At 39.0% G+C, this 63,496-nt stretch overlaps 2 protein-coding genes across 3 annotated transcripts; both read left to right on the forward strand.

Moving 5' to 3' along the window:
* The first annotated feature begins 17,197 nt into the window (after positions 1-17,197).
* LOC139732727 (tripartite motif-containing protein 2-like) lies at positions 17,198-25,115 on the forward strand. The gene is made up of 4 exons (XM_071643578.1): positions 17,198-18,202; positions 18,811-19,044; positions 23,696-23,797; positions 25,000-25,115. The coding sequence occupies exons 1-4, from the start codon at positions 17,314-17,316 to the stop codon at positions 25,113-25,115; spliced, it is 1,341 nt and encodes a 446-aa protein (XP_071499679.1). The 5' UTR covers positions 17,198-17,313.
* A 1,293-nt stretch (positions 25,116-26,408) lies between these two features.
* On the forward strand, positions 26,409-48,054 carry LOC139732708 (E3 ubiquitin-protein ligase TRIM31-like). 2 transcript variants are annotated; one of them, XM_071643561.1, is made up of 2 exons: positions 26,409-27,422; positions 46,346-48,054. In XM_071643561.1, exons 1-2 carry the CDS (start codon positions 26,558-26,560, stop codon positions 46,798-46,800), a joined length of 1,320 nt encoding a protein of 439 aa, XP_071499662.1. In that variant the 5' UTR covers positions 26,409-26,557; the 3' UTR covers positions 46,801-48,054. The 2 variants fall into 2 exon arrangements, with proteins under 2 accessions (XP_071499662.1, XP_071499663.1); XM_071643562.1 differs by lacking the exon at positions 26,409-27,422 and adding an exon at positions 37,937-39,298.
* The last annotated feature ends 15,442 nt before the right edge of the window (positions 48,055-63,496 follow it).

Below are 63,496 nucleotides of genomic sequence, written 5' to 3' on the forward strand. Positions count from 1 at the left end.
CTCTCTAAGTTTTAGGTGGGGGTATCAATTGCATCCAGTTCGAGTTGAAAATATTGGCCCAAGAAGGCCTTATGTGTGTCATTTGAATATTTAAATGATCCAAATTTCACATGCTTGTATCGACACTTGCAATAGCATTGATCAAAAGAAAGAGTATAATTTTTTATGTTAACATTTTACAACCAGACTGGCTGATCTATGTTGAATATTTGAATTATACAGCGCTATTAAAAGAACATTGTTCGGGGATGGATAACCAGTCACAATAGTTACGGTTTAAGCAAACTTTATTACGCTCACGCAACACAAACTGCCGGCCGAAAGGGGCGAAGGTTATACAACAACAATTTAACATACTTCTCAAACACTGCCCGTAAGAGGGCAGTATAACACACTGGCGCAATCACTTTCTTCTTTCTGTCTTCTTCTACATATCAGAACGGAAAACACTTGGCATTCGAATAATCATGCACATTCAATATGCCAGGAATGTGTGTGGCATTAAGCCAGTCAAATTTCCGACTAACTGCATGGATAGGTAGACCACATTACGAACACTCAATGATTTGATACCATTAACACAAACATTATCCCGATATAGACACAATGTCTTCAAAAGCGTGTATGGACTGACTGGCAACTAACTAATATGAAACATTAACTTTACATTAGCTGTAATCAGCACTGCTATACAGTACATACATGTATACCCACTCATTGGAGCAGCAATCAGCATCCTGTGCATACAAACGTAACAATAATCTATGCTTTACATGTGCCTTCATGTACATTCTACCAATTATAAAAAATGACACCAAATACAACTGCAAAATCAACTACTTGTACATGCCTTACACTGTAAAAACCAGAAAATATTTCACAATATCAACTATCAAATACATACCTAACTCAGTCACATTCTACCCTTTTCTCACAACATGAAACATTACTATTGTACATAAGTACCATGATCTCCACATTCTCATTCACTCTTTTGTTACAACACTATCAAACACTGTACATGAATAACATACAGCTGTAATCACTTTTCTTCTGATGGAATGTGAAACAACAGTACATAAACACCACACCATAGCTGTCTTTCCTTTACTGTCCCCCAAAGAAACACAATGTTGTCAGAACCAAATAGATGACCAACTATAGGCCCCAAAAGGACAGAAACAAAATCCCTAGATAAACCAAATGAAAGCATAAACACATTACAGGTTAAGTAAACAGTATATGGCATGGAAAACAACAATGGTGTGTATTCATTATAATACAATTCAATTCAATTCAATTCAATTCAATTCAATTTATTCATTTCATAAAATCACATATAAAATATTTACATAGATGTGTGAGTCAAAGGAGGAAATCACGCAAAAGCCTAGGGCTTGGAAATGGAGATTTCCTTTACAATATAGTTTAAAATCACAGTTTTGAATGAAACATATATATATCAAAACAGAACTTAAATTAGAGGCCGTTACAAAATCAACAATACATTATGATAGAGACAGGAAACAGGAAACAAAACAACAACTGAACTAATACAATATAATACTATACAATAAAAAACAAACAAACAAACAAACATGCAGGGTAATTGTCAAAGGTTTGTATGGGAATTGCACAATTATTCATCATTCATTCATAAACATTAATCAATACAGATTAAGAAGAAGCTGCTTATATAGAGTCATAAAAAGATTCAATGTGTTAACAGATTTCAGTTTCATGCTTAACAAATTCCACAATTTAGCCCCTTTGTACTTTATAGAGTTGGACTGACTGATTTTCAGACGATAAAATGGTAAAATATAACATTGTTTATTTCTAGTATTGAAAGAATGTTTCTTGGCATGAGAAGAAAAATAATCATTGAATATATCTGGCAAGACGGAGCGAACATATTTATACATAAAAATACCAAGTTTAAATGAAATTCTGTCTCGAAAATTTAACGTTTGCAAGTCCTTAAATAATGGAGGGGTGTGGGCAAGATTGAGGGAATTTGTACAAAGGCGAATAATACATGTCGTACCTGATACATGTATTCAAATCGGTATGAGTAAGACTGTATATGAAAGCCGCTGAGAATAGTCACCCACCTAATGTAACAATATCAAAACCTTAGTGTCATCATCGACTTATCATGTGAATTATTACCATAAAATGTACCACCCTTTGGCACATACCAAACAAAACAACTGAAAACGACACATTCATTAAAAAAAAATGTTACATATGAAAATAAATTATCAGAAATAAGCAGAGATCAAATACACCTGTATTATACTTTTGAAAACTTCCGAACCATATTTTGTCCTTAAAGTGTATCACTATATGAACTGCTTTGTACACATGCATCAAAAACGGAATCCCACATCGACGTCACTCCATACAATATGACCTGACACATGATTCGTACATATCAAAAAAAGGGGAAGAATGAGCTACATGAGGTACATCAAAACTATGTGCTATGTACAATGTGTTACCATACATATCATGTAAGCTTCATATAATTACAAATTATCATCATACATACATTCATCTTTTCTTTATCAAAAAACCTGTTACTGATATTCTACCCTTGCATACTGATGTGCAACAAAAAAAATCAAACAAGCATCATACATACGTATAACAAAAACTCACCTCTCCTAGATGTGTGCAATATGTATTTGACATAAGACACAGGAAATTACTCTAAGAATCATACACATTGGGAAAAATGAATGGCAAAAACACAAACATAAAAATGCTGACTTATACTTACTGAGTTGCCATCAAAACAATCATGTGCAAGCTACATACAAATAAAAAGATAAACATGTAATTCTAATTTGCACAACTTGCTATGTGTAAGTCACCTGGCTGCTTACGTGATGTATACTACAACATGGACTTGAATCCAATAACAATATACATGTACTGTTTCTGTACATTACATTGAATCAGAATCAATGCAAAACACTTAAAACCATAACAGGAATATTATCAAGTTTGTAATATCCTTTTAAAAAAATAATAATACATGCATAGATTCATTCCATGCAATCACAAAAACAAACAAACAAAAAAAGAACACAAGTTCTAAATCCCAGAGTGCCGAAAATATCAAGAGATGCAGAACTACACAATTCACACAAACTTCACTCGTTGTCAGAAAAAAATTCCAATGTAACTAACATAATTGTCAACTAAAATTTACAATATTACCTTGGGCATAAAACATAATGGATCACAAACTTATACATCGCAAGTTTGTTTCTCACTTCGAAGCACTAATTACACGTACCAGGTGTGTTAAGATGAAGACGACGTGCAGGAATCTTCTCGCCCCGTGGAAAGCGAGATGTACCTCCAGGAGTGGAGGCATTGGTGAAGGCACGGGGTCCACTGGAGGCATCTGGGGGGTGCCCAGGAGGGTCGTTGATCTCGATAATGCGAGGATGGTCTGGGGGGCCACTGCGTCGATAAGGAGTGCTGATGCTACTAACACTGATATTGAGAACATCCACAGGAAGCTCATCAGTGGGTGAGGGACACTGGTTGACATCTGAAGATGGCTGGCATGCTGGCAAGCCAGAGCGATGACGAGGTGTGGTTGGGGCACCAGAGGAATCATCATCGGTGACATCAGGGATGGTGCGATTCATCTCAGGGGTGGGAATGACGGCTAGCTCTGACTGAGCTAGACATTGACGTGCAGCCTCAGCATCCTGGGAATGAGGGTGTAGGCCTATGCCTTGGTGGTGACCGTTGCTGGCTGGTGGAGGTGCGGTCACATCATCAGAGATAGATGAAGGCGAGTTGTACCGGGGAAGGCTGAGAGACATCAGAGGCGTGCGGGAAAGACGAATATCTACCTCTGGTGTAGGATCAGGACCATAGGTGTACGAAGGTCCATCACCAATTGTGATACTGCGCTTTGCGGGACGGATGGTAATGTCGTGCAACACTATGAACGGAATGCCTGCCTCAATTATAACATCCGGAGAGTCAACAACTAACCCTTCAAAGAGAAATGCCTTTCCATCTCTGGTAAGTGTGAGGCACGCCCCTCCAACAACTGCATACGGTGAAGAATGATCAACTGGATAAGCCTCAGAAGAGTCCGAAAAAACACCTCCGAGACTCTTGAACACTGAATAGCCAATGAAGTTCTGTGGCAAACCACTGGCAAGAGTAACCCGGATAGTCTGCTGACCATGGTCAAGGTCAATGTAGGGAGACATACAAGCCTTTTCAGGCAACACTGAGGGACTAGCTACTCGAGACTGTGGCAACTGGTCAACCCGGAAGTGGAACTCATCCGACTCCGATGAGCCACTATCATAGCAAAAGGAATTGTCGTTAACCCCTATTGACCAGGCTAAATCTGACATACCCTTTGCATCTCCAAAACTGCTGTCTGGACAGGGGCGTCACCAGCTTTTTTTCAAGGGGGGTGCGTTTTGACCCTAATGTAACGAGAATTTTTTTTTTTTTTTTTTTTTGGACAGACATTTGGAATATAGGAAGCTCTCAATCCCTAGACTTTTACTGTTTTTGACGGAAACCAAGCGGGGAAAGGGCACCGGCGTAGCTAGGATTTCATCTTGGAGGGGGGGGGGGGGGGGTGATGGTGTGTTAGTATGCAAGGGAGCGAGCAAGGGGGGGGGGACTCGTGAAAGTGCCTGTTGTCCCCCCCCCCCTCCCACGGTGAGAACTTTTTGCATTTTGATGTTGTAAATGGTGCAATTTGATGCAGGCTTTTTGGGTGTTTTATCGACTTGAAACATTCCCACTTGTTTAAGGTAGCAGTACATTTTGATGGAATTTGTTGTTGAACAATGTGCCTATAAACTATATCATTTCAATGAACTTCTTGTATTGATTCTTACACCGCTTATGATGTCATGAACGCGACCGAGCCCGAGCAGGCGGAGAGAGCGAGGGGGGATTTGATGCATGTTTTGCTTGTTTTATCGACTTGAAACAGTCCCACTTGTTTAAAACAAAGCAGTATATTTTGATGTAGATTAATATCGAACAATTTGCCTATAAAATAGTATCATCCAAATAAACTTCCTGTTTTGATATTTACACTGAATATCATGAACGCGGCCAAGCAAGAGCGAGAGGAGTGAGCGAGGGGGAGGATGTGGGAGGGAGTGTCCCCCTCCCACGGTGAGCACTTTTTGATGTTGTAAATGGTGCAATTTGATGCAGGTATTTTGCGTGTTTTATCGACTTGAAACAGTCCCACTTTGTTTAAGGCATCAGTACATTTTGAAGTAAATTGTTATTGAACAATTTGCCTATAAATGGTATAATTCAAATAAACTTGTCATGTCATGAACGCGACCGAGCCCGAACAAGCGGAACGAGCAAGGGGGGAGGTTGTGGGAGGGGGTTGTCCCCCTATAAATGGATTATGGAATGACGGTGTGAAACGACAAATTATACTGGCAGCAATATCTGGAGAATGGCTTAACGATTACATGCGAGCGAGCGGAGCGAGCGAGCTTTTAAATTTTGACATTTTACTGTCCCAAAATTGCCGTTTGCAGCCATATTTTTTTGCTTTGGAAATTAAGGGGGGGGGGACGCAACGGGCGCAACTGCTGGCAATTACTGGCAGCAATATCAGGAGAATTTAAAATGCGAGCGAGCGGAGCGAGCGAGCTTGAAAATTTTGACATTTTACAGTCCAAAAACTGCCGTTTGTAGCTATATATACATATTTTTTTTTGCAGTAAGAGGGGGGGGGGGGGGCGCACCGGGTGGAGCTGCTGGCAATTACTGGGAGCAACTTCAGGAGAATGGCATTACGACTAAATGCCAGCGAGCGGAGCCAGCGAGCTTGAAAATTTTGACATTTTACAGTCCAAAAACTGCCGTTTGTAGCTATACTTTTTCGCTTTGGAATTTAAGAGGGGGGGGGGACGCCGGTGCGCCCCTCCCCCTGGATCCGCCACTGGTAGTCAAGGGTGTCGGTTTATGTTCATGACTGAGGGAGGTATCAGACCAGCGAGGTGGCGTCGAAGTGACCAAGCATGGGAAGGATGTCCAAAATCTATCTATGTAAATAGTAAACACTTTGTAGAATACACTGTGAGTCTTGTACTAGTAGATATGTATAAAATCAGTGCTGCCAGAACCAGGGGTGCGAATTGTTTTTGCCTACGATTTTTTTTTTGTCCCCGATGCAAAATTTCAAAAAAATAAATAAATAAATGAATAAAAATAATAATTATTCAGGGTCCGGTGTTGAGGTCGCTCGCAGACTGAAGTTTTTTTTTTTTTTTTTTTTTTTTTTTTTTTAAGGGTCTGAAGGGGGGGGGGTGCGTTCGCACCCAACGCACCCCCCCCCCCCCCTGGTGACGCCCATGACTGTATCAGCAACACATACCCTAGTAGACAAGCAGACAATATCTGTAGCCAAAGCACTGTCATTAAGATCATCACAACATTCACCAACTTTGGAGGAATCACATTCTGACTCTAGCTCATCATAATCATCTAGATGATTGTCATATGGACACAGGGAATCAGAGTAGCCAAGGATGGAAGCCGCTTGGCGAGCACACGTAATGATATCTCTTTCATGCTCTGGCAGGAATGAGCAATCACTGATGTGATGCTGGTTCGGACGATTGGCAACGAGACATATTGGGCAACTGTGAACTTTATGTCTAACGGTAAAACGACTGGACTCACGAACACTAAAACTACTCATACACGTAGGGACAGGATGACCAGTACTGCTACTGGGACTGACTGCATCATACCGAGTAGCATGCAATACTCTATCATGGGGACGAGGTTGGTTTGGGTCCCCGAAGGGCTCATCACAACTGTCATAACTTTCATCACCATAATCGTCACAGAAATCATCATAATCAAGACCGACATAATCATCTTCGGTCATCCATTCATTTCTGCTTTCATTTCTTTTGATTTGAATTGGCTCAGAATCATAAACACGGTAAGGTACCTGGTACATTGTACTTTTGGTTACAATACTGGTAGGGGCGGCCTCTCTCTCGGGCCTGGGTGCGAGGTCGTTGCCTCAAAAGGGGACAGGGAACAGCCATTCAAGGGCTACGTATGGGACTTTCTTCTTCTTCAAGGTAGAGTGCAGCTTCAAGTTTTGAAGATTATCGCACTGTGAAATGCGTATGAGTGTGTGGACCCTCACACACGTCTAAGACAGGATAGCTTTTGTGCAAGTGCGTACATGTATATACAACGTGTAAGTAAAAATTTGTGTCCTCTGGAGACAAAACTATTTCTTCTTCCCACTCAAGACAAGCCGGAAGGCGTCGAGAGAAGAAGAAGAAGAAGCTGGGTCCTCTTGGAGGCTGTTCCAGTCCTTACAGGTCCTTGGGAAGAAGGAAGAAGCATACGCCTGATTGCTACATTGGATCGTCTGCAGTCGAGAGCCGTGTCCTCTAGTGGCTGATGTCCGTTCGCTGAGGTAGGACTGCCAAGCGATGTCAACAAGGTTGAAGCGGATGCGATACAACATAGCCAGGCGGCTGTGAAGGCGTCTGTCCCGTAAGGAATGCCACTGCAGGTTGTTAAGCATGGCTGTCACACTGGATGTTTGGTTGAAGTCACCTGTCACATAGCGGGCACACCTTCGCTGGACCATCTCGATCTTGTTGATGTTCCGCTGAGTGTGTGGGTCCCATGCTGTTGCAGCATATTCCACCACTGGTCGGACATATGTCAAGTAAGTGGCCTGCTTGATGTGACGGCTACAGTGTTTGAAGTTACGACGTAAGAAGCCAGTAACAGAGTTAGCCTTCTTCACTGTGGTATCAACGTGAGAGTTGAAGTTAAGCTTGCAGTCGATGTGGAGGCCGAGGTATTTTGCGGAACTCACCACTTCGAGATCATGCCCATGGATGTTATACTGGCCAGTAACTTGCTTCCTCTTGTTGGTCACGCGAAGGATCTGGCATTTAGAAGGGTGAAATTCCATCTTCCATTTGCTCTCCCATTCCTGTAGCCGGTCTAAGTCTTCCTGAAGATTGGTACAATCTTGGGCTGACCTAATGCGCCTGTAGAGCAGGCAGTCATCAGCGAAAAGGCGTGTTGTCGAGTGCTCAACGCTGTCTGGTAGATCATTGATGTAGATCAAGAAAAGGAGTGGGCCTAGGGCACTGCCCTGCGGTACTCCGGATGTAACCTTGATCTCCTGACTGATCTGGCCCTCAAGTACGACTTGTTGGGTACGGTCGCTCAGGAAGCTTTTGACCCATCTGAGAGTAGTGCCACGTATGCCATAGTAGTCTGCTTTGAGTAGAAGTCGCCGGTGAGAGACTTTGTCGAATGCTTTAGCAAAGTCCAACAGTATGCAATCTATCTGTTCCTTGTCGTTGAGCCCTTTTGCAAGGTCATTGATGGTGAGGATGAGCTGGGTTTCACAGGATCTTCGCTTTCTGAAGCCGTGTTGTGCGTCTGACAAGATGTTGAGTTCGATGAGGTGATGGATGACAGCACAATGCACCACATGCTCGCATAATTTGGACAGAATTGCAGTGAGTGAGATTGGCCGATAGTTTGCCGGGTTGGACTTGCATCCCTTTTTGTGGATTGGTACAACAAAAGCTTTCTTCCAATGAGATGGAATGCTGCCCTGGATGAGGGAGGCCTGGAAAAGCAAGGTGATGACAGGTGAGGTCTGGTAAGTCGTCTCCTTGAGTAGTCGGGCAGAAATGCCGTCTGGTCCGGTGGCTTTGTGTGGCTTAAGTCTTTTCATCAGCTTTTCTACTCCAACTTGGCTAATCGATATGTCAGGCATGGTTGGGTAAGGACTTGGTCCCAGGTCTGGCAGGGTGTTGTCGTTGTCAGATGTGAAGACTGAGGAAAACTGCTCATTCAGGATCTGAGCTTTCTGCTTTGGGTCACAATGCAGTATGTTGCCTTCCTTCAGTGGTGCTACTCCCAAGTGGTCACACCGCATGGTCTTGACAAGCGCTCCCAAGAGCTTGTTGCAGCCTGCGTCATTGCTGACAAGGTCTGCAATGTATTTGTTGTAGGCCTGTCTACAGACTTTCTGGGCTTTCTTCTTCAAGATGTTGTAGCGGTGCCACGAAGATGTCGCCTTAGCCTTCTTGTATGCTCTGGCCTTCCTTCGGCATATGCGCTTGGTAGCGGTGTTGAACCAGCACTGGTTGAGTCTTGTTGACGACATCTTTTTAGGAACGTTGTCTGTGAGGATCTTTTCCAAGCCTTGTTGGATCTCATTTAGGAGCGTTTCCACTGGGGTTGATGTATTATGAGACTCCATGAACTGGTCTGCCCATGCCTCAGCATCACTACGAAGTGCTTCAAGGTTGGCTTTGTTCCACAGAAAAATCTCTCTCCGTGTTGGTTTATTCCTGTGGGCCCTGGTTGTCATGTCCATGAATATCACATCGTGATCACTCAGACCGGGCATGGGTTCACATTGCCTGACTAGTGTTGGACGATTTGTGATGATGACATCCAGTGTATTTTCCCCTCTGGTAGGGAAGTTGACAATCTGCTCAACTCCAACGTCTCCCAAGGTCTGCAGGTATGATTCACTTAGTGAGTGTCGATACTGGTGAGATGTGATCTCTTCTGTCTCCCAGTTGATGTCGGGTAAGTTCATGTCACCTCCAATCCAGACTGCTGCACCGGTGTTGGATGTGCACAAGTCTCGGATGAACTGGTTCATGCTGTCCAAGTACTGTTGGTCAGTGTTCGGAGGACGGTACACAGCTCCAAATACGACGCAGATTCGAGCAAACCATAACTACCTATCACGACACGTTTTTGCCGACCAACTGGCTGCCATATCATGCATAAAATCCATCGGTTATGAGGGAAGAGCAGGGTACTTTATCCCATGTAGCTGCCACCACGCCATTAAAAGAACATTGTTCGGGGATGGATAACCAGTCACAATAGTTACGGTTTAAGCAAACTTTATTATGCTCACGCAACACAAACTGCCGGCCGAAAGGGGCGAAGGTTGTACAACAACAATTTAACATACTTCTCAAACACTGCCCGTAAGAGGGCAGTATAACACACTGGCGCAGCTGAGTAGGCAATTCAATTTGAACATTTGAATGATAGAGCCAAGAAGATATAATACTAGCATCAATTTCATTTGAAAATTCAACTTGATAGTGCCAAGAAGGCCAAAGGTATTCAGAGTGAGTATTTAAATTTAATATTTTAGCCTACAATAGCCATAATGTATCTCATTTGCATAGATAATCAAAGAACCAACTGAAAGGGTAAAAGGTATTCCATTTTGATACTTATATTGTAGAGATGAGGCTTTCATTACATGTAATAGAATTATTGTGTTTTGTTGTGACAGACAGAATTTATTAAATATCTTGATCAACCTAGTAGCACGTGACTGTCTTTCACCTACTTACATTACTGTGTTATTTTGTGCGATTGAATGTGGAGAGTGTGAAATGATGTCGAGATATCGACACTTCAAATTGTTAATAAGTTGGCATCACTTGGGATTTTTTTCTCACTCTGAAGCGTTGAATCAACACTTCTATGGTGTCAAATAAACACCAAATAATGCAAACTTATAACACTTTGAAGTGTTAGAATAACACCATGACAGGTGTTGGGGTATAGATTCTAACAACAAATAGTGTTGAAGTTACACCGTCATTGTTGTTAAAGGGTGTCAAAAGAACACCAAAGTGGTGTCAACTTATCAATAATCTAAGCAACACCAAAGCTGGTGTTGGTATATTTTAACACCACGGGTGTTGAACTTACACCATAACTGGTGTTGGGATGTCAAATTAACACCATTATGGTGTCAACTTCGTAACACTCTCTTAAGTGTTGAAAAAAACACCGAGGCTGGTGTTGGTATATTTTTACACGCTTTAACACCCATGGGTGTTGGATATTTTAACACCAGAGACGGCGTTACTTCAACACCAGATGGTGTGGTCCTTTATTGAAGTTGGGCCGGTGTTAGATTCAACACCCGTGGTGTTAAATCTAACACCACTGTTTTTGCAGTGCTGGTGTTAATACAATAATGACACCGGGTGGTGTTAATTTGATATTGCTGGTGTTAGTGTCAATGGTATAACACCCGTCCAGCTTCAATAGGAGACCACACCAACTGGTGTTACTGTGGTGTAAATATGTTTGCACATTTTTGTAAAAAATCAAGTACTTTATCAGAAAATTCTTGATCGTCTTGTTGAAGTTCAAAATCAACAAGAAGTTCAGTTTATAGTAAAAAAACTCTTCAAAAAACAGTTTTATATTTCGAAATGACACCCGGAGATGTTAATCTAACACCATAAATGAGCACCGAAAATTTAACACCAGCTCGGTGTTTCATATTTAACACTGGACTTTTTGCAGTGTGTCCAAAATAAGATGCAACTTGAACGTCAATTGATAAACTTTGCTTGTAACATCAATACTAAAAAACAGAATTTGAACTATAGCAAGAGTATAATTTGATCAAAATGAATGAACAAACATGTTGCATGTTTTGCAATCTTGAAAAGCACTCAGTTGACCCCTTTATATCGTTAATTCAACGACAATCGGTTTAAAGTAAGAAGAAAGTATATCGTATTTGTCACTGTTGCATGCTTATGGGGAAGGTAAGATTTTCGAGTGTGATAGAGATGTGTGTATGTGTGTGTGTGTGTATGTGTGTATGTATGTGTGTATGTATGTGTGTATGCATGTATGTATACTAAAAAAAGAAACAATTATGGTATCTTGAACCCATTAAATTTCCTGGTGTAAGCTTCGATGATGATTTGAAAATTTTACCGCCATCAACTACCACTTCGTGAACTCAGTACGGCATCGTATCGCCGTCGGATCTCCGCGGTCGATCATTACCATTGCCTGAACATATAGCCCAAAATCTAACGTAAGTTTAAACAGCTCTGTCACGCGATTGATCTGTGATTAATCCGTGGAACTTATTTTCCAGTTTGCCAATGGCCCAAGTCGTCATGGTATTGAAGTATTGGAAGCCTGAAAATAAAACCAGCAATTGAAATGTCACTCTGTTTGTCTTAATGTTAAATTTAACGCGCAAAATGCTAGATTTACCATTTTTTCTTTCTCGGAATACACACTTAAAAAAAGAAGAAGAAAATTAAACAATAAATCCAACATCTGCCCCCCAAAAAGTGTAAGATATCATGTTAATCCTGGCTGAATGACTTCAAAATAATGATCAGCCAGACATAAGAATTGAAACTGCGGCATAATCGCCTTAAAACGAAGAAACTTAAAATTTAAAGGTTTTGTGAACAAACTATATCTGGCAAGTTGTGAGGCGATTGACAACGGCAACTATCCTTTTGCACATTCATATTCACTGTTCAAGAATTGTTTTCGTGAAAACAAGCGAAACTTCCCAATTTCATAACTTTACTAATCTTTATCCGATTTTGGTCACATTTTCGCTGTTGTGTTTGTGACATTTTTATCTCTCTTTCCAGACTAACTTTTGGTTTGTCCGGAGTTAAAGCTACCCTTTCGAAGTTGCTGAGTCTCTCGCTGTTAGGTGGTTTCGGCAAGATACGTCTAAACTATGATACCCTACAAGTTTCCAAGCGGAAAATCTCACTCAATAGATAACTACCTCATTATAGTCTGCTACACTTGCATGCTACCTACGCACGCTTTACGTGCTGTGCATGCTATAACTATACACACAAACCTCTACCTCTAAATCAGTGCGAACAGATTTCACGAAAAAAAAAACATCTATGTGAATGTCCTGTATCGAAATTTGAAAGACATCCTCCCCTACATAAAGAAGAAGAAGAAGAAGAAGAAAAGAAGTAAAAACAATTAATGGATAGTGATTCATTCTATACGCGGAGTCGATTTTCACTAGCGTCCCCCACGAAAGTTCGAAATTGAGTAAGACATGCATGCATGCATGGCAAAATAACGATGAAGTGTCCTCATACTTTGTCGACCTTTTATTTTGATTTTTACACACTTGTCGTTAGAACCATTGCTTTTTTATGTGATTATTCAACCCACACCATAAGAGCATCACGGTCCGGATACACGGAACACTCTTCCTGAGGAGTTGAAACAGTGTGCCTCCTTGTTTTCATTCAAAGCACCACCGTCACACATCAGAGTTTAGTTTCCCCTGCTATCTTCGCAGCAGAATTTATATTGTTACGAATCTAGTACGTCCCTACCTTTTCCTCGGGCCGGCCATCTTTTCAAGCTATGCTTACAATGGCGGCCCTCTGCATAATCGCTTCTTAACCACTTTTTGTTGTTGTAATCCCCGCTGCATAGACATGCATACTGTGTATTATTATCATTAATTTCCTCTTATATGGTTGTTTATGCAAGTCAAACGACTCTGTTTTGAATTTACTTTGTATATTTCCCACATGTTCATGATTATGTAACTTATGTATATTGATTTGCTGATTGATTTGTCGATTTGCAGAAAATAAAGTATCTATTAAACATTAAACAATTACAAACAGTGACAAATCATGCCACCGGCACGTGACGGGTGGTCACCGACAGGTGCAGTTTGCAGAATTATGCTATGATTGGGTTGTTATCCTTTTTGATTTATCATGACAGATAACATTAAAACTCAAACGAGCCCGTGCGAAACATCTTTTAAGCAATTATCACACACACAAAAAAAAATGAACTTAATGTTTTATGGTTTCGTGGAAAATAAATAACACAGACAAGCAAAGATATGAATCTAACTGTAAAGCAAATCTTCCAAGGAACCCGACCAGTACATATTATACTGTATTTCACAATGACACAGGGAATTTGACCAAGATATGGCTGGAAAACTGCTATACTCACAATGTTATACAGGAAACAAAAAAGAGCCGCGTAACTTAAAGTATACAACTTCCACTACACAAGGATAACACATGATCATTTATGTATACACAAGGTGTATACATATATCTAAATCTCATCAAAAATACTGGTTATCCTGTTCTTGGAAATAACTATCAAGTCATAGGATACATTCAAGCAATAACATTATCTAAACGCTATTGGGCCTATAGAATGCATTTCTTTTTATATCAAACTAAAGAAAAGACAAATGCTAGTAATGTAATTGGCTAGGGCCGTCGTCAAATTCCCCGTCCACAGAAATATTATAATCTTGGCAAATCTAAATACGGAAAACGCCCACACCGGCACCTCACAGAATACCCAGCCTGACATAACTTTAAAACGTCATTATCAAAGGGCGAATGAAGAAGAAGAAAAAGATGAAGAAGAAGAAGAAGAAGAAGAAGAAAAGGTCTGTCCCCAACACACGTTATATAAGTCAAATTTTCCAAACCAAGACTGGTTAATCTTGCATATGTACACTGGAAAGTTATAATTTCCTTCGTTTTGGGTCATTTCCGTCGTTTTGGGTCTGCTTACACCTGCTTGCTACTTACTCGTTGATGGTTAAAAAAAAAAATCCCTTTACTCAGTTTTGTGTGTGATGATTTAGAGGTTAGACGGCAAGACTGTTCAAACTTTGGCGTGTCTTGGTCATGCGAATCCACAGCAGCTTCACTCAGAGGGAGGTTTATACAATCAAAATTTAATGTATTGCAGTGCATGTTGTGCGAATTTGGCGAGTGTGTATGTGAAGCGTTGGCGTAGACAAGCAAGAGGTACATTGTAAGAGTATGTTTCGCTTTATTTGTGGGGGTAAAAATGACATTGTGGGAATATTTTGTTTATGGGAGAAAGACGTGGCCTATGTTGTTGGGATGTGTGGTCTATCTGTTTACTGTGTGCGTATTGCTTGAATCTCCTGCTTTGCCGTCAGTTCAAGAAGTTTCCTAAATATGTGGTAAGGTGCACTAATACAGTAATGATAGTAGAACGTGTCGCAGAAGTTTGAAGAAAATCTGACCATCCATTCCAAACTTATTAATTTTCAGATTCTAAAATAAAAGATTAAAAAATCATGTTTTATGAAAAGTATACATTCCTATGTAAGCTTTTTACTGACAGTATATTACGGGATAATATCATTTCCCGTGCTTCCTGAAAGAGGTAAGTCAATTATTGTTCTTGCATTATTCTAGAAAATGAAATTTTGTATATCTTTCTTAACATCCTTCACATCGTTGTTACGGAATGTTGCAGTCTTCTCACCCAGCGATAGCGGCACGGAAAAAAAAATCATAATCATACGACAACGTTTGAACAAACTGATTTTCCTCAATCTTAATTGACTGATGTATTCTTCCAATATTGCTGAACTCGATCAACATTGTTTACTAGAGAGGAATCACTAGGTACAGGTTGAACCCTAAGTGTCCCTAAAAAAAGAGAAGCAACTCTTTGTATCATGACGTGTATAGAGTGTATTACGTGCATTTTTCTCATGCAAAGTTCTGGTAAGGTACGCGATTGAACCACTTACGTTCAAGCGCTCTTAGGCACGGAAATGCACGGTGCGGCATGGTATACAGGAGCGTTCATGGTGCGCTCCTTTGGCGCGGGAACGGTACGCTACGGTACCGGGTACCAGGTACCAGGTAAGGAGAGCGCTCGAGCACATCCCTAGTCACATGTACATTGATGCATTATCCAAGTGGTAGCTTCAGCGGCATATCTATCAAAAAGTCCCCCCCCCCCCCCCTCCGCACATGCATTAATTGACATGGCAATCGGTTCATTACTGAGTGATGGTTAAAATCGCGGTGTGCGTTCACACTCCCGGACAGGAATGTGACTTTGAAGGAAGAAAACCAAACAGCGCATGTAAGTAATATTAATTCTTAAGGAAAACACAGGTGCCTTGGTCTTATACATAACGTCAGAAAAAAAGAAGATATTTTAGCAGCAATGATCAGAGTACAGGACCGTTCATCGTGTAGTTTTTCAAGGCTTATTTGCGAATGATCGCAGAGTATGTCACTTAGGGATTCATTAAGAAACGTTCATTCTATTTGCTGACCTCTCGCTGTATATACACGATCACAAGACAAATTCATTTGCAATGTTGATATAATCCAACACTTTTTACCGCTATCATATTAAAAGAATTTATTTTTTCTACTAATATTCATATCAGTTGGTTAAATGTTAAAAGTACTCCAAAAATGATTAATTACTGATTGATTCGGAAACACATGTAAAATGTTTATTGTATTGTACATTGCAGATTGTGTAAAGGTTGTTAACTTTTTGTGTATTTTCCACAGCTTTGAAGTCTTTTTTTTGGGGGGGGGGGTGGTATTACTGTCGATTAGTCCGTTTGTAAGATTCTGATTAATTTCTATCCATGTTCTGTGAACCCTTTATACATATTCTGTTCAATGAGAAAATACTGGGGTATTTATTATTTTTCCTAAAGGGATGGTATTGTTATGGTTGAGATGGGGATTCCTGTTTTAACATTTTCAGAGATAACTAGAGACTACAATATATGAAATATGAAAGAGCATACAATTCTTAGAGAAATTGAAAGCTCATCTGATGAGAAATTGAAAGTTTATCCGATGAAAATCGGTTACGAAATGGCCGAGATATCCAAAAACAAAGCAAAATAAAGTGGTCTTAATGAAAGGTGGGTCCCACCTTTTATTAGGACCACTTTCTTTTTGGATATCTGCTGCCATTTCAAAATCGATTTTTTTTTTTTGCTTGATAATTAAAAACCACTGTAATATATTAAAGAGCATACCATTCTTAGAAGTGGATGAAGTTTATAAGAAGACACAAACGCACACACACACATATGTGCCTAAACGTCAGGAAAGAAAACGCATTGCGAGAATCATCTTTGCTCTTTCTGCAACCCACACATTTCATTATGCACCGAGTCAATGTGCAAAGATCCTTGCTCTTGGACTATGACCTTCCCCAGATAATTCGTGGGAATTCCCAGCGTTTTTACACATCTCACATTTTTCTCTTTCTTGCGTCGACTGACGCATGTCATATACATTCGGACCAATCAGATTGCAGTATATTTTCTCAGGGTCTACACCCTTTGTATGAGCTAGTGTATACAAAACAAACGAAGAGAGAGAGAAAAAATAACCCTTTATACATATTCTGTTCATTGAGTGGGGACAGTGCAGAACAAATAGAAGCCAAAAATGGTTCGTTGCTGGCCAAGAGTCTGCTTGTGGACACGTTGTTGTTTTGTTTTGTTTTGTTTTTAGTGTTACATGCTTTGTAGTGACAGATGTTAACTCATAGCAGCCATCTGTACGTGTTCTGGTTACAACGATCGATCAGTCTGATCCCAAGTGTGCTATCGTACTGAAAATCGCAAATTGCAAAATGGCGGCTTACGATGTCGCGATAGAAGACGATCTTGAATGTCCCGTATGCATGGAAACTTTCAACGACGCTAAGTACCTGAAATGTCTCCACACCTTCTGCACAAAGTGCGTAGAAAATCTTGCCCGCGGTGGAAGTGAAATTACATGTCCCGTGTGTCGCCAAGTGACGGTTATCAACAGAAAGTCTGGGACATCAACTCTGAAATCAAACATTCTGGTTAACAGGATGGTCGAGGCATTGCAAAATAAGAATGTCACCACTAGTAACGACTTTACAAAAGGGAAAGATCCAGTCTGCAAGAAGCATCGACCAATCCGCAAGAATTATTTCTGCAAAAAATGCCAGGAATTCATCTGCAGCGAGTGTGTTATGGAAGATCATAAAAAGCATCCGAGTAAAGTTAGCAGTGTGAAGAAAATTGTCTCGGCGAACACCCAGACGATGAAACAGATTCTTAGTGACAGTATCACCAAGCAGAGACAACATACAGAAATCATCCGTGATCTGCCAAAGAAATACCCTACGGGACACCCGCATGTGAAAATGTCTCTCAACGAAGGTAAGATCAAATTCGACCAGTTATTCATTTCACTTGAGATCCTGATGCACAAGTTCGACCGTCAAATACAGGATGTGATGGACGTCGAGAAAAACAAGGCGGATGAGTTTTCTAAATCCTGCAAGCGAGGATGGGACTTGTTAGCCCAAGGTAATGAAGAGGAAATCATTACAAACTTCCAGCAGTGGTCAGAAGAGATGAAGGCTAATGACCTACGATTTTCTACGATTTCAAGTATGGACATGATAGAGGGAGAGTCTAGAACTATTGAAGACACAGCTCGCACTTGCCTTATTCATCTTAGAAAACTTGAATCAGTGCTGTCAGGTAAGATTATAAAAACAAGGGCAGCATGCACACAGTATACGCTTTAACTAGGAATGAAACCAAATATTCATGTAGATTGAGTGAATGCAGCATTTAACAGAAAACATTCGTGAAAGTTTAAGAGAAATCGGACAATCCTGTTTCCAGCAGGGTCGAGTATCAAATCATATCATTTTACCGTTTACTTGAATTAGTGCTGTCAGGTAAGATTATAAAAACAAGGTAGCATGCTCACAGTGTTACGCTTTAACCAGGAATGAAAGCAAATACATATGTAGATTGACAAAATGCAGCATTTCATGGAAAACATTAGTGAAAGTTTAAGAGAAATCGGACAATCCTGTTTCCAGCAGGATTGAGTATTGGATCATATTTTAATTAACCTTGACTCGGACTGCTATTGTGTCAAGAACAGAGAAATTAGGATGTAGCATGTTAAGATCTTTATGTTGTTTTCCCGAGTTACTGTAACTATCATCCCATCATTTCCAAGTGCCCCGTGTCAAACGTGAAATCGTATATCTAACTTTTTTGTCATGTCATATGCACAGAAGCCGTAAGAAAGGCATTGGTAACATGCTACTATTTTGTATGTTTCCTCTTTTTAGAACTGCAAGCAAGAGAGGTATTTGCGTCGAGGGCACACGACGATGCCGCTGGAGAATGGTCGCAGGAGACAGGTCTACCGCCCCTCAAGTTACACCGGCTAAATAGTTCACCGTCACGTACGGAATATGTCGATGAATATGAATTTCATGATTTAGCGAGTCCTTCGTCGTCACACGCAAGTTGGAAGCAGACCCACTCTTCTCCCACGGAACAACCGGAAGGGGCATCCGATAGCCCATTATCCATGCAAGCGTCTATGGAAGACAACTTGGATGCTCATGAGCGGATAAAAAATAAGTCACCTGAAATTTTTGAAACTCACCCACTCTCACAATTATTATTATTGTCATTATAATTGTTATCATTATACTTTGGTCTTGTTTATTCAGGGTCTATAGCCACTTTATACGTCATCTGAGCACTACGTCACCGGAAACTTTTGAAACCCACCCACTCTCACAATTATTATCATTGTCATTATCATTGTTATCATTATACTTTGGTCTTATTTATTCAGGGTCTATAGCCACTTTATATATGGTTTGAGCATTGTTCTCCCAGTGGGCCCTATTCACATAAAACAAAGAGATAGAAAATACAGACACTAATAAAAGTACATAAGAATTTATTGAGTGCAAAACTAATGACTCTTGAGAACGTATTTCAGGTACACTCTACAAATACTTATCTGACTGGTTGAATTTCAATGCATGAGTGTGATACTTTCCACAAGACTGAAATTTCCTCTGCTCTTAGTACTGACTTTTGGTAAAAGGAATGTACATCAAATATAATAAAATGAAGTGAATCATAATCATTTCCGACCCCAACCTTCATCAGAGAAGAATTTGCTATAGGCCTATAACTGTATAATTGTACTTTTTTTATTTTGTTTTTCTCTATGTTTCGGTCATTGTTGTACCCGCGCTCCCCATCTCAATCTTAAACTCGATCTTAACTGGGACCTACGCTCAACAATCTCGATTTTAAGTAGGTTCCTTCATATTTCTTTAGCATTCATTCACTGGTTCCAAACTTCATAGATCGACCACTATTATGTTTTACTCATATGTGCAATATTCTGTGTATGTCTCCAGCTATGGATATCATGTATTTCATTTAATTCTGTTATATTTGATGTATTTCTTCATCGAAAATATGAAAATAGATTGAAATTGAAATTGAAGTAATATCTGGCTGGGATTCACAGTAAATTGATGTAAACATATAAAACCTGACGGTAAATCTTTGTAGGTTTGGCTCTATATATAACGCTGAAGAAATATGATGGAACCTACTTAAAAGCGAGCTTGTTGAGCGTAGTTCCCAAATTCTGAACAGAGTGTAAAATACAGATGAGGGGCACAGGTGCAACATAAGACCAAAATGAAGAAAACAAAAATGAAAGGTAAAAATGCCCGGGGCAATAACAGAATCTTCTCAATACAGATAGTGATAAACAGACAACCACATTCTGCAGACGTAAGAACAGTTGATTTGGCAATGTTAATAATATGGTGTAATAATACAATTTGAATAATGGTGAAAAAGTACAACTCGACATGCGAGTTCTTAGAAGAGACATGGAAACCTCAAGACTGAACATACAAGTACTAACATTAAAAAAAGAATTACCAGCCTGGTGAGTACAACAAAACCAGCTGTTCACGCGTTCCGAAGTCTTACGGTAGGAAGAAGAGTACTGATGTGGAGGAATTTAAGAGCGCAAACAGTGAGGCTCATCTGATTTGAATGACGACAACCAACGCAGCAGCAAAAGGCACATAAACAAGATAGAAGGAAATTTCAGTTGACTTTCGCAATGTAATTATTCAAGGAATTCTGTCTTAATTTGTATCAATATGGTCTTGCCAAGATAATTTTTGGTCGAATATCACACCCTTGCAAGTATTTCACTGTCTGAACCTGCTTGATTTGTATATCGTCCACATAATGTTAACTTCGGGTGTGTAAAGGGCAAGCCTTTGGAGAGAGGCAACAAGTAAGAATTACATTTTGTCCATATTTAAAGTACGATAATTATCGATGAGGTTTTTTTTTTTCTGACAAAGTCTTCGCTTTTGAATATAACGAGCTCTCAATTACACTCGGGTCGGAGTCATTAAGGTAATTATTGTGTCATTAACAAACATAACGACGCATCGTGTTAAATCTAAGATTGGCTCAAATTTGCTCTTTGAAATGTATTTCATAACTTAACCTATGACCTTCCTAGGGGGTCTAAGTCACTATAATTATTGTTGTGTCATCAGCAAACATAACAGTGCATCGTGTTTTCTAAGAATGGCTCAATTTTGCTCTTAGAAATGTATATCATGACTTAGCCTATGACCTTCTGAGGGTTCCGCCCGGAGATAATTCTCATCGAAGTGTGTGTGTGTGTGGGGGGGGGGGGGGGGGGAGGGAATTATTGACCCTTTACCACTGCAGCTGCACCCCCCCCCCCCACACACACACATGATAAACAGATACATACAGTTGGAACATTCCGCGGTCACTGCTGTAGAGATGGATTCGCTAGATCAGATACACGCAAGTACCATATAGTGACGTCACGCATGAACAACGACTTGCGAAAATTTAACATATCTATAGATTCCCAGCAAAATGAAACAGCATCTATTACCCATTTCAGGAGGCAAAGGGAATAATATTGCCCTCAACATAACTGTGCCTGTAACAGGTCGAGTAAATGTATCCTTTTCATAAAAGAATGAAGCTTTATTGAATTTTCTCTGCATTTTCTTTATATCGTTCTTCGTACACGACGCCACAAAATGTAATAGTCTTCCCATTCAGCAATGTTCAGTGATGACTGCATTGAAACTTGAGAATTGAATTTTGTCCAATTGCAACAAACACATGCTTGTACCAAGGATAAAATGTACCAGATCACGATCAAGTGGTGACTTTTATTTGAGAAATAAAATAAAAAGAAAGGAATGTTTGTGAGATTTGTCTACGTTTTGTTGTTACCCTTAGAACAAAGTGGTTTTCAACATTTTCCACTTGAAAGGTATACAATGTACAAGCATAGTCACTAATTCTTCTTTTTTTTTATCAACACTCGTCTTGTGACTCTAACTTTATGGCTGTAGGCCTACAATGTTTAGTCTATCGATTGATGTAAGAAAATGTAATCATTGTAGCATCGTTATCAAGTTATTGTTTCATTTAATCAGTTTATTCAGGCATAACCTCAATGGTTCTTCCGCTAGGCGAATTTGTAAAACAAGAAAGAAACAGTTAAAAGAAAACTGTCTGGAATATTCAAAGAAAAGAGGTTACTGCCAAACCTCCATCATTTGTAGGTCGAACCTCTATAGGGACTTGTTACTAAGGTTGGATTTAGATTCAATATCATTTTATTTTATTTTTTTTTTGGAATCCTGAAGACGTAAATAGAAAGTTAGTTCTCTTTTGATATTCTAATATGTTCTCATATTCAAAATTCCTTTGTTTTGCCTGGATACTAATATGTATTGTTGTTTGTCTTTGCTACAGATTGCGATTTCAGTGCTTGAGAATGCCATTGTTCCGGCAATATTCTGAAAAAATCACAACAACAACATGAGTGTGTAGGCCCATTCAGGGGCTTAACTGTTGGAGTGTCTGAGCACCCTCCACGAAGTCTAAAAAAAGAAAATCAGAAAATCAGATACATAAATGTACACAAACGATTTCCTGTTCTTAAAAATAGTATGCTGATAGTTTTTCTTCTCTATGTCTCTCTCTCTTTCTCTCTAAAACGTAACCTTTGATCGGCTAGCTGTGCTTTATTCCAGCCGTCCTTAAAGCACGTCTATAAACTTTTTGAGAAACAAAAAATGCAGGTTCACCCAGAGGCGAACTGGAATTACCAACGACTTGCAAACTGCTGTGCTTAACAACGAGTATCTCCAGTTCCTTCACAATGTGAAGATTTTGGCCAGCAGGTATTGAGTTGTTTTTTGTTTGTTTGTTTTTTCGGTAAGTCCCAATAAGACAGGCCAAACACTATACTATAGCAGTTAGTCCCACGCCTGACAAAGATTTGTAACGGCTGTCTGGTTCTTATTGCCGAAGTTGAGACCGTATTATTACGACTAGTATTTCGCGATATGGCGGCTACAGACGGAACAATGGCGCAGCAGCTCGAGTGCCCTATCTGCATGGACATCTTTGAAGACGCTCGCTGTCTGTTTTGTTCGCACACATTTTGCGCAAGTTGTATCGACAGCTTAGCCGACGGTGGAAGCACGGTAAGGTGCCCCGAATGCCGCCAGGAAACGATAATAGACGTGACCTGCGGAGCGGCGGCTTTGAATCCGAACAGCATAGTTAACAGGATGGCAAAAACACTGAAAAATAAGAATTCCAGAGTAAATGACTCTGTGTGCGACAAGCATCAACCTAACCTGAAAAAGTATTTCTGTCTAAATTGCGAGGAGCTCATCTGCAGCGAATGCACCATGGAAAATCATCAAGCACACTCCAACCAAGTTATTCTCGCAAAAACAGTTGTCTTCCAGATAATCGAAACAATGCGGCAAATGTTCGAAAACTGTGAGACAGCACTTAAAATCAGAGAAAAAATAATGATGACATTAGATAGGGAATGTCAAAAAGGTATCGCTATCTTCGATCTATCAACACAAAACTCTCTTGAAAACATCAACGATCTTTTTGCATCGCTGAAGTTTCGTAAAAGTAACTTAAACGACCAAATGCAGAAAGTAGTCAATGCTCAGAGAGAACAGGTTGCACATTACAAGGACATGACCCAACTTGGAAAGGAGTTGCTTAGCAACGGGACGGATGAGGACATCATCGTTACTTTTGACCAGTGGTTCAACACCATTGCTATGATTGAATCTTCCACAGACTCCCAGATCCCGGTCAGCGATCTTTGCGAGGTCAAAGGAATATCTGACATTGCACAAAAATGTTTGACCCACCTTCAGCAACTTAAATCAATATTGGAAGGTAAGCGCCAGAATTGAATAATGATCCAGTGAACTAATCCTTAGATATCATAAATAAGATATTAGATATTATTAATAACTTTTCAAGACTGTCTTGATAAAGGGCAGGGCCCGAAAGCTCGAAGTAAAATCAAATTTTGAGCCCTTCTTTACTCTCGTTTATATGTATATGTATATATATAATTATATATATTATATATATATATATATATATATATATATATATATATAGGTATATATAATCTTACGCTGTATTTTGAATTCACAACCAGTATTATCCTTTGTTATCACGCCAACATCTGTGAATGTCAGTGAACATGAAAAGGATGACGTTCTTGGATCATTCGGACCTGTCGGCTCCTCTTTCTAATTCTCCTCGACTCTCCTCTCTTCGTCATTCTCATCCTTCCATTCTCTCTGAACTTGCTCTTAATAATATCCCTTGTCGCCCTTCCTCTGTAAATTATAAATTCAATTCAATGCAATTATACTCTCTCTTTTTTTCAAACAAAACTTAACGTACAATAAGTCAGGAATTGCATCACATGCGTACATTCGTCTGTTTGAGAAATAAATGATAGTTAACAAATATCACAATGTATGCATACCAGCAAAGTACAAACTTTTGTTTCGAGGAAAAAAAAAAAGAACTGAGAGGTCCTCTAAAAAGCATGCTTGTATACTTTAAATTACTTTAAAAATCATATGAAAATATTTCATTACAAATACTTAACACAAAAATAACTAAAACAAGACGGAACAAAACAAGGGAAACACAACAACATAACACGCAATAATTTGAAAGGAATGAGGGCAAGACAGAATAAAGGGAAAGAGAGAGAATCTATACCTATCGACATGCTGAACAAAGGAAATGGAAGATGGAATTGAGGAGGTGCTTTGGACAGTTGATGGCTTGACGCAGCTGAACAAGGATTGTGCAGATAAGATTGCGTATTTCATTTCTTTAATGACTAATTAATGATGTATTCTATTAAATGATAATGATGGTGGTGATGAACCTTGAAGTTGTTCTTATTTAGCTACTGAAAATGAATATCCCAGAGGGAATTTAACAGAAAACATTTAAATCTTATTTCAAACATATCCATCCTCAACATCTCGTACTGTCTATTTCTGTCTCCTCCTCCTTTCTCAAGAACTGTTTTCCTCTCATTTCTTCGTCCCTCGTCCCCCCTCTAGTGGTCCTTCCTTGCTACCCCGCACCTTCCTACCCCATCCCCAACAAGAACCGCACGTACCCAGTACTCCTGATTTTCCTACACCATGTACACAGAGAGTGTATTAGGGAGCTTTAGATTTTCGCGACGGGCACGTACAGAGAGAGAGAGAGAGAGAGAGAAAGAAAATGTTCTGAGCATGCGCTAAACGCGTTTTTCACGACGCGTTCTGGGATATTTTTACGTCCGCTCAATTCACGACGGAGAGAGCTACTTGATGCACCGATCCTACGGGGGCGCCATTTTATTTTTTATAAGTTGCGTCCCAGCGTAATCTAAAGCTACTTTTCAACACGACGCAGGGGAGAGGAGAACGTCCAGCTTAAGCGTCGTCTCAAGCGTCCGCATTGCAAATCTAAAGCTCTCTAATAAGAGAAACGAGAAGACGCAACCTTTAATGTCACCCATAATCCTCATTATCATCTCTTTAGAGAGGAACCATTACATAGGGGTTGTCCAGGGGCTATGACACTTTTGTATACGATGATCACTACAAATGTGCGACATTCTATCTTAATTTTTGATAATGTCACTTTACTATAAGTATGTTAACCTAATCTGTGCTGTAACCGAAAAGGGGAAAAGAACTCTGCAAACCATCAAAATGAGAAAAGGACGAAAGAGACGCAATGCCCGTATGTGTTGACTTTCGTTATCACGGGTTTAAATATTGCTCGATATAGGTATCTGCTAACGTATGATTGAATTAAACTTAATTCATACTGGCTTTCATTTTCAAAAAAAAAAAAACTGCTTAAATTAGATGTAATGAAACCATGAAGTTAGAACAGCTACTATATTCTTAGTGTCTATTGTCTGTTGTATCTGAATAATTAATCCTATAAACAGTCCTGTACTCTGGATGGTGTCTTTTACGCAATATAAACATACATAATATGTAACGTCTATATTCCGTTTGAATCAATAATAATTATTAACATTCCTATACTCCGAAGGGTGTGCTCTATTAATGCAAACCATACATAGTTATAACGACTTCCAATCCATCCAATCTAAAATACATGTTCATGTTGCATGTTCACATACTTACGAACATGATTGTACAAACATGAGTGCAAAATTCAAGTATTTATGCGAACTTATTGACATTCAAAGCTCGTTGACATTACGCCCAATAAGCTTTGAGTGTTTTAATAAATGTAAGGAAGTGGAAGGGGGAAAATGTAACGTGGTGGTCCTCGTGGTTCTAGAGAAACGGAACAGTAAGTGCCTACACTCAGATATCTTAAATAGGCAACCTTTGATCGACCATTTGAGCCTTGTGCAATTTGTCCTAACCATAAAGCCATTAATGATATCAGTGAGTATAGGGGAAATCACATCAAAATGTATTCGGCGGTGAGTCGCTGGGAGGAACGCCGTGTTGCATATAGACTGTATAGAAACAGAGTATTTACCTATTCTTCGATCACAAGTACAATATTCTTCAGTATAAGTATAGTTTAGTGAGTTTTCTCATCTATTTTGGAGACCGGACTCCAAAGTTGTATTATCACAATATGGCGACGAAGGACGGCGCAATGGAGCATCATCTCGAGTGTCCCATCTGTATGGATATCTTCGATGACCCTCGATGTCTGTCGTGTTCGCACACATTTTGTGCGAGTTGCATCGACGACTTGGTCGACGGTGGAACCACGGTAAGGTGCCCCGAATGCCGCCAGGAGACGATAATAGATGTGACCCGTGGAGCGGCGGCGTTGAATCCGAACAGCATAGTTAACAGGATGGCAGAAACGCTGAAAAATAAGAATTCTAAAGTAGATGACTCTGTGTGCGACAAGCATCAGCCAAACTTGAAAAAGTACTTCTGTATGAAATGCGAGGAGTTCATTTGCAGCGAATGCACCATGGAAAATCATCAGGAACACTCTTCACAAGTACGTCTAGCAAAGACAGTTGCCCTCGAGATAGCCGAAACAATGCGCCAAATGTTTGAAAAAAGTGAGACGTCACTCGGAATCAAAGAAAGAGTAATGAATGCATGTGATGAGGAATGTAAAAGAGGCATCGCGATCTTCGAACCATCAGCGCTTATTGCTCTTGAAAGATTAAACGATCTGTTTGCTTCGCTAAAGTCTCGCAAAAATACCTTCAATGAGCAACTGCAGGAGATGATAGCCTTTGAGAGGGAACAGGTGGCACAATGTAACGATATGACTCAACTTGGAAAGGAAATACTAGACACCGGCACGGATGAAGACATCATCACAACTTTTGAGCAATGGTCTAACGCGATGTCAAAGATTAACTTTTCCACCAACTTCAAACTCCCGGCCATTGTTCAAGAAGGGGTCAAAGGAATATCGGACACGGCACAAGAATGTCTTGACCACCTTCGACAACTTGAAGTGATCTTGTCGGGTAAGCGCCTGAGAAGCCAACATTGATCCAGTAAAGACCAAACCCCAGACATCATAACTGTAGAGAGCATTATGTTTATGTTATATTGAAAGGCACAGAGCACTACATGCGTAGCCTATAGTAGAACTGAGCATTCCTTATATTTTCACTTCTATTATTTGCTATACGTTTGAATTCGTTGTTATGTATTTCATTTGTTACTGTAACTGGAGGAAAATTATAATGCTTGATACGAACAAAAAAAAAAACCCAAAGTGCCTCATACCCATCAAGATTGGTAAATAGAAGTGAAATGACTGCTTGAAATTATCACACATTATCAGAATCCTTACTTTTTTCATCCATCTCTTGGTTGCTTATTTTTCATTAAGGCATGACTGATGTATCACCCCTAAATGTGATATCAACGCTAAATGTAATATCGACCCTAAATGTAATACACTTTAACGCTAAATGTAATAATCGAGTCAACCCTAAATGTAATACATTTTAACCCTAAATGAAATAACCGGAGACAACACTAAATGTAATACATGTTAACCCTAAATGTAATACCAACGCTAAATGCAATACATGTCAACCCTAAATATAATATCGACCATAAATATAATACGTTTCAACCCTAAATGTAATATCGACCCTAAATGTAATACATCTTAACCCTACACGTAATAACGACCCTAAATGTAGTACAATAGTGTCATGTCAACCCTAGATGTAATAACAACCCTAAATGTAATAACGACGCTAAATGTAATACACCTTTACTCTAACTGTAATAACAACGCTATTACACGCTAATTGTAATAACCTGAAACAATCCTTAATGTAATACATTTTAACCCTAAATGTAATAATCGGAGACAACCCTAAATGTAATACGTGTCAACACTAAGTGTAATTACAACCATAAATGTAATAACTTTTAACCCTAAATGTAATATCGACCTTAAATGTAATACGTCTTAACGCTAAATGTAATAACGACCCTAGATGTAATATACCTAAACCCTAAATGTAATAACAACCCTAAATATAATATCAATGGTTTGTTTGTGTCGATCTCTACGACTCCTGTTAATACTGTCTTCACATTAAGGAATGACAAATCCACATTTGTGAAAAGATGTTATTTCCCTCCAAAATATTTGTGACACCTTATAGTCGCACATTATGTGCTCAACCGTTACATTCTAAGAGCATCCAAATGAACATAAAGGAGAGTATACTAACTTCAGTTTCTTTTGTATTGATATAGTTTAGTGGTAGCATGTTATTTAGTGTCTTGTTCTAAAATTCTCTGCTTCTTGCATCTATTGACACTTGTAATATATCAAGGGGGGCTCTACATCCTGCTGTGTAGTATCGAAATTAGACTATATTCTTTAAGTACTATAATAACCGTTTCATATTAGATTCGACTAATATGTCACAAAACTGTGTGCTCTTTAATCGGGCTCTCAGACGTAAGTGTTCCGGAAGGACGACAATGTCTTTTCCGACTTGCTGGAATTCTGCACTATCTGATAAAACCTGAATTGCTGTATTCTTTTTAATACCCGACCGAATACCTTTTCACCTCAAATGATTATTGTTATCAATACCAAACTCTTCTTGTAAAACTCGAAAATCTTTAAGATAACCTTCAGAGTTAATCAATTGGTGTAACAGACATAACTATATCCTTGTACAACATTTTCTGTAAAAAAAAAGAAATCATCTTTTTATCAGTCTTTAAAACGGCATTTTTCCAAATTATATGTAATCTGAAAGCTTACATCGAGGTGTTGTATACCAGAGAGGTGGTAGCGAGAGTGGAAAGATGATGAGGGCAACGAATGTCCGGAATGTGGAGTAACAAAAAAGAAAAAGAAAAGAACAAGAAAAAGACAAGTATACTAGAAGTGCCAGTCGATGGTTGGAAAGGAAACACAATAATCAAGATTGACATGAGTTATAGAAAGTCAGCTCATGCAGATGGTTCAAAATGAACATAAGAAAATGGTTTACATGGAGAGAGCATTATAAATTTGCAGAGTATATTCCTCCACTGGTTTAAAGACAATGCAAACCGGACATAAGATGAATTGTCACTAAAAATATGAGCTCAAAATCGTTGCAGTTTAATGGATTGTTGTCATGAATTATATGGGGAGAACTCTCTTTTGCATGTTGTCACAGGGCGCTGCCGCCGCACCGCCCCGTAACTGGATCAAAGGCTTTCTTTTCTGAGAGTCTACAAAGTAGGCGAAACAAATGCTTCTTCAGTTCAATACTTGCGTGGTTTATTGTACTGAATTTTGAAACGTATTTACAACATTGGAATAAAAATGGCGATTAACAATCATTGACAAAACTGTTGCCAATTAAGAGATACATTTAAATGTTATCGCTAAAGTCAGTTGGTTCTTGTTCTCGGGATGAGATCATCTGTCCTCTCCCATCAGTTTCATCAAACTTGAGTCCCCTCTAGACGGAGTCCCCTCGATCCCTCTTAGACCAGGAGCTGGCTGCTGGTCAATTTACCCCATCAAGCCCAAAAGGTTTGACCCCTCAAAGTTACTGGGGCCACCCCCCTCATTACAAAACTGGGCGTCAGCCTGATACCTGAGGGCGGGGTCGTCCCCCAGGGACCCCCCCAAAATGGCCCCCGGCGGGTGTAATTTACCCCATGGAGCCCATGGACCAAACCTGGTCTAAAAGAATGGCCTAGGGGTGTACATAATAAAAATATAAAAACTGACAAAATATCTGGTCGGGAAAGGGGTTGCCAGACCGTCCCCCCCCCCCCCCCCCCCCCCCTGGGCCCCCCCTGGCGGGTGTAATTTACCCCACGCAGCCCATGCACCAAACTTGGTCCAATGAAAGTACTATGGGTGTACATAATGAAAATATAAAAAACTGACACGATATCTGGTTGGGAAAGGGGTTGCCAGATCCCCTCACCCCCACCCCCCCCCCCCCACCACCGCCCATTGCGCCCCTTCATGGGTTTAATTTAGCCAACAGCACCCATGGATCAAATTTGGCTGGGGGAGAGTAGGCCCCACTATGGGTGTGCAAAAAATAAAGATAAAAGCTGACAAAATATCTCACTTACAAAGAGTAATCAAACATATCCCCTACCTTTGCTACCCCCCCCCCTCCCCATTTTTTAGTGTGAAGGGCCTATACGGTTTGGAGAGGTATGAATGAGCGTGTCATAAAAAGTAATAAATGGAACTTCTTGAATTAAGATGAAGTTATGACAACAGAAGCATTGTGTGTGTACATATATCCACATGCCCCATCCCACTCCCTCCCCCAAAAGAATGGAGTTATTGATATCTACACTAGAAACATACTCAGACAGTGCAGACCTTTGCCAAGCAGCTCATTTCCACCAATTCACACATGCTAAAAACTGCCAAATTTCCCACATAAAAGCCTTTTGCTTTTAAATGCCATCAACTTCCAGGTGTGTGGTAGTGCATTATACCTTGAGCACATGCCTTTACCTTTAGTGCGCATGGATGCAAACCTCAAATTCATGCAGCTTGAACTCCCAATTCCATTGATCTCATCTGCCATAAGATAAAAATCATCAAAATTTCATAAAGATTCCCGCATCACTACCAAAATTTATATTTATCATCTGTTTTTAAAATGTAATTGTGTTATTATCATCTTTTCATACAAGTTTCATCCAAATGTGTTCTCAACCTTTCAAGTTGTTTTGCATACAAACAATAATGCAGACAATACTATATATAAGTAACATAAAACCTCAAGTGGCAGAAATAATCACAACTGTATGCAACATCCTACAGTTCAACTGTGTTACCATGCATGTGGAGCAAGCTCATGTACAACAGTACAAGAAACTGTATACCTGTGATACAAAATTGTACATGCAGTGGGTGCATAGGCCATAGTGTGTTTAATTGCATGCATATATTTGTATGTTGTATACATTTTACTTGTTGCATGCAATTATACATTTCGAAGATCGGCAACACGTGTATCATCAGTCTGCAAACAATAAAAAGGCGGTGTTTTCCTGACCTTGGTATTAAGTGAACTGGGCTTTCCTATTGTAGGTACTATACTGGTAGGCCCCTATGACAGTGAGTACATGTATTTCATCACTGGATGACAATTGGTGTCAGTAACAAAGCAAACAAAGAAAGGTCAAGAGTCTAGATCTTGGACTAGATCTAAGTCTCAAATATGCTATGATATGGCTAGATATCTAACGTTAGGACCTATATTTCCTATACATGCTATAGCTTGTAGAGTACCTAGTACTATTTGGCGAAACCAAATGAACTGGAACAGGGGATGGATTATCAGCGAGATGCAGTGTATTATGAGTCATAACTGAAAAACCAATAAATAGAACATCAATGTTCTCAGCCTATATAGGTTTAAGTGTCAAAGGTGTGCATTGCTTTAAATTTGCATAGAACACTTAAACCCTGAATTTGTTAAAGTCACTGCACTTCCTATCATTCACAGCTAGAGTCAAAAAGGCAGAATTATACTACATTTCAATTTCTCTATCTAATAGACAACTTTGATTTTAGGATTAGAAATAGCCTTATCAATAGCTATATGTATCATAAGTGTTGAAGATGCAGATGTTCCAGTGAATGAATACTTGCAGAATTGGGTATGAAGATTAGGCAAATAATCTGAAACTCCCTTTAAATATAGCAAAAGAATAACAAACAGCCTGATTAAAGTTGCAAATATTGTGATATCGATGTCTTAACAAGCTACAGTACATGCAGCATGTCTACCATGCCAGAAACATGGACAGAGAGCCTTAAGATTGAAGAGCTGTGACCAAATGAAGCCTCAAATTGCTTAAATTGCAAATCAAATCCATTGGTAGTAAGATAATATTTTAAATACCTGCAAAAATATAGGAATCTGTACCAAAGGTCATTCACTTACACCTCTGTTAGAGCCAAAGCTATAATTGTGCATTGCTACAGTATTTATGCTCAACTCTGAGTTTGTTTACACTGATGTATGAGGCGAAAGTACACATAAGCTTGTTTTCACTTCAGTTGTTTGTTTTCTATACCTTGTGCAGCTCTCATAGTTTACAGGTACAAACCTTTGTTGGTTGTCAATGAGTCTGCACAAAGACTACTACATGCACCACACTGGCACTGCAGCCTCTCCTGGGAGAGGCTACAACACAGGGACAGTTTGTTATTTCTTTTGCTATATTTAAAGAGAGTTTCAGATTATTTGCCTAATCTTCATACCCAATTCTGCAAGTATTCATTCACTGGAACATCTGCATCTTCAACACTTATGATACATATAGCTATTAATAAGGCTATTTCTAATCCTAAAGTCAAAGTTGTCTATTAGATAGAGAATATTGAAATGTAGTATAATTCTGCCTTTTTGACTCTAGCTGTGAATGATAGGAAGTGCAGTGACTTTAACAAATTCAGGGTTTAAGTGTTCTATGCAAATTTAAAGCAATGCACACCTTTGACACTTAAACCTATATAGGCTGAGAACATTGATGTTCTATTTATTGGTTTCTCAGTTATGACTCATGATACACTACATCTCGCTGATAATCCATCCCCTGTTCCAGTTCATTTGGTTTCGCCAAATAGTACTAGGTACTCTACAAGCTATAGCATGTATAGGAAATATAGGTCCTAACGTTAGATATCTAGCCATATCATAGCATATTTGAGACTTAGATCTAGTCCAAGATCTAGACTCTTGACCTTTCTTTGTTTGCTTTGTTACTGACACCAATTGTCATCCAGTGATGAAATACATGTACTCACTGTCATAGGGGCCTACCAGTATAGTACCTACAATAGGAAAGCCCAGTTCACTTACCAAGGTCAGGAAAACACCGCCTTTTTATTGTTTGCAGACTGATGATACACGTGTTGCCGATCTTCGAAATGTATAATTGCATGCAACAAGTAAAATGTATACCGGGTACAACATACAAATACATGCATGCAATTAAACACACTATGGCCTATGCACCCACTGCATGTACAATTTTGTATCACAGGTATACAGTTTCTTGTACTGTTGTACATGAGCTTGCTCCACATGCATGGTAACACAGTTGAACTGTAGGATGTTGCATACAGTTGTGATTATTTCTGCCACTTGAGGTTTTATGTTACTTATATATAGTATTGTCTGCATTATTGTTTGTATGCAAAACAACTTGAAAGGTTGAGAACACATTTGGATGAAACTTGTATGAAAAGATGATAATAACACAATTACATTTTAAAAACAGATGATAAATATAAATTTTGGTAGTGATGCGGGAATCTTTATGAAATTTTGATGATTTTTATCTTATGGCAGATGAGATCAATGGAATTGGGAGTTCAAGCTGCATGAATTTGAGGTTTGCATCAATGCGCACTAAAGGTAAAGGCATGTGCTCAAGGTATAATGCACTACCACACACCTGGAAGTTGATGGCATTTAAGAGCAAAAGGCTTTTATATGGGAAATTTGGCAGTTTTTAGCATGTGTGGATGGGTGGAAATGAGCTGCTTGGCAAAGGTCTGCACTGTCTGAGTATGTTTCTAGTGTAGATATCAATAACTCCATTCTTTTGGGGGAGGGAGTGGGATGGGGCATGTGGATATGTACACACACAATGCTTCTGTTGTCATAACTTCATCTTAATTCAAGAAGTTCCATTTATTACTTTTTATGACACGCTCATTCATACCTCTCCAAACCGTATAGGCCCTTCACACTAAAAAATGGGGGGGGGGGGGGTAGCAAAGGTAGGGGATATGTTTGATTACTCTTTGTAAGTGAGATATTTTGTCAGCTTTTATCTTTATTTTTTGCACACCCATAGTGGGGCCTACTTTCCCCCAGCCAAATTTGATCCATGGGTGCTGTTGGCTAAATTAAACCCACGAAGGGGCGTAATGGGTGGTGGTGGTGGTGGGGGGGGGGGGGGGGGTGAGGGGATCTGGCAACCCCTTTCCCAACCAGATATCGTGTCAGTTTTTATATTTTCATTATGTACACCCATAGTACTTTCATTGGACCAAGTTTGGTGCATGGGCTGTGTGGGGTAAATTACACCCGCCAGGGGGGGCCCAGGGGGGGGGGGGGGGGGACAGTCTGGCAACCCCTTTCCCGACCAGATATTTTGTCAGTTTTTACATTTTTATTATGTACACCCCTAGGCCATTCTTTTAGACCAGGTTTGGTCCATGGGCTCCATGGGGTAAATTACACCCGCCGGGGGCCATTTTGGGGGGGGTCCCTGGGGGACGACCCCGCCCTCAGGTATCAGGCTGACGCCCAGTTTTGTAATGAGGGGGGTGGCCCCAGTAACTTTGAGGGGTCAAACCTTTTGGGCTTGATGGGGTAAATTGACCAGCAGCCAGCTCCTGGTCTATCTCTAGTAGACTCTGCAGTCCAATACAGTTGGAGCTTACTCCAGCCTAAAACTCCTTGCTCCCACCTTAAACTCGGATCCTTGCTCCGACATTAACCGCCCTGTCAATTACAATGAGTGACATACACTCATAAGTTCAGTAATCTTAACAAAACACTAGTTTATACAATTGCTCAATGAAATTGTTCCTTCATGAATGAAACACCTACATTTCATGAGTTTAAGACAGGTTTCGGCTGGTATGTTTACATCAACAAATCTGTCAACGCTGGGTCAGCCAGCGAGGATTAACTGTCATTGAAACTGTGTTCCCAGTTATGGCCCTAGGCCACTGGTGCAATAAATCTTAATGGCCTTTTAGCTCAGTATTCTGAAATGGCTTGTAGTAGTACTGGCTAAACTATTAAACATTCCCTCACTCTTACACTGATGCATGTAACAAAATACTGTGAGGCAATAATGACATTAAAATATCATATCTTGACTCTTCATCTTATGAAGGATTACATGATTACATGAAAATTACAATGAGAAAGATTGGTCAACTTATACAACTTTCGTTGGCGTTTCTGCCCTTTCTGTGCAAGTTACTTTCTCCCTGGCCCCTGCCGCAACCTCCTTCGGGTTGATGAGAGATTTCTCTAGTGCTCAGACTGTCAAACGTACACTGAATGTGGCCTTTTGCCACCACAACCTCTTTCTCCTTGTTCCAAATCCATCTACCAAAGGGTAGACCAGTATGTCGGCGACACTGATGTACACCGAACCCTCCCAACGAACTGGACATTGCTGGATACAAACGTAGTGATTTCACAAACAATTTTGTGCTCTGGTCTGAAGAATTTTGGGTTTTGCATCCCGGTTTTGTTCTCCGAAATTTCCTTCTTTACTACACTTGTCTATGTAGGACCAATCACTGTATATTAATTCATTAAACAAGTTATCTTATTGGAGGAGGGGGTTAGATGGCTCAGAAAACTTTCTACCAATTGGTCAGAATGGACACACCCCTATGAGTGACTTTTCCTTAATTTCAAAGAATTGTTTTTGAACATGATTTCCAAAGAAGGAGGATATTCCTCTGACATTAGCTGACCACTGCAGCTGGGTGTGACTATCAATTTCTTAACATATGCCTCTTCTGGGCTGTCCTCCCACTGGTGGACATTTGGCAGGTTTATGACCCTCGCTCCTGGTAGCGGTCCCCACTTGGTGTGAGTAACCCTCTCCCTTTATGTTACGCTTTATTACACTCGTGCCCCTGACGTAATGAAGGGCTGAGGGGTTACTGCCCTCTTGCTTCCTGTGCAGTGTAAACTCATTTTTAGTGAATGCCTTGCACATAAACATAACTTTGATGTAAAAGGGCTGATGAGATTATCAGTAAGACTTTCACATGGACAATGTAACCTACCATGTCGTGACACATGTATTATTGTAAAAAGCAATGTCTCAAACTTAGTTTTCGCACAGGGAGTCTAAACAATATTACAGTAGGAACAATACACCAAGGAATGTATGGCCTAATTATCCTCCCCCCCCCCTAAAAAAAAAAATAAATAATAATCGTATATATAATACTCCATAACCTCTGTGCTTATTCTAATCGATTTTGATCAATTCGGACTCCTAAATACTTTGTACAGGGTGCTCCAGTTGGGGTCATACGGACCGTAATGGCTCGTACTGGAATCGAATATAAAACTTCTTGAGTGCTATAGAAACTTGCGTCACATCCCATACCCCTGCCCGTCCTACTGTAAATTGTGAATTCAATTCAACGCAGTTTAATTCATTATATTCTTCCTCTTTTTTTTCAAACAAAACGTAACATACAATATATCAGGAATTGTATCAAAGGCGTACATTCGACTGTGTGAGAAATAAATGATAGTTAACAAATATCACAGTGTAAGCATACCAGCAAAGTACAAAGTTTTGTTTCGAGAAAAAAAAAGAACTGAGAGGTCCTCCAAAAAGCATGCTTGCATACTTTAAATTACTCAAAGAATTGTATGAAAATATCTCATTACCAATACTTAACACAAAAATAACTAAAACAAGATTAAACAAAACAAGGGAAACAACAACATAACACGCAATAACTTAAAAGGAATGAGGGCAAGACAGAATAAAATGAAAGAAAGAGAATCTATACCTATCGACATGCTGAACAAAGGAAATGGAAGATGGAATTGAGGAGGTGCTTTGGACAGTTGATGGCTTGACGCAGCTGAGCAAGGATTGTGCAGATAAGATTGCGTATTTCATTTCTTTAATGACTAAATGATGTATTCTATTAAATGATAATGATGATGGTGATGAACCTTGAAGTAGTTGTTACTTAGCTACTGAAAATGAATATCCCAGAGTAAATTTAACAGAATTTAACTCCGAATGGAGTGTAAATGCAAACCATACATATATACCGGGTGTCCCAAAAAAGGAGGAACGGTGGATTTTCAGTACCTTGTGTTCTAAAAGTGATATATTTTTTGACATCATTAGAAAGAACATCTTCCGCAAAAGACCATGATGACAAAATCATTAAATTTGGTTCAGTACTTTTTATTCTACGCAAATTTCTGTAAATGCAGTCATTTTCAATTTTTTGCAACTTATGAGATTATAATTTGGGTGCGACACGCGTTCCATACGGTGAATTGTGTAAGCTCGTTGATCCATGCAACAAAAGATAACGATTTCATATTGGGCGCGCACACACACACACACACACACACTCTGTTTTTTTCCTGGCCCGTGCCCAATGTGAAAGCTGTATCTATTGTTGACATGGATCACCGAGCTTACACAATATTCACCGTATGGATCGCGTGTCGCGCCCAAATTATTATCTCATAAGTCGCAAAAATCCGGCGAAATTTGAAAATGACTGCATTTATAGAAATTGGCGTAGAATAAAAAGTACTGCACCAAATTTAATGATTTTGGTATCATTGTCTTTTGCGGAAGATGCTCTTTCTAATGATGTCAAAAAATGTATCACTTTGAGAACACAAGGTACTGAAAATCCACCCTTCCGCTTTTTTTGGGACACCCGGTATAACAACTTCTAATCCAAAACACACCAGCACAAAAACGTTTTTGTTACGTGAACACATACTTACGAACATGATTCTACAAACATGAGTGCAAAATTCAAGTATTTATGCAAACATTTATTAACATACAAGGCTCGTTGACACAAGGCCCAGTTAGCTTTGAGTGTTTTAATAAATTTAAGGAAGCGGAAGGGAATAAATGTAATGTGGTGGTCCTCATGGTTCTAGAGAAACAGAACAGTATATCTATACTCAGAAATCTTAAGTAGGCAACCTTTGATCGACCATTTGAGCTTTGTGCAATTTGTCCTTACCAGAAAGCCATTAATGATATCAGTGAGTATAGGGAAAATCATTTCAAAATCTATTCTGCGGTGAGTCGCTGAGAGGCACGCCGTGCTGCATATAGACGGTATAGAAACAGAGTATTTACCTATTATTCGATCACAAGTACAACATTCGTCAGTAGGTATAGACTAGTGAGTTGTTGTTTTTTTTTTTTTGAGACGGTACTCCAAAGCTATAATATCACAATATGGCGACGAAGGACGGAGCAATGGAGCATCATCTCGAGTGTCCCATCTGTATGGATATCTTCGATGACCCTCGATGTCTGTCGTGTTCGCATACATTTTGTGCGAGTTGCATCGACGACTTGGCCGACGGTCGAAGCACGGTAAGGTGCCCCGAATGCCGCCAGGAAACGATGATAGACGTGACCCGTGGAGCGGCGGCGTTGATTCCAAACAGCATAGTTAACAGGATGGCAGAAACACTTAAAAATAAGAACTCCAAAGTAGATGAATCTGTGTGCGACAAGCATCAGCCCATCCTAAAAAAGTATTTCTGTATGAATTGCGAGGAATTCATTTGCAGCGAATGCACCATGGAAAATCATCACGAACACTCTTCACAAGTACGTCTAGCAAAGACAGTTGCCCTCGAGATAGCCGAAACAATGCGCCAAATTTTTGAAAAAAGTGAGACATCACTCGGAATCAAAGAAAGAGTAATGAATGCATGTGATGAGGAATGTAAAAGAGGCATCGCGATCTTCGAACCATCAGCGCTTATTGCTCTTGAAAGATTAAACGATCTCTTTGCTTCGCTAAAGTCTCGCAAAAGTACCTTCAATGAGCAACTGCAGGATATTATAACCTTTGAGAGGGAACAGGTGGCACAATGTAACGATATGACTCAACGTGGAAAGGAAATACTAGACACCGGTACGGATGAAGAAATCATCACAACTTTTGAGCAATGGTTCAACGCGATGTCAAAGATGAACTTTTCCACCAACTTCAAACTCCCGGCCATTGTTCAAGAAGGGGTCAAAGGAATATCGGACACGGCACAAGAGTGTCTGGACCACTTTCGACAACTTGAAATAATCTTGTTGGGTAAGCACCTATGAGAAGCCAATATTGATCCAGTAAAGACCAAGTCTCAGGCATCATAACTTGAAGAGAACATTACGTTATGTTGATCAGCAATGGGCACTGCGTAGTACAACTGAGCATTCCTGTATGTTAATTTCTATTGTTTATTACATGTTTGAATTCTTTAAATGTTATTTATTTCATTTTGCTACTGTAACTGGAAGAAATAATGTATTAAATTAGCAGACACTAAGAAATACATGCCAAAAAGAAGCGTTCCAATTATTAAAGGCCACTTTTGTTCTGTATAGATTGCCTTTGCTGAGGGCACAAGGTCTGCCAAACTTTGCCTCATACCCATTAATATTGATGGAGAGTGTAATGTATTGCCCATATGCCCTGTAACCACATAGCAGAAATGGAAGCACATGAAATAGGGGCATAAACCCTTGGAATACTGGAGGGGGCTGACCACTGCCAGACAGCACCTGTCCCCCATATTTCATTCTGACCAGGGACCACTCCTGGCACTCATGAGGACGAAGCCATGTGCTTCTGGTATAAAGATATTCAGTCTGTTTCTGTACTCCATACGATAACCATGAAGGATGGTTCCACTCCACATTATAGTAGTTTTTGTTGAGTACTTTGGTATTTTCTACACTGGCGACGAGGATTATGCGGACATATGCGTGACATGGCTTTGATCGGGAAAGCGGATGAATTTCGTCCCGACCAGGAGGGGTGGGACCAATAAACTGAGAGACTTGAGCACTATTTTGGTGCTAATGGTATTACAGACTCCGGTAAGCAGCGTGCCATCCTGCTTACCGTCATCGGCGCAAAGGCCTCGTGTCTCCCGCGAAACCAGGAGATAAATCATTTGACAAACTCTGTGCCCTTTAATATGAAAAGGCACTATAACCCGGTCCCGAGTGAAATTGTTCAACGCTGTAAGTTCAACAGTCGGAGCGAGGGGGAGTCTGTGGCTGACTTAGTGGCATTCCTCTGTTCGTTAGCCGAGCACTGCAATTACGGCCAGCAGCTCGACATGATGCTAAGGGATCGCCTCGGTTGCGGCATAAATGATGACAATATTCAGCGTCGCCTCCTCTCCGAACAGAAGTTGGATCCCAAGGGAGCGATCGACATCGCTCAGGGGATCGAAACGGTCAACGCCAATGTCAAAGACCTGAAGCGTGCGAAGGCGTCTTCGGCAGCTGGGCAGGGGGAAGTACACAAATTCCAATCGACATCGAGTTCGCCGAAGTCCAGTACTGGGCGTGCCCCGGTGCAACAGCCCCGCGGAAGGCATGTTACCGATGTGGTGCTACTCACTCTCCTGACACCTGCAGGTTCAGAAACAACATATGCGGGAAGACAGGTCACATCGTACGAGTTTGCCGTAGTCGTCGAAACGACAATGTGCGCATGGTGGATGAAGAAGACGCACCAAACAGCGAGGACTGTGTGGACCGTCCTGAGAAGGAGGGTACTTCGCAAACATATCCGCTTTTTAAGGTGAAGACTGGGTCTAACCCTCCAATGACAGTGACAGTATTGATCGATGACGTCGAGACGGAAATGGAGGTTGACACAGGGGCGTCGCTGTCGCTGGTTCCCGCCAGCAAATTTGAGAAATGTTGGCCCGGAAAAGCCCTCGGGCCGTCGTCAACAAAACTTCGCACATACACGGGAGGACTTCTCGACATCAAAGGGGAGATCCACGTCTCAGTCGAATATGGACAGAAAACATACAATCTGACGCTGATAGTAGTAAATGCTGTCGGACCGTGTCTTCTCGGCAGGGACTGGCTGAGACATATTAAGTTGGACTGGGCCCAGATCCACGCTGTTCATGCTACCATGGACCTAATGGTGCTACCGACGTCAGCGACCTCCTCCATAGGCATGAGAACGTCTTTAGAGAGGAACTGGGCTGCCTGCAGGGGACCGTGGCGAAGCTACATGTGGAGGCTGATGCACAGCCTCGATTCTACAAAGCGAGAGTGGTGCCGTATGCGATGACATCACTGGTGGAAAAGGAGCTTCAAAAACTCGAGAACGATGGCATCATCGAGGCAATGCAATTTTCAGAGTGGGCAGCGCCCATTGTACCGGTACTAAAAGCAGATAAGAAGTCTGTGCGCATATGTGGTGATTTCAAACAAACAGTGAATCGTGCGGCAAAGTTGGATAGATATCCAATACCAAAGATTGAAGATTTGTTCGCTTCATTGAGTGGGGGACAGAAATTTTCGAAATTGGATCTGTCCCAGGCCTACAATCAAATCGTGCTTGACGAGGAATCGCGAAAATATGTGGTAATAAATACACACAAAGGTCTGTGTCGTTTCAACCGGCTACCGTTTGGAGTAGCATCAGCACCGGGAATCTTCCTGCGAGTGATGGAAAATCTTCTTCGTGACATTCCACGCGTCACCGTGTACCTCGATGACGTGTTGGTGACAGGCAAGGATGACCACGAACACCTGGCCACCCTCGATATGGTACTCAACCGGCTGGAGCAGGCTGGTCTGCGCCTGAAAAAGGTAAAGTGTCAATTTATGCAGCGTTCTGTCGAGTACCTCGGACACGTGATCGATGAGCAGGGGTTGCACCCAACCGCGAGCAGAGTGCAAGCTATCCAAGAAGCTCGTGCTCCGGGAAATGTGACTGAGCTGCGTTCCTTCCTCGATCTCTTGACATACTATGGGAAGTTTCTGCCCTTCATGCCTTATTGAGAAAAGGCAGTGCGTGGAAATGGGGAGCTGATGAACAAGCAGCTTTCACGGAAGCGAAAGAGCTGCTTCTCAGCTCTCAAGTGTTGGCCCACTTCGACCCGACCAAGGAATCAGTTGTATACTGCGATGCGTCCCAGTATGGGATAGGTGCAGTGCTCGCGCACCGCATGGACGACGGTGCGGAGAAGCCGATCGCATTTGCCTCCCGCACATTAGCCCTTGCTGAACGGAAGTACGCGCAGATTGAGAAGGAGGGCTTGGCGTGCGTGTTTGGGGTGACGCGTTTCCACTCTTTTCTTTGCGGTCGAAAGTTCACCCTTGTAACCGACCACAAGCCGCTCCTCGGTCTGTTCACTGAAAATCGACCCATTCCCGCTCAGGCATCAGCACGAATCCAACGGTGGGCCCTCACACTTGCGAGTTACTAGTACACGCTGCGTTTCAAACCGACGGCAGCCCACGCCAATGCCGATGCACTCAGCCGGTTGCCACTGCCATCGGCTCCATCGTCGATTCCGATGCCGGCTGAAACAGTACTCCTGATGGAAACGCTCGAGGCCTCCCCAATCACCGCGGCAGATATTCGCATGTGGACGCGTCGCGACCCAGTATTGTCGCGTGTGTATCGCTATGTGGAAGGTGGGTGGCACGACGTCCACCAAGATATTGACGATGATTTTGAAACCATTTCGGCAGCGGAGAGATGAGCTCTCCCTTCAGGATGGATGTCTGATGTGGGGAAATCGCCTCGTCATCCCCAAACAAGGGCAGCAACGCGTGCTGTCCGCACTTCATGATAGTCACCCGGGGACCGCACGAATGAAAAGCTTCGCACGAGCATTTGCATGGTGGCCGAAAATGGATAGCGACATCGAAGGCGTTTCGAAAACATGTACGAGCTGCCAAGAAAATCAAGCGATGCCAGCAAAAGAGCCGCTTCATCCATGGTCATGGCCCTCGCGTCCGAGGTCACGTTTGCACATCGACCATGCAGGTCCGTTTATGGGGAAATTCTTCCTCATCGTGGTCGACGCCCACTCAAAGTGGATGGAGGTAGTTCCAGTCGCCTCAATGAATGCGACGACTACAGTTGATGAATTGCGCAACATGTTCGCAACGCACGGCCTGCCTGCCGACGGTCCGGCATTTGTGAGCGAGGCATTTGGAGAGTTTTTGAGGAAGAATGGAATTTCGCACACGACATCGTCCCCGTACCATCCCCCATCAAATGGCCTCGCCGAACACGCCGTCCGGAGTTTCAAAGACGCGATGGGGCGCATGACAGAGGGATCCATCGAGACTCGAATCGCGCGATTTCTCCTCAAATATCGTACCACGGGCGTGTCACCATCACAGCTGCTAATGGGACGCCGGTTGACAACGGCCCTCGATCGCATGATACCCGATGTCGCTTGGCGCGTTCACGACCGGCAGTTGAAACAGAAAGCAGGGCATGATCACGGCACAAAGCAGCGTTACTTCGTGGTGGGACAGGAAGTGTGTGCCAAAAACTTCTCGTCAGCTACGCCAAAATGGCTGAGAGGAAAGATAGTGGGCTGTAGAGGCCCCGTGTCCTTCGACATCGAGCTGGAAGACCACCGAGTTGTCCGTCGGCACACAGATCACCTACAGCAGAGAACGACGAAGCATAGCGATGACCGCGTGACCAGCGACGACGCCGGGGGGATTGACATCGGCCATGCTACCCCCACAGTACCGACAACCCCACCATTGCCACCGCTGGGGGTTGGACGCGAAGTAGCAAATGATCCACGAGAGGAGGAAAGCCCTTCTCTGAGAAAAACATATCCTATTCGTGACCGGCGACCCCCAAATCGATATGGGTTTCCGCTATGTCATTAAATAATAATAGTGATAATAAACAAGACTCATGAACGGATTGGTATATTGACACACACACACACACACACACACAAGTGACTCATGGACTTATTTGTCAAGAACATTGTTCATGAGGAATTCATTAATAATGTACAACTAATGTTAATGTTAAAGCTGGTTTCTGTCTGATTTACATGTACACAAATCCAAATGAGGTGTGATTTGGTAATGTGGTGTAGCCTATACACCAGGGTGGTTCAAAACTGGATAATGTGAAGTCAGAATAATACAATTCCAGAACACTGAACACTAACAGTGTTAAACAAAAAAAACAAACAAACAAAAAACAAACAATACTTTTGGAGTTTTACAGTTATAATATCGGTTGTTGGGTAATGTCTGACTCCACTCACTCATTCTAAATTCCATTTGATCATTCGTTATATTATAATTTATTATTCTGATGTCACACTTTTCGTTGTATACATGTATTATATTGTTCAAACATTTGTTTAGACAACTGTAGATAAGTATGTACGCCCTGTACGGTGTGTAGTAGTTACATGTAATACCAGTTACATTATGGATGTTGCTATGTTTGTATACTGTTCAGGCTCCTATATTGTTCAGGATATTACGTGTATGTAGACTGTATGTCTATAATTCGGTGACACTGCCTGAGAGTTAGGGGGTAAGGAATGTAATGTATTGCCCATATGCCCTGTAACCACATAGCAGAAATGGAAGCACATGAAATAGGAGCATAAACCCTGGGAATACTGGAGGGGGGCTGACCACTGCCAGACAGTACCTGTCCCCCATATTTCATTCTGACCAGGGACCACTCCTGGCACTCATGAGGACGAAGCCATGTGCTTCTGGTAGAAAAATATTCAGTCTGTTTCTGTACTCCATACGATAAACATGAAGGTTGGTTCCACTCCACATTATAGTAGTTTTTGTTGAGTACTTCGGTATTTTCTACAGAGAGATTTGAAATGACTGTTTGAAATGATAACACAATATCATTATCCTTACATTTTGTCATCCATCCCTTGATGTTTTTTGTTTGTGTGTGTGTGTGTGTATGTGTGTGTGTGTGTGTTTGTGGTCATTAAGGCACGACTATTTTCAAGCAAATGGCTCTTTAGCTCTGAAAACAATTGTTCATCAAATTTTGCCAAAACAGATCCTTTGGAATCACGTAACCAAATTTAGAAATCAATTAGCGTTAAATGTAAGAGGTAAAATTATGAGAAGTAATCAGCATTACAAATGAAATATCAGTGACGAAGACTGTACCATCGATAAAGATAGAGTTATTTTACGGAAGAGATAAAGCTGTCAGGTGTAGATACAATGTTTGGTTAGTATGCTCAATTTACTTTACCTCTCTTTCTTCAACCTTTTATAATGATAATCTTAGTTGTGATACTTTTCCTGTGGCATTTGTAGTCTTGACATACAATGTATTAGTATGACACATTCTCTTTTGATTTAAAGTGTATGTATTTGACACCGGGAATTAACCTTTTTTATTTGCAATACTCTCAGTATCAAATGAACCCAAAATGACAGAAAATGCTTTGAGTTAAAAAATAAATAACATCAACAACAACAGAAAACTTAATCTTAATTCTGCACTCTCATGTTTGTGTTTTAGGAAATTTGCTTACTTTTTAAATTTTCTATATAAAGTGTAAGCCTCTGGTGTTCTGTAAACGATTATCTGCCTTTGTTATCATTAATTATTTTGAAAGTCATACCTTTATAATCTTACCGTTGTGTCACCCCTGAAGTGATGTCTTTTTCTATATTCATTGTTCAATGATGTTCATGTAATCTTAAACCATTTCTTTACAGTGTTTTTTTTTCTCTGTCCAACTGTTAGTGAAGTGTATAAACATGAAACATGAAAGCATAACTTCCATTGAATCTGCATGAATAGGGGTGTTATAGTAATATTCATAATCTGATGAGAAAGTAATGCTACCTCATAAGATCGCACATTTAACGCTGCAAGGCCCTTTTCATCTTTTGAATTCTCTTTCTTTCTAGCTATGAGGTGATTCAAGTTTCTTGAGTCATAAGACAAATCATTTCGTATTGATATATAACTTACGTTAACTTCAGACGGACAATATTCTACCCCAGTGAGTTTTTTATACATATTATATACATCCGCAAATACTCTTAAATTTGCATACAAACCCACAACATCTTTATGATCTCTCTCTCTCTCTCTCTCTCTCTCTCTATATATATATATATATATATACATATACATATATAAATGTTATATATATACATATTATATAGATAGATAATACTATATAGATAGATAACATATTATATATATATATATATATATATATATATATATATATATATAATTCTAATACATACTATATCTTCTCAACTCTACTCTTTATAGAATCACAGAGATGACTACATGAAAATCATTTCTCTTGATGTCTTTCAGAATTGGCCAGCCAACCAAACTTCGATACCATGGCACCATCCCTTCAAATCGGTGACCATGGAAACGAAGATGTTCTTGGATCACATAGCGACGCGGACCAGTCAGATGCCTCATCTCGCCCCCAAGCTGCCTCCCACTCTTCTCCTTCAGCAACAGATTCTAGTTCTCCGTTTCGTCGTCGTTCTTCATTTTTCTCGTCACTATTTCGATGGGGTCATCCCACTTCTTCAGGAGATCCTCCCTCCTTAACATCTCCTTCTTCCTCCTCCACCACCTCTTCTTCTTTTTCTCCTCCTCCGCCTCCGATTGCCTCTTCATCATCATCTCCACCTCCCCCTCCTCCATCTCCTCCTCCTCCTACAGCTGCTGCAGCTGTGCAAACCTCTCGTTCCATGTCATATCCTTCTCCAGATGCCAGTTCAACCAAGCGTAATCCCCAGTCTCGTGCACAATAAGCAAACAGGAAGAGAGGGCGTGACCTTAGAGTGACCCCATATCATCATCTCAGAAAGAGTTGAATCATCGCATGTGTCTCGAAGAAGCAGGAGTCTTGGTATACTTTCATAGCACAAAGCGATGGCTATCATGATTAAGCCACATGACGTCTGTTTTTACGATAATGCATGTCCCCAAGCCAACTGACCTAATAATCTATACGTTACACCTGGATTGAAGAAAACGGACTGGGCTGGTGATGCCGACCTCTCTCGATGACTTGCGCCAGGTGACTGGCAGGGGTCAATAAATCATATCAACTCTGCACATCATTTGATCATTCGAGATGAAGAAGAACATCCAAACAGGAATGATCAGTACAGAATACAAACGAATAATATAGAATAAAACGGAAAAGAATAGAAGATTATGGAGGAGGTATTGACCTTCGTTATCATGGGCAAATATTGCTATGGTTATGAAAAGGTAACTACTCTATGTAACGGGTGACGAGACGAAAGGAATGCATAAAGTTAAAGCAGCTCCGTCGAACTTGTATATCATCCATATCTATTGTCCACATAGACCATGGCCCTTTGTTAGTTTTGCCTTCAATTTGTAGCAAGCATTCTCTGCCATTATGTGATAAAAACAGCCTGTGCGCAAATACTGTTAGGCAAAGTGTAATGCATTCTATGACAGAAGGGTATAGTGCTCTGGGAATGTTTATAGACCCCTATAAGCCCTTTGATACCATTATCACGTCATTTTTGGCAATTCATTTTATTGCATAATGGCCTTTAAGTCGTTCACTGCATAACTGTTTGAGGGGAAACTCCAGTTGGTTGAAGTCAGATTTGACAGGTAAGGTCACGCAAACAGACCTAATGGCCAAAAAAAAAAAAAGAGTTATATTAGTCATCGTATCAAAATCAAGCGGAGTTAAATTGTTTATTCTGGCGTCGACTGAAAACTCTGGCTTCTCGTGGTCTGTGCATACATGGCAGTATACCTTAAATCCTGGTTGTTTTATTTGATATAACTTAGAAACTCGATAAGCGTTTCCTTTACAAAACAATTACTGACAAATCGTTAAAAGTCTTTAACATTAATTTCATGTGAATGATGTACCAGGATGACTTCATCTATAAAGATCATATAAAAAAAGTAAATATGAAACTGTGTGCGCAAGAGAAGCAAAGAGTTATTAAGTGTACCATGCCATGCGAAATACCCCTGTTTTTCAAAATTGCATAATCTTAACCCTAACTAGGCCGGGCTATTTAGGTAGATGATAGAGCCGGGGGGGGGGGGGGGCTCCCAGGCCCCCCCCCCCTCCGGATTTCGGCCGTCGACCGCGTGATCGCGACGAAAATTTGCACACGCATTGCTTATGATGTAATCTAAAGTACCATGAAGTTAGTTTTTTTCAAAAATTATCATTTACACTAATTTATGCTAATTTATGCATAATGATGCATGAAATCAGACAATTTGGTATAAATCACTAAATAAAGCTCAAAACAGGCACATTTTCAGTGTAAATATTCTTTATAGTGTCCTTAGCAAATACAAGAGAAAAAAATGCACAATCAGAAAAAAATCGTAAGTATTTTATTGTTTTTTGAATTTCTTATTCATTTCCTTGTTTTTTCGACTTTATGTTTTTCATTGTTTTTTCGATGAGATTTGTCCGTGTCATTGTTCCGAACAAGAAAATGCATTATTAATTGATTTTAATCTATAAACCCTCAAAATAATCATGCTTTTATGAAATTTGCCTGTAAACACAGTTTGCATTGAAATTGTACACAAATTCACGTTTTTTAGCAATTTTGGGTCTGACATGCACGTGCATATTTATGCGCACTTCGGAACCACGCACCCGGGCATCGCAAATTTGGTGTCAAAAGATGCGGGAGACTCGAAAGAAAAAAGTCATGGATCGTCGCGGCGATAGCTTCTCGCGATAGCGATACATCGCGCGAAATCGAGGGGGGGGGGCCCTCGGAGGCCCCCCCCCCCCCCCCCCCGGCCTAGTTAGGGTTAAACCTTCAGCCTATATTCGGCAATGTCTTTACACTCATTGATTGTCCAATGGTAATAGAAAATCAATACATTTTCTCATTATTTCACTGATGGTAGTGTAAATCAATGTAAACATGCAAAAACGAAAACAACTAATCTTACTCAAGGGCTCAAATTTTCAATTCAGTTACTTTATTTTCATCGGATAAAAAGCGATACATAACATAAAGTATACAAACAAAAACGTAAAGAAGTAATTGCTATAAAGTATAGTATAAAATGTATGTACGAATGAATGTCTAATTATATAAAACAAACATAAATGTATACTTTGCAGGAATGATATCTAAAGAAGTAGATAAAGCGATGGAAACAAGTGATCCACGAAAAAGCAGATCTTGTTGACATTGATCACTCGGTTAATGATATACAAGCAGCATCGAATTATGTATCCAGATTTGTCTACGCTGAATAAAAATGGGCCGATTTATTAACTGTTATCATACACGTCATAAAAAAAATATTGTCAACAGTACTTAGTACAAAAGAAGTAGAATAACATGTCAATATTGCACACAGACCATATCTATTTAATTCTTCTTTATGTCATTTGCTTAGTCTGAATGTGAGAGGATTAAGGAACAAACTTAAACGAACTCAGATATATAAATGGTGTAAACAGCAAAAAGTAAACATAATGTTTTTGCAAGAAACATACTGGACAAAAGATATGGAGACAATTATCCAAAGTGAATGGAGAGGTAAATGCTTCTTCTCAAATGGAACCAATCACTCTTGTGGTGTGGCGATATTTATAGATAATAGATTTGACATAGAAATAAATAAGATAGATTCACAAAATGATGGAAGAACTCTACTTTTAGATGCTAAGATAGGAGGTTATGATGTTATCTTAGTAAATGTTTATGCACCCGCTAAAAAGATGAAAAGAGAAAGTTTCTTTATGAAAATTGATAAATGGTTGAGTTATTATACTTCAGAAAATGAAGTCCATCTTATTGTAGGTGGGGATATGAATTGCGTTCTCGATATAAAGAAAGATGTACGTGGTAGTCAAAGCTCATATTATAAGACACCACAAAGTTTGCGCCAACTTTGTAAAGAAAGAAAACTGATTGACGTGTGGAGAAATACTCATACCGATATCAGACAATTTACTTGGAGAAATTTGTCATTAAATGTAGCATCAAGACTTGACTACTGGTTAGTCAGTAAAAATGCACAGGCAAAAGTTTTGTCAAATGATACAAGACCATGTTATAAAGCTGATCATAATGCTATTTCTCTTAAGTTAAAGATTTCAAATATTTTTAAAGGTCCAGGGTGTTGGAAAATGAACACAGAAATATTAAAGGATGAAATATATCAACAAAAAGTTAAATCGCTCATCAGAAGCATTTTCAGGTAATGCATGTTTTTCCTTTACACAGGTATGGGAACTCATAAAGATTAAAGTATGTGAGTTCACGCAAAAGTTCTGCAAAGATAGAGCTTTAAGAAAGAAAGAAGCAAAATTATGCTTAGAACAAAGATTCAGTGAACTTCAGAGAATGATTGATGTAGACAGTGACGTCAAGATACTGAAAGAGTATATATATGTTAAGAAAGAACTTGAACAGGTTAATGAAAGAGAATGTAGAGGCGCAGCTGTTAGAGCAAGAGTTAGGTGGCTGGAAAAAGGGGAAAAGTGTACGAAGTATTTTCTAGGCTTAGAAAAATATAAATCAGAAAGAAAAGAGATGAACCAGTTGTTTTCAGTAGAAAAAGACAGATGTTTAACTGAACAAACAGAGATACTACAAGAAGTAGTGAAATTTTATTCACTGTTATATAAGAAATCTAATGCTGATGAAAATAAGCAAAATCAGTATATAAACTCAGTTCAAATTCCTTCATTGAGTGAAGAGGGAAAGAATAAATGCGAACGTCTGCTTACAATTGCTGAATGCAAACGTGCGGTTTTTTTCAATGAATAAAAACAAATCACCCGGTTCTGACGGTATACCTATAGAATTCTATCAAACTTTTTGGGATGAAATTCAATTTGTATTGTTAAATTTTCTTAATGAATGTTTCAAAAAGAAAGAAATGTCCGAAACTCAAAAAAATGGACTCATAACATTGATCTATAAAAAAGGAGATCAGCGATATTTAGAAAATTGGAGACCAATTACACTGTTGAACTGCGACTACAAGATAATTGCCGCAGTTTTAGCCACACGCTTGCAATCAGTGATTAGTGAAATTGTAAATGAAGATCAAACTGGTTATATAAAAAATCGATTATCCGCTTTTAATATACGAATGGCAATCGATGTTATTGAATATATGAAAAGAAAGGGAATAGATGGTGCGATAATGATGGCAGATTTTTCAAAAGCTTTTGATGTAATTGATTTTGATTTTGTGTTGTTATTGTGTTTAAACAAGTTCAATTTTGGTAATATTTTTCAGACATGGATAAAAATACTGTATACAGATATTCGCAGCTCAGTGTTAGTAAATGGCTGGATATCTGAGTCTTTCTCAATACAAAGAGGCATTAGACAAGGATGTCAACTTTCAGCTTTACTCTTTGTGCTTGCTGCAGAATTTATGTCGACCCGAATAAGAAATAACAAGTGTATAAATGGTATTTCTGTTTTACAAATGGAGGAAAATTTTGAAGTAAAATTACTACAATATGCAGACGACACTTTATTTTTTGTTTCAGATAAACAATCATTAGAAAAAGTAAGTGAAGAGTTGGAATTATTTAGAAATGTAGCAGGACCAAAACTGAATAAGAGTAAAACATCTGTTATGTGGCTGGGAGCTGCCAAGTCAAAATGGTCACTCGATGATCTTGATTTTATAGTGTGGACAGACACACCCACAAAGTACCTAGGGTTTTATGTTTCACCTGATATGAATAAAGCACGAGCATTGAATTGGGAAAACAAACTTACGAAATTGCGAAGACTTTTGGATAATTGGAGAAAAAGAAAACTTACTCTTTTTGGTAGATTGATTATTGTCAAAACCTTAGCTTTAAGTCAAATAGTTCATATACTTATGGTTGACACAATTCCTGAGAAAATATTGAAACGATTGAATAATCTGTTATATACTTTTATTTGGCAAGCAAAAACTGAAAAAGTGAAGCGAACTACTATGATTAAAGAGTTTGAAAAAGGAGGCGTTAATATGATCGATCTTTTTAAGCAAAAACTCAGTTTCCGATTGAGATGGCTTGGTCGCACTATAGGTGCAACGAAAGGAACATGGGGTAAAATGTGTTTTTATTGGTATAACTTTTTCGGTGGATTAGAATTGTTGCTAAATTCTAATTTGGATTGTTTGAATATGAAGAGAATAAGTAAAGATCAACTCCCATTGTTTTATATTGAAATATTAGAAGCTTGGTTAATGATAAAGAATGATATTTGTTTAAAATTTCAACCCATGGTACACGGAGTACAATATGAAATTTTGTGGCATAATAAAAATGTAACCTTTCATAAAAAGACCTTATTTTATGATGGTTGGTATCAAAGTGGAATTGTATTTTTTAAAGATTTTTTTTAAGAATGGTAAGTTTATATCCATTCCAGAAATTTTGTATCAACTTAAACGACAGAAAAGTAAGCGAACATTAATTTTTGATTATATTTTATTACGCCAGGCTATCCCAAAAGCATGGATAAGTAATTACGAGGAATCATGTATAAAGTTTCATAATAGGTTATTGGAAATTCCTAAAATAAGAATAGGAAGAAGAGAGCAGAAAAGAAGCATTCAAGATGTTTCAACCAAACAGTTTTACAAACTATTGTGTACACAATGTCCCGATAGTAACAGATGTTGTATATACTGGGAAAAGATATTCGACTCATCATTTGATTGGACGAATATATTCAAAAGAAACTTGTGTTATTGTAAAGAAAACAAATTGAAAGAATTTAATTTTAAGATTTTGTATAATCTACTACGAGTAAAAAAGAATTTGTACAGATGGCAAATCAAAAGAGATGGAATATGTGAACATTGCGGTGTAGATGAAGATAATCTACATGCGTTTATTGAGTGTAAATTGAATAAGTTTTTCTTTTCGTATCTAACAGTTATAATTAAAATTATATATAAAGTTGATTTTAAGATAACAGGAATGCATCTGTTAAAAGCTCATAAAGAGACTGAATTAGATTTGTTTTTGACAATTGCCTTTTGGTGTATTTATAAATATATACTGTTAAGAAATAAAACCGGAAAAGAATGTCGTGAAACTAATTTGCAACATTTGTTTGGAAGAGAAATTTGTAAAAGAATAGAGGATGATCTGAATAGTAAGAAAACATATTATAATTTACCAAAGCAAATGAAGTATATTGTGTAAATAGTTTGTGGTTTCCTTTGATCTCAGGAACCCCTTTTGAAGCTCATTGTATTTTTTTTCCATTTTTTGTATAATGTGATATAAAATGTTGAATTATGGAGGCAATAAATACCCTGTTGGGGTCAAAAAAAAATATCTATTTAATTGATATGTGTTTACAAGGAAGACATGCTGACTAGAGACAATACATACATATATACTTACATGCGCAGTGGTCACGCAAAAACAAAGTAGACAAAATGCAAATATTTGTAAACAAAAGATGCAATATTATGGCAAGAATGAAGAACACAATGACATTACAACAAAACGAAAAACAAAGAGAAGGGAGGATGAGCGGAAAAGAAGAAGAAGAAGAAGGAAAGAAGAGAAAAAAGAGATGTCTGTGAACATCCCAATTCTTCGTCAAGACAGGAGAATGTACGGAAGTCATGACATAAACAATTCGATTATCAAGTATTGCTAAATCCAAACTATCGCTAAATCATGTTGTAAATACACGGTTTAGTCATGTTGTTCAAACAGGATTGATAAAGTGGATTCTTTTTCAATTTGCTCTAACCCAGCAGTATGCAAATGCTGCTTATTGCCGAATGCTATCCAGGCAAAAAAAAAAAAAATAGGTCTAGTTTTAAAGAAGAAAGACAAACATAGCAGTACAAATTCATATCATTTTTAAGAGATGTATTGCATTATTAAGATTCATTTGCTTCATAAGGTGGTGTTATGATCACGACCATAAAGGTAAAACCAGCTGATGCAATCTTCCAACAACTCTCCTTTTTTTTTTTTTTTTGGTTTGTGCATGTATCAATTACTGCATAGAATTATTACAAATTTCAGAAATTGTTCAAGCCATTTGGTGCTGAATTGGTAAAAGCATAATTATCCATTTTCAGATGAAACAAAAACCCAGCCAAAGTGCTTCAAAATAGTTCTAAAATATGAGAGATATGGATAGAAACAACCAGTGTAAAAATCTGAATCAACATAACTAATGTTAAGTATTGTTAGATATACAAATTGTGAACAATACTTATGTGGCATATAGTGGATAAGACTCACGACTCCCGAACGGAGGACCGCGAGATCGAATCCCTCCCAGTGCTTACGTCCTTGGACAAGATGTTTTTACCCACAATGTCCCTCTCGACCCAGGTGTATAAATGGGTACCTGGCAACGCTAGGGTAATAATGATAGCAGGGCCCTCTGGTAGAACAGTGGCAACACTGAAGAGGCTACCCTGGGTAAATAAGACCTTATTATTATTATTATTATTAATGAAAATGTTTCTAGACTAAACCGTCTACATTTAATGGTCTATTGAGAAAAATAGTAATAACTCCTTATATTCTAGGGTGTTTGGGGGGGGGGGGCAAAATAACATGGTAGGATGTTTTGTTGTACAACTGGCCTACTCATATGCGTCAAGTGTGATATTTCAAACACTGCTCCCAATGGTAAACAGTACCTTAACGTTTCAATCACTTAATGCTGAATGATTCAAACTGTTTATTTTCTCATGAAGAAGAGAACTAAGGAAAACTCGTGTCATTGGGATGCCCCTAAAACAATGACATTATTGCCTGACGTAATTTGAGAATGCTTTGATGACATGATCAATATTGCGGTGTTTAGACTTATATACTGAACAGTCTTTCCGCATCTTTCATATTGTACGTTCGATCGGTTTTCCGAAAGGATGGATTGTTGTTTGTTTGTTTTTTCAGTAGTCATTTGATGTTATGCAATATATTGTAATACGTTTACCTTGTATAGCATGAAAATACTGAGCAATAAAAAAATATCCGGTGCCACTTTGCGAGCAGAACGTATTCGTGTGAGAGAACAGATGATGTTCCCCAGCTGGCTTCAAAACTCGTCACGCCTTTCTTGGGTCAGAGCATGATGTGGTCATGCTTACGTGCGCGTGCACGGTTTACTCTGCGCAAGAGAAAAGAAAGAACTACTTGTAGCACACTCTGGACCCAGGTGTTGAGCAAAATAGAGTTAACGAGGACCATTTGGTGGTTTGTTGCGTCCCTGTGGTTATCGCGTGCCCGTTGCTAAACTGAACTCCTTTCTAGGTAAGATGACAACGGTATATTGGTACTTTCTTCTTGTTCAAACGTTAAATTTTTTAATCAAGTCTGGAAGCTGAAAATCCATAGTTGTGTTGAAGTTGTATTGTTTTATGTGGTCCTTAAAACTTGTGATCTTCATTCTCAGTGCTATAGCACTGTATTAAATCAAGGTAAAACGGTAACAGAGCAGTTTCGTTTATCTGTTTATAAATCTATGTATTTCCTTGACATTTATTTCTACATCAAGAGTTCCTTTTGCTTATTCGTTTGTCAGCCGATAGAGACACATAATTATTTTGCAACCGACGTAAGCTCTCTTGAAACTATCTTAAAAGATTTGACTTGTTCAATTATTAGTCACAACCTTTTAGACGGTTCATGTCATGTTTGATTGCTCTGTTCCACAGGTTCCGCTGTATTATTTTGATACATAATGATATAGATAATGAATGATATGATAATAATACAATGAATAGATAACAATGACGCAAATAGAATCAGCCGCTAGTGGTATCTCTAACTTTTTCGATCACGTCGGTCTTGTAGAGTATATTTAGTTTGAATAAAATCTGAGATTTTCAGATATAAAGTGCTGCTTATCCGTCAAGAAGTTTTGCACTTTTTTTTCATTCACACGTAATACTATGTCCTGTGCATTTTCCTCCCCCCCCCAAAAAAAAAATATATATATATACTGTATATATATTTCCAATTTGGGGAGATAACTTTAGAATATATACCAGTCCTTTCCATGCTTAGTATTTAGCCCTTTGATATACGTACATAGACATTTTCCGAGTATGTCCCCCCCCCCCAAAAAAAAAAAGAAAAAAGAAAAAAGAAGAAGAAATGTTATGGAAATTGCAAACTCCTATACAGGATGTTATCGAGAAAAATCGTCCAAGTTGTATACCTACACAGCAGAGTACTACAACAGTAGGTGTTTATAGTGTTATTCTCCCCTTTGTTTTACTCTCAAACGCTCGAACTCTCCTTCTGGCTAACCCCACACAGTAAGGAGAGCATCATAATTGATTTTAAGTAAAAAAATGAGAGAAATCGAAAACTAGTGCAAAGTGTCAGTAATGCATACAATTTAGTTGACTGTAATCATGTGAGAATAGAAGTATACTCATGGCTAACATACATCATTACTCATTATATTCTATGAATGATTTTCATACAACCATTTCGTTGAACTGAGCGTCGATTTAGACAATGATTTATGTTTAAAGCAGGTCAATAACACAAAGTTTTTAGGGCTTTGGATTGACCAAGAATTATCCTGGAAAACTCATGTTAATTTTGTAAGTAAAATTTTGTCTAGAAATATTGGGATTTTGAATAAGCTAAAACATTTCTTTCCTGTTCATATTTTGCAGAGTATATTATATTCTTGTTTAATATCTCCACACTTCAATTATGGAATTTTGGCGTGGGGAAATGCAATTCACTCATTACTAGATTCCCTTCTCCGTATTCAAAAGCGTGCAGTAAGAATCATAAACCACGCCGGATATTTTGCCCATACCAATTGTTTTTTCCATCAAAACAGAATTCTGAAAATTTCAGACTTATTTTATTATAATCTCGGATTTTTCATGTATAAACTAACAACTAATGAATTACCAATTGTTTTTATCCACATGTTCAAAAGGAATCGTTCTATACACTGTTATCCCACTCGCCAGAGTGACGCCTATCACCTTCCCCGTACTCGCACTATTTTTGCAAAGAAGACACTTATATTTACTGGACCCAGATATTGGAATGATCTCCCTCTAGATATCACTTCTTCCTTATCTTTATTCACCTTCAAACGCAAATTAAAACAGTTATTACTTAGTGGATACACACTACCAAGCCTTTAGCAACCTTTTTATGCTCCCAGTCTTTTGTCCTTGTCCGCAGCACCAAGTTACTTAAGTGATTTCATGGTACCGATACATCTTTTAATAATACAACATTTTTGTTATTCAAACACTGCGAGTCTATTTTTTTGTACTGGTGTAATTTTAGTTGGTCAAGACAAACATATCCGTTCTCCGTGTAAAATTATATGCCTATGAACTCGGGAACCTACAGTTTTACAAGCTTTAAAGCTTTTATGTAGGCCCCATCATATTTCTTATGCTTACTAGTGACATTTTCATACGATGTGACCATGTACATTTGTGTCAAGTATATTTTCTTTTTCTTTTTCTTCTACAATCAAAAGACATGATTGTATATATTTTGTACTCTTGTTTTGTTGTCAATAATTTTGTAATGTCATCATTGAGAAAATGGAAATATGAAATAAATTTGAAATTTGAATTTGAACAATACTTCTACCCAACAAATACGCGATGTATAGGTCTATACATGTCATGCCTATAATCACTTTACTAATATCGTGTATTATTATTTTTATCTTCTTGTCTTGCACATCAACTTGATCCTCAAAGTAACGTGACACTGCAAAATTACATATTTGTGTTTGGCTATGGGTTTTTTGCAACTATTATACGCAGTTTATATTGTAGTATGCATCGTACGTGCAGAAAATAATGGTTGGTTCCTAAGTTAAAGATGTCTCTATGCTTTTGTAGTATGCAACAGACATGTAAAAAGGGATGTAATTATTAGATACATATTCTTACAGAGAAAAAAAAAATATGCACTTCGGTTATTCTTTTTTGTTGTTACGGTTGCCATAAGAATGTATTCTCTTGTTTCCAGCAGATACTTGCCACAAAGGCATAAACCCTCTGAAAACGAGACTTCAAACGCTTCATATACTACAAGGGACTCTGATTTGCAGCATACTGTGTTAAAAAGAAACGTTTAAAAAAAGAGGGAATTTTTATTTTTCCAGCTAACAATCAATCGATGCAATGAAGGCCATTCTCACCCATGTGTTGCTCCTGCTGGGCGTGGTGTGTTTCCATGCATCTGTTCGCGCCACAGACAGCCAAGGCAATCCAACCGTAGTCCATACTGGAGACCCTGAAATAGGTGAGAAGTAAATTGATTTACACTAATATGTTCTAGAAAATCTACTAGAAATGCATTACAATTCAATTCAAATGAATTTATTGGGAATTTTCTGCATTGAATATATATTACAAATAAAATGCAGTCATTTCTTTTTGTTTTCGAGACAATAAAACATACAGTGTGTACATCCGAACATAACTGAGATATACGTGTACAGATTAAAGAAAAGGATAACAGAACACGTCAATTGTGAACCACTCGGGATAAAGTGAACCAAATGATCTGACTGAAGTATGGCGCATGTATTGGGAGTGTGATTGCAGAAGAATGTCGTCAAATAAGCATATAGCTTGAAGATACGATAGCCTTTAAAAAATTACCAAGAACCCCCGGAAAAAGTAGGCCTATATACAACTTTGTTTTTCGTTTGTTGTTGTTGTTGTTGTTGTTGTATTCTTCAACTTTCTTTATGCTGACATGTTGTTTGTTTTTAATTCTAGGTCGTTGTTGAGACATCATTCAAACCCGGAGTTCAAACTCCTTTTTCCAATACGTTTGTTCGTCTGGCATAGGTGTCATGGAGAATATTGCCTCACTCCAAAGAAAAATGATCGTGCGCTGTAAACATCGACAAAGTAGACACTTCTAAAGACAAAGTTTGAAAGCTCCACGTACCTATATCAGTGAGGTCTAGTCCATAACACATTTCAAATAGCGAGGCCGCATTGAATAATCAGTATTATCATGTCGTCACCCTATTTAAAATCTTGAATGGCGTTCTAGACTATGACAATAACCTACAATTTGTTTACCTAGCAAAGTTCAAAGAAATAATATCAAATTTCAGTCACGTGTAAGAGAATTTCAAAGATCTTGATGATATCATTATCAGATAATAAACTTTTCCTCACTAAAAGTAGTATTCCATGACTTGGTAAAGTCGTCCGTCACGCAAGCGTCCTGAAAATGATAGCAATATTCAGTAACCTGTATCAGCTTGGATAATCATGCCACTTGGATTTAAATATGAATAAAAACGCGTCATGCAGAGTCAAAAAAGGGGGATTGGGAGTATAAACAGAAGCTTGTATTAAACAATGTTTGCACTGGTATAGTAGGGAGTTTTGGATTTGCAACGCGAACATTAAGACGACGGTTGCGTTGACCGTGTGCGTTGACCGTGTGACCGTGTGTCATGGACCCCCTTCTTTTATTGCATTAACGTATTGTATTAACGGTTGCCAAAGGGTCAAGCTTATAGCTTATTATTGGTAACTGTTCTGTAGGGTAATTCATAACACATGTGTTGTAATTTTGTCTTAAATGTATTTGTAATCAAAATTGTTGAAATTGTTGAAACTAGCTATAATGAGTTTCATATTTGTATATCATTATGTTTGATTATGTTGAAAACAAATGTAAATGTTGCCATACGGAGAAAGAATAAATCAAATCAAATCAAATCAAATGTTGCAAAGTTAGCTTTGGATTTCGCTGAGACACAGCTTACTCAAAATAAAGTAGCATATTACGTCGTCATAAAGGCAACAAGTAGCTCTCTGCGTTGTGAATTTGAACGGACACTAAACTGTCACAAAACTGTCAGCTGACCGTCCTGGAAACTCCGACGACGGGAGATCAATTTTGATTAGCAGTCGTGAGCATGCGTAGAACATGTTATTGTTTTTGTTTTGTGTTTCCTCTTAACGTCTGCGTCGCAAATCTAAAGCTCCCTAATCAATCATAAGGGTGTGCTTTTGGCACCCCCACGTAACAACCGAGGTGACTGTAACGTTTCTTAAAGAGAAAATCTCATCGCTGACATCTTGACTGAAGTAGTTGATGAGCTATGCAAAACATATCGAAGGACCCTGGTAAGAGGAGCAGCACATGGAGGAGACTGAGTTTTACTGCTATGAGGTTTTCTTTTATAACGTTTCCAACAACAACAACAAACAAAAACCTGAGGTGCATGCTCCTATTAGACTTTCTGGTATCATGTAATGACATAAACTTTTAAGATTTGCCTTTAATTTTTCCAAAAAAAAAAGTGCAGTCACGGCAGTAGGTGGTCATGACATTTGCTACTGCGGCCTTATTGCTTCAGTCTTATTTTCTTTAAGGGCGGAAATGGTTTGCAATTATTGTGGTTATGCTTTAGGTTAAGTTTGATATGAAGGTTCGGATTAGGGCTAGGTTTAGGTCAGTGGGTATAATTATTGTTTGGATTAGCGTACAGTTATATTTCATGGGAGTAGTTGTCGCAGGAGCAATTGTCATGGAACCACAGTAGGTAAATAAATCGTCAAAAATAATTTTGTTTGCCTCCTTTTGTTTGCAGTCCCTCTCGACTCCTTCCCGAGGTTACGAGACCTGAATTCCGGGTCTTCCCCTCATTCCGTGTACATCAGGACCGACATACTGAAAGGAAACCCGCCAAGTGGAGAAGGAATTTTCCGCATGGGACAAAATGGAGGGACCATCGTGAACATTAAGAACGCCAAAGGAAAATAGCGAGCAAACTTCTCCGGTGTGCCTTATAGGGACTAATATTCATACTGGCTGGGAGCCTAGACATGATATGTGTTGACTAAACCCCCCAAATATACCATACTATCAATTATCAAATCAGTCATATTTACCCATGTTTCTGGAGCAAGGAATGTACTCATTCATCTTAATGTGTAAGAGACGGTAAACAGCTTTCACTCGTCTATCACAAGTGTTGTTTTCTCATAGAAATTAAAATTGTCCCCAGTATATAGGCATGTTTGTGCTTGACGACGGATAATCTGATCACGGAAATAATATCAGTTTTTATCTCGTGGTTACAGGGCCCGTATAGCTTTGTTCGTAAGTTCTCACCATGCTAACGTCTTTCTTTCCCCCAAGATAGTATAAAGCACGTAACAGAATATCTATAGTTTGAATAACACCACTTCACAGTTTATCAAATTATGAGTAATATTTTGTTTTGAAATAGTGTTGTTTATTAATTTTAAGGTATTATAACAAATGCAGGTCACTGTCACATAAATAACTGATTTATTTGTTGTTTCTTTTGTATGAAGAATTCTGTTTCATAATGATCTTTAATTGACTATATTATGCAATTACTAAACGACTGGATCTGAATTCTTGCTAAGATAAATCAGGACCCTATTTCTATCATGTACCAAAATCGAATGCATAATTACATCTACAATATCATCGTCCTTTTTCAGACGCTCAGTATAATTTGCTGTGGAAATATATATAGATAAGCTAAAAATTCTCTGAAACCAATATTTTTGTTTACGAAATTGCTGAATCCTATAATTCACATGTATCAGTTGTATTTGTATTGATGGATCAAAATCCTGGTGAAGGAGGTTATTAAGGTGAAGGGAAAAAAAATGAGGTATCAACAAAAGCAACCATTTAGAATAATCCGCTTTTAGGAATGATCATGATTTAATCTCGTGTATAAATTCTAGATCACTCAATTAAAAACACTAATTAACTCCAGGCGATGACAAAATATGCTTCACGTATGCTTTATTCATGCTGCTCCAAAATAAGAGTCTCCTTTTCACAGACAGTAGAGTTACTAGTAGTAACTGGAATATGATATGATGAATATTTATATACATATATACATATATATATGATTGATATATATATATTTTACACATATATGATATACAACATGTATATATATATATGTGTGTGTGTGTTATGTTGATCTCCCGTAAGATATATATATATATATATATATACATATGTATATATATATATATATATATATATATATGTGTGTGTGTGTGTGTGTGTGTGTGTGTTTGTGTGTGTGTGTGTGTGTGTTATGTTGATCTCCCGTAAGACTCGTAAAAAGGTAGAAAGCTCGATATTGATATTGAAGGCATTAAAGTGAACGACTGCAACATTCGCTGGCTCTTCGTTCCTGTCACGACTATGACCTTGCATCACAAAAGCATAAACTCGCCAAACGTGGATTTTTTTTTTTGTTTTTTGTTAAGAGCAGATTCTGAAACAGCAGACTTTAAGCTTTAAAATGATGCACAGTGTGTAACTCAATTCAAATTGACTATCCTAACCTATCTAGGTATTGGAAAGAAAGCACACACTCTGGAAAATGTTAACTGAGAAAAAGGCTCTGAAGTATAGGATCTTTTCAAGCACTTAATCTTTACCGATCCGTGCTAGCTGTCTGATGAATGAAACAAAGAATATGATGTAAACTACTGGGGCAACAACAATGAAGAGATTTTTAGATTAAGCTAAAAGTTAGCACGCTTTATTAACACATTCTGTTATGTAATAATGATAAATGTAAACTTTCAAAGCAGTAGCATCATCCTTTCCAAAGTTACTAGAGTTGAAAGTGAAGATTGTGGACAGGGGTTATATCAAATGAAAGGGGGGGGGGGCTCTACAGACACACCTACTCACACTGTTCTTCAAAAAAAAGGGGGTTTCAGAAAAATTGCTTAAAACACAATATTCTCTTCGTTAGTGTAAATGTTAGTGTAATGTGGAAGATTTTCTCTTTCAGAAAATATAAAAAATTCAATATTGCCTGGGTTGAACCTTTTCACCGATTTTCAGTCGTCACACAAAAGTAGTGCGTGCGTGCAACTTTTTGTTGGTTTTGTGATGCACGGTCACAAGTTCAGTTGAAAAGATCGATAGTGCGGAACAATGAATGGAGAGAAAGCTTACTCTAGCATCAGAAAAAATAAAACCTTGATTAACCGAGTTGCTACGCGAACAGACAAGACGGCATCAATTCTTTCAGGAGAATGTTTCAGACAAGTTAAATGAAAACGACACCTAAACAGTAGTAGGAGACATCAAGAGTGAAATTTTGCATTGTGATAGAATAATGTTGAATATTGGAATTAATAATTTATCTGTTTTAACTGTCATGACTGTCAGATTTAAATAATCCTGTTCTTAATTAGTACGTTCAATTGACTTTGTATTACATTTATGTATGAAAAAGAAATTCAGAAATCAAATCAAATCAAATCAAATTAAAACATGACAACTTTCTCTATCTCCTCCCTCCTCTCTCTCTCTCTCTCTCTCTCTCTCTCTTCTTTCTGTCTCTGACTTTCTCTCTCATTGGAAATTCAACATAAAGTTCATGTTTTCTCCATTAAACCGGGGTTACAGGGGAATGAAACCCAAATATTCTATGTGGATAAAAAAAAATAATGAATGCA

This window comes from Diadema antillarum, unplaced genomic scaffold (genome assembly GCF_040938485.1).
Source record: "Diadema antillarum isolate AM-2024a unplaced genomic scaffold, OU_Dant_1.0 seq00000445_RagTag, whole genome shotgun sequence".
Taxonomy (NCBI): Eukaryota; Metazoa; Echinodermata; class Echinoidea; order Diadematoida; family Diadematidae; genus Diadema; species Diadema antillarum.

What these genes read in the sequence shown, in the direction of transcription:
- LOC139732727 (XM_071643578.1), top strand. Translation starts at nt 17,314, where the DNA reads ATGGCGGCTTACGATGTCGCGATAGAAGACGATCTTGAATGTCCCGTA. An exon ending in ACTTGAATCAGTGCTGTCAG is followed by an intron (nt 18,203 to 18,810) that starts GTAAGATTATAA and finishes TCCTCTTTTTAG; the next exon opens with AACTGCAAGCAAGAGAGGTA. An exon ending in ACCGGAAGGGGCATCCGATA is followed by an intron (nt 19,045 to 23,695) that starts GCCCATTATCCA and finishes AATCTTCCACAG; the next exon opens with ACTCCCAGATCCCGGTCAGC.
- LOC139732708 (XM_071643561.1), top strand. Translation starts at nt 26,558, where the DNA reads ATGGCGACGAAGGACGGCGCAATGGAGCATCATCTCGAGTGTCCCATC. An exon ending in ACTTGAAGTGATCTTGTCGG is followed by an intron (nt 27,423 to 46,345) that starts GTAAGCGCCTGA and finishes GATGTCTTTCAG; the next exon opens with AATTGGCCAGCCAACCAAAC.